The 72,089-nt window shown below is 45.5% G+C and overlaps 2 protein-coding genes across 6 annotated transcripts; both read left to right on the top strand.

The window, feature by feature from the left end:
- Window positions 1–32,065: 32,065 nt before the first annotated feature.
- On the top strand, window positions 32,066–40,241 carry LOC109742776 (uncharacterized). Of its 5 annotated transcripts, none has more exons than XM_073508222.1 (5): window positions 36,113–36,395; window positions 36,679–36,821; window positions 36,930–36,998; window positions 37,086–37,192; window positions 38,076–40,241. In XM_073508222.1, the coding sequence occupies exons 2-5, from the start codon at window positions 36,710–36,712 to the stop codon at window positions 40,017–40,019; spliced, it is 2,232 nt and encodes a 743-aa protein (XP_073364323.1). In that variant the 5' UTR covers window positions 36,113–36,395; window positions 36,679–36,709; the 3' UTR covers window positions 40,020–40,241. The 5 variants fall into 5 exon arrangements, 4 of the variants coding, with proteins under 4 accessions (XP_073364323.1, XP_073364324.1, XP_073364326.1 ...); XM_073508223.1 differs by having other exon boundaries at window positions 36,120–36,395; window positions 36,679–36,789; XR_012202082.1 differs by lacking the exon at window positions 38,076–40,241 and having other exon boundaries at window positions 32,066–36,395; window positions 36,679–36,789; window positions 37,086–37,347.
- Window positions 40,242–40,919: 678 nt separating this feature from the next.
- LOC109742764 (fasciclin-like arabinogalactan protein 2) lies at window positions 40,920–44,046 on the top strand. The gene is made up of 2 exons (XM_040400954.3): window positions 40,920–41,748; window positions 43,560–44,046. The coding sequence occupies exons 1-2, from the start codon at window positions 41,099–41,101 to the stop codon at window positions 43,696–43,698; spliced, it is 789 nt and encodes a 262-aa protein (XP_040256888.1). The 5' UTR covers window positions 40,920–41,098; the 3' UTR covers window positions 43,699–44,046.
- The last annotated feature ends 28,043 nt before the right edge of the window (window positions 44,047–72,089 follow it).

The raw sequence follows: 72,089 nt of genomic DNA on the forward strand, positions 1-72,089 counted from the left end.
TAGTCTATGCTACTCTCCACTATGACCAGCCAAAGTCGAGGCACGGATACCAACGAGGGCCTGGTTGTGTCTATGTGCATGAAGACTTCTCGACAGTCATTGCCGAGGTCAAGCCGGCTCCGGCCGGTAGACAAAAGAAAATTAGTACTCCACTATATAGGCAGGAGCCCCCGCGCTTGCTTGCTAGTGTTGCTCTCTTCACACTATCTCATCCTCTCCAGATCTAAACATGACAGCGGTGGCCACACTCTCTCTCTACTCACCGCTGGTCACAGATCCAGTCGGATCCTCTCCGTCGGGGAAGGTGAGAAGGTGCAACGTTCACGTTGTCGTCCTCAGCGATGGCTCTTACCCACTGCCGGTGCGTCCCGATCAGCGTGCCTTGCCGTTCTCTCCCAAGCATCGCTGGCGAGGGAGGGCCTCCCACCCCTTCTTCCTTGCTGCCGTAGTGTGGGCAGATCTGGCCTCCCGCCGCCCACCTAGCGACATCCCGGCGACCCTCAGGTATAACTTCCTTCGAAACCGGCCTTGCTCTACTTCCCGAGCTCCTGACGTCGCTGCATTTGTATCTTTTACTATTTCTCAGGCCCCCTCGTGTAGATAGGATCGATCGGCTGTTCGAAAACCACCTAATTTTTTACTGTTAAGAGGTAAAACTAGTTCATGCGCTCGAATCTAGTAGTACTTGGTTCAAACAAGGAAGAAAGGGGGTGGGGTGGGGGAAGATTTGTTACCTGAATCTAGGACTTGGTCGAAAGAGGAAATAATGGGGGCGAAAAGTAGCACAGACTGGCTATCCAACTGGTCTCTAGGTCTAATAGGGAAATAAAGGGAACGCAGTACAAACTCAATATAAACCTGATCTATTGGTTGAAAAAGGAAAGAAAGTGGGGACTAGGGGACAAGTCAACAGAGTAAGTCCAGCACTAGATTTGCTAGCCTCACATAGTATAAGGTGGCTTTATACCGAACAAAAATGGGACCAACCCAGATATCCTCTTCTGATGTTTGTTGCCCCGAGCCGCTCTTATGTAATGCCACTGGTAAAATGTAGCTGTCGCACTGTTAAAAGTAAGGACACGTTAAACCAATGTTGTTTTTAATGTAATGCCTCCAGTAATATGAATCAATGGCACTTTTTTTCATGTCCTGCTAAATTTCCCATTAAGATAAGTTGCTTCTTTTCGTTAGAGATGCAACTGTCCTGGTCCGCCTACTCTCTAGGAGCTTCACGACCAACCTTGATGTTGCTCAATTTTATTGCAACTAATGAAGAAGAAGCTCTGTGGGTTTCGTTTTCTGATGGAAATGGAACCGGGGCTAGAGCCCTTTTCTTAAAAGAAGAAGAAGAAGCTGCTAGCGCATGGGACATTGCTTCATTTTAGGTAAACTGCACCAAAAGGTCCCATGAATTGAATCATCCATGTTGGTGACTGGTGTCATTCCTTCTACGATGGTGTTGACTGCAGATATGGTTCCCATCATGAGGTATGTTCCTTTTTGGGCTGACCGCTTGCCAAAGATCCTGCATGTTGATCCTGCTCTTGTGCTACTGTTTTGGCACTGCCATGATAAAGCAGTAATGTTATTATTTTGCACCTTAATCTAGTGGCACTATTAATTTGAGGCAATGTTTTGGCACCGCTAGTGCCACTATTTTTTTCTATATATCGAAAGAGGGGGGTTCCCTCCAATTTCATTAAAGAAACCCAACCATAGAGAACCATTATCCGACAACATCTCAGTGTAAATGGGCAGTTATGCAACTACTACTAGAATGGAATGAGTACTAGTAGGAGACAAGTTCGCCACATAAGCTAGGCAGGTAGAGGGACGCAGCACCAGCTCGACCAAGTTTGGATTACAACCCAAATGCTACCACAGAAACATCAGGGGGAAGATAGGGACTGAAAGAGCCAGCTTCAGCATCCCAGTCTAAGCACCCCCGGCCTTCATCCTTGCGACGCACGGTACACCTCGTTTGCCACCTACTCGACCCTAGTGTCACTGATAAAATGAAGTAATAATACAGTTAAAATAGACCGAGTGTCCTCTCTATCATTTCATTTCCAATGTAGATAAAGAAAGTGCTTCTCTTTGTTAATGTATGTTTCATCAACTAGTCCCATTGTTAATATTTAAGCGTTTCTGCAAACTGGGGTGCTTAATTTTAGTTGATCTGCACAAAAATAGAGATTTGAATGTCTCAAGGCCCCTCCTTGTACTACCGCTGTACACTGATGTTCATCACTGTCAGAAGGTGTATCGGGGAGACTTGGGTCGATTTCCAGTATGATGTAATATTTTCTTCTGTTTATTAGTGTATGTTTCATCAACTAGTGCCACTATAATGTAATCACGCCTTTTCATTATCTGTGCAAACAGGGTTATTCAGCTGCATTTTGGTGGAACTGCACAAATGTACGGATGGAACCGGCATATATGCAGAGTGCGAGGTGCCAAGTAAAAATTACCGACACCAACCCTGCTCCATCTAAGCATTAGCATCCACCACCATCAGTGGGATGTGTGGCGCTCACTGTGGACGGATCTTTCTCGGCAGCAAATCCTCTAACCAAATACTAGTAGCTTAGACTTAAAAAAATACTAGTAGCTTATATTGGCAGTTTTCTAGGGGTGTACTCTTTTCTGAAAGAAGCACCAATCTATTTTTCTTTATTTGTACACAGTGTCACAACTTTGACCCAAAGGTCCAGAGCTATTTTATGGTGATTGGCGTAGTACTCGGAGACTGATTGTAAGCATGATTTTTATTAGTTGTCACACTGATTGTAAGCATGAGCAGATGGAAGATTAGGTTAGTGCGAAGCTTACCTTAAACCCTACCGACGCCGTTGAAACGAGGTGAGCGTCGAGGGAACCGTGGAGAATGGCGGGGAAGCGACTTCACGCCATCCGGCCTCCTCTTGCGGTGGGAGAACGAATACTCCTGTGGCTCCGGCTGGCTCTGCACCCTCACGAACGGCACACCGTACTCGATTGATTTGTTATCCTCTGGGTGCTCGACCTTCGACCTGTATGCCCACCACCTCCGCCTGACTTTCGCCTCGGGAGAATCTGTCTGCTCCATCGCCCAGAGGAGATACTCGATGAACTCGAAGGACTGCGGCGTGACTGCCGCCGAGGAGTATATCGCCGCCCTCATCGTCGTCGTCTCGCTCTTCCGCATACATTGCCACATGGCCCTCACCGTCCTCAAAATCTCCCACTCATTGTCAAACCAAGTAAGGATCTCCTTCAACCTGGCTAACTTTGCCTGGTCGCCGCCGGTGATCTGCCTGATTCGCTACTGGATCCCCTCCATAGATGTCCTTCTGAGTGGTTCGGTGCTAGCTTTGGAAGATGGGAGGAGAGACGGTGGTCTTGCAACAGAGAAGAGGGAGAGGCGAGACGGTGGTTTTGGAATGGAGATGATGGAGAGGAGAGGGGGTGGTTTTGAAATGGAGAAGAGGGAGAGGCGAGACAGTGGTTTTTGAATGGAGATGATGGAGAGGAGAGGTTCCCCTGCCTTTCGGTCGCTGACAGGTGGGCCCCGCGCTTGGTGGGACCCATGTGTCAGTGTCTCAATGGCAGGATGGGCTACGTCAGGGGATCCTCGTCCGAGGAGAGAGGAGGTGTTTTTGCAATGGAGAAGAGGGAGAGGCGAGACTGTGGTTTTGGAATGGAGATGATGGAGAGGAGAGGAGGTGGTTTTGCAATGGAGAAGAGGGAGAGGAGCGTGCGGGAGTACATAGAGCTGCTCCTCTGGGCCATGGAGCAAACAGATTCACCGAATCCGATCATGCGGGAGCGGTGGTGGGAGTATCGATCCCAGATGGAGCATCCACCAGAGATTGAAGGATCGAGCATCTACAAGGTGCCGTTTGTGAGGGTGTCGTGCCAGAGCGAGCCGGTGGAGTCTTCGTCGACCGAACCCAACTGCAAGAGGAGAAAAACAGTTGGCCCGACGATGCTTCCCCGCCATCCTCTCCCTCGCCGTTCACATCGTCTCACGGGGCGGCTGTCTGTCGCCGAGGAATAGGAGGGATTGCCCCCCCAGACCAATAGTCGGGCAGGTTGTGGATTTTCAGGAGGAGCTTAGGGTTGTTAGTATTTGCAGGTTGTGAATTGTGTTTTGTGTTGTGTATTTTGAGAGTACTTTCAGATATGAATGTCTTTTGAATTTCAGATTTGCAGTATTGAGCATATGAAGTATTTTATGAATTCTAGAGATCTATTTTTAGCACTTAAAAATGTAGTTTCATAGGAGTATAAAAGTGCAGACAATGTGATTCTCAGAGAAGAAACTGCAAGTTTCAGTTTCAGATAAGAAACTCCAAGTTCAGTTTCACATAAGAAACTGCAACGTTCAGAGGCAGAGCATTTATATTAACACGGCCTTTTCAAACAGTGTTAACATCATGCTAGAAGTTTTATTCATGGTGGAAACTAGAACTACCAGCCAGTTAACATCATGCTGATCAACATTCATGCATAGCACATCTTCATATGATGCACAGTCAAAAAGATATGCTATTTTCAAGATGCCCACACAATGTCGAGTGTGCGAAAAATAGAGAAAACGAGGGACGAAGTTTTGGCAAGTGTTGGACGTGGTGTGTGTAGATGACAATTGGGACCCACATGTCAATAAAGGCAGAGGCAAAAATTTTGGAGATATTTTCTCTGCACAGGTGGAATCGAACTCGGGCGGAACAGCTGTCGGGTAGTGTCACTCGGCCGCTAGGCTAGTTCAGTTGTTTCGTTACTAATAAGGCACTTCCTCAGGTGGTCGGATCTCCTCCTGCGCCTTTGTGCGCTCGCCGCGACGCCGCTGTCTGCCGTTGTGAACATGCTGAACAAACGAGAGGAATCTGGAGAGGACTGTACGTGGAGAGGCGCACAGTCGGGACCCACCAGGTCTATGGCCGTACGCAAGCAAGTGCCTCATCGAAAAAATACTTCCTCCTAATACTATACTGACGTTGGGGCCCACGGGTTTGTCAACATCGTTACATTTTTTTAGGTGCTTCAACGTAGTTACTATAGGAGATAAATTCACAACGAAGCCAGGGAGCTGGCAGGTATCATTTATTATCACTGGGCCAGCAAGTATCAGCTGGGTTTTGGGCAGCCCCGTCTAGGCTTTCTTTTTTAACATGTGCAACCCACGACCTCGGATGGGAGGTCCATAGGCCTGTTTGTATTTGCTTGAGGGCCGTCATGTATTGACCAGCCTATGGACCTCCTATCCGAGGTTTTATTTTTCCTGAAACATCGGCAGCCCAATTTATGTTTTTTTTTTGAAGAAAACGCAGAGGTCGGTTCTATTTTTCTATATAAGAATAGGAACGCCTGGTCCAACTTATGTTTCCCTTCTAACTATATTTTATATATTTAAATTATTTTATATGTTATTATATATTATTGTTATTGTCATCATATATTTAACAGATACTTACATATGTAAGAAAACAATATCCCACATCTTATTAAACTTATAAAAATAATTTCTTTACAATAAAATCCTGGATTTTTTTGGCAACAAAAATCCTGGTGATTGTGTACAAAAGCTTGGTAAGATTTAAGGACCAATGTAATAATAAATCACTTATTATTTAAATATATATATATATAATGCCCAGCCCCTGTTTATTTTTTGATAACATTGCTGCGCCCACCCCAACATTATATTTAGAATAAGCCCAGCAAAATCGTGTATTTCGAGAAAGTGCAAATGGCCTATAATTTTTTAGGAAAAACATAAATGGGCCGCATGGACACTACATTATTTGTTCACCCAGCCCAGCCCAGCCTCGCCGTTGTCCACCACCTTGGATGCGTTCGGCGCGGAGTGGTCAACGTGGTCAACGAACGACACCATCGGAAGTAGACTGTGCGTGGAGAGGCTGACAGCTGGGTCCACGGCCGCACGCAAGGAAATGCTTCCTTATTACGCGCAAAATAATGATTCTTCCACCTGACAGCTGGGACCCACCGGAAGGGACTCTATATTTCGCGAAAAACGTTCCCACCGCTGACAGGTCGGACCCACCAGCTATATCTTCGCACGCAAGGAAGTGCCTCCTTCTTACGCACAAAAAAATAAATACCCCCTGCTAGCTGGGACCCACAAGAGTGGGAGGCTGACTTGTGGGCCAACTAAGTTGACAGGGACGGAGGGCTTTGTCAACTTAGTCAATATGAACGATTCTAGCTCCAGTGACCGTACGATGTCCATCCAATGGCCGTAGTGCTTCTTCAGCCTCCGGTCTTCTTTCTCCAGCCGCCCAAAGCAGCGCCGGTCGTGCCTCGTGCTCCTGCCTCCCGTGGCTGGCTGCGATGTCGCGGAGGCCTCACCGCCCCTACTACTCCCATCGCTGGCCAGGCCATCCCTCTACTCACCCACACCCCCTGTTATTCTGCGGCGACAGCAGTCTCACACCGCAGTGAACCAGTGAACCCTCATACTCCTCTACGCGTGGGCATCCACTACCGCGTCTTCCCCGGCTCCGCGTCTTCCCCGGCTCCGCGTCATCCCCTTCCTAGGCCTCATCGTCGTCCACCGCCCTGGTGCTCTCGGCGCGGCGTGGTCAACGTGGTCAAGGGACGACTTCCATCGGACGTGGACTGTACGTGGAGAGGCTGACAACTGGGTCCACGGCCGTAGCAAGGAAGTGCCTCCTTATTACGCGCAAAATAATTATTCCTCCACCTGACAGCAGGGACCCACCGGACGGGCAACCGTATTTCACGAAAAAAATGTTTCCCCCCTGACTGCTGGGACCTACCAGCGACATCTTCGCACGCAAGGAAGTGTGTCCGAGCAAAAAAAAATGATTTGCCCCCTGACTGCTGGGACCCACCAGCTACATCTTCGCACGCAAGGAAGTCCCTGACAGTCGGGACCCACCTGGTCGAAGCGTACGTAGCGTTGTCATTTTGGTCGCGAACGTGTACGTACATACTGGTCGATGTAGAGGCGCGCACGTGTCGTAGTAGAGGCGCGCACGTAGCATGTACACGTACGTACAGCGGCCAGGGCGCAAGAAAGTAAATATGGCCACGTACGTACATATGGGCGGGGTCTCGAATGCCTACTCGCGCGTACGTACGGCCAGGGCTCGTGTACATAGCTGGGTCGGTACGGAGAAACTACATCGTCGTCGTGTTCATGGGGAGGCAACGGAATGCGTCGTGTTCATCGGGAGGCAACGGAACGCGTGGGAGCCAACCGGCTTGGACGGAACAGCCGATGGAAACGAGGCCTGGCGTACCGCAGAATGGAGGAAACAGCCTTGTGTTCGACCGGCCATGTTCGAAACGGGATCCTGTTCATCGGGAGGGGTCTGGCGTACCGCAAAACGGAGGAAACGGACCTCCTACGGTCGAAACGGGGGTCCCGTTGATCGGGAGGGGTGTGGCGTACCGCAAAACGGAGGAAACAGACTTGTGTTGGAGCGCTACGATCGAAACGGGGGTCCTGTTCATCAGGAGGGGTCTGGCGTACCACAAAACGAGACTCAACGGGATACTGTTCATCTCCACCGTCGACCCCCTCCAGCCTCCACGGGCTACTTTTCATCCATCGTTGACCTCCTCCAGCCTCCACCTGCGACTGTTCATCCACGGGCTCCTGTTCATCCAGCCTCCACCGAGCGCTACTCCACCGGCTACTATTCAACCAGCCCTCTCCACGGGCTTATGTTCAACCTCCCCTCCATGGGCTACTGTTCATCCAGCCCTCCACCGTCTACTGTTCATCTAGCCCTCCATGGGGGGTCCTGTTCATCCTGCCATCCACGGGGTCCTGTTCATCCAGCCCCAACTGGCTCGATCGATCGGGGTCCTGTTCATCCAGAGGCAACACCACGGGGTCCTTTTCATCCACCCCCACCGGGAACTGTTCATCCAAACCCCCCAGCAACGCTCACTGTTCATCCAGAGGCAGCATCGATCGGCTTCAGTTAGCAGCAGTAGCGAAGGAATCGCTCGATCGGGTTCAGTTAACAGCCATCGATCGATCGCTCGGGTTCAGTAACGCGTAGCCTGCAGTGCAATCGCTCGGGTTCAGTTAGAGCCCAACGCCTCGCTCGGGTTCAGTTAGAGCCCAACGCCTCGCATCCACACACGTACGTGTATGAGAGAAACGCGCATCGCTCGGCCCCGACCACCCACCGTAACCGGGAACACCCCGATATTTTCCTCGCCCTCACTTCTACCATGGTTTTTTCCGTCATGGACGACCCAAAGAATGTCATGCAGCTGTGTCTCCGGCCCGCCCAGGACGAAAAGCCCATTTTCTATCATGATTTTTTGTCATAGAAGTAGGACCCCACCACATCTTTGATGATACTGTGTTTTGTCACAATTATTGTCATAGAAGTGTCATAAGTATGACAGAAGTTTTTTTTGTTCGGCCCAAAATGTCACGGATGTGTCTTTTTTCTGTAGTGGTGGGAGCACCTTCGGGTGACATGGGTGGACGCATGTCTTCCGGTGTGCCTCACATACCTTCGCATGATGCCATTGGAGATCTTCCGAACACCATCCGAGTTCCCGATGACGATGCGGCGTGCGACAATGAAGAGGAGGAGGAAGAACCGGAGGAAGAGGATGATGATGATGATGTGGCATGATTGTTGATGTGCCATTTGTTTGTGTGAACTTTTATGTGTCATGAACTTGGTTAGGTCATTTTGAACTATGCCATGCAATTGAACTGTGCTATGTCTTTATTTTACATATTTGTTTAATGTTTGAAACATCATCACTATTGTCAAAATGGACATGTAAAATCTTATTTGCAAGCGCCGGCTGCTAGCGCGCATTGTAAATTAGCGGGCCTGCTGGAGCTGCTCGCGCTCGCCATATTTTGCAGCGGCTGCCGGAGCTAGCGCCCTGCTGCACGCAAACTGTTATTTTGGCGCTGTAAAAAGGTTTTAGCGCGCCGCACGGTTGCGCGCCTGTTGGAGATGCTCTTAGGCTGAATTTTTGACTTGCCTCTTTCTAGGTTAAGTCGATTTTTTCTTAGGCCAAAATTTTGACTTGCCTTGGTTTGGTATAAGTAGATTTTCCTCTTAGACTCTTGACACTCGTTGCACATTGCCTTTTTTATGTGTTTTTGCTTTTGCTTTTGCATTTATTTTGTTAGCCATTTTTTCTTGTTCTGCATGGGTATTTTTTGCATATTGGATGAGTGGAAATCTAAACACACAAGTACTATAGAGTATGTGTGTAAATTACACAAGAGTGTGAAATTACACTATTATATGCTATTCATTGCATATTAAAAAGTGCAATTTCAGTGTAAATTTATGTGCAAGTTTTTTTATTTGGGTTTTCTTCTTAAACGGTAATACCAATGATACTACTTCATTATTGCTTAGAAAACTTTTTTATGTTATTTTGCTATTAACTTTCTCCTCCTTAGTAAACTTTTATGTACGAAAAATACACTATTATATGTTTATTGTTGAGTACTATGATAAAGCGCATTTCTGAGTAAATTTTGCGCAAACATTTCCATTATTTGTTTCATCTTTTTTATTTTCTTTCTCCATATTAGGTAATACCATTGCCACTAATTCATTCTTTCTTAAAAAACTTCATCATTTTGCTTTTGTTTTTAGTTTTTACTTCATTTCTTTTCTTCCTTAAGGGTAAAGTACTAATGCCAGTAACTCATTCCTACTTACCAAACTTATTTTGTGCAAAAAATTCAATAATATCTGCCTATTCTTGCATATTATGAAAAAGTGCCAAATCCTATGAAAATTTTGTCATTATTTGTTACATTTTTTGAGTTTTATTCTTCTTAAAGGATAATACAAATGTAACTAATTCAATTTTCTTTAGAAAACTTCATTATTTTGAATAGTTTTAGTTTTATTTCATTTTCTTTTTTCTTAAAAGGTAATACTAATCCACTAAATCATTCTTCCTTATAATACTTCATTTTTAATTTGGTTGTAGTTTTTATTTTATTTTATTTATTCTTTATGGGTAATATCAATCCCACTAATTCATTCTTCCTTGTAAAATTATGTTTTGATTTTGTTTTAACTTTTATTTCATTTCATTTCTACTTTAATTATTTCCTTGTTAGAAAACTTGTTTTTGCTGATTCACTGTTATATGCTTATTCTTTCATATTTAAAAAACTGGAATTTCCATGTAAATGTGTGCAAATTGTGTCAATATTTGATTTCATTTTTATATTGTTTCTTTTTAAGTGTAATACCAAAATTCATTCCTACTTAGAAACTACTAATTCATTGGTATTACCACTATTTCCTTTTTTATTAGAAGATTTCATTATTTTTATTTTGTTTTTATTTCATTTTCCTCCATCGTAAAGGGTAATACCAGTGCCGCGTATTCATTCTTCCTTATAGAACTTCAATTATTTTATTTGTTTCTAGTTTCCTTTTCAGTTTATTTCTTCTCTAAGAGTAATACTAATGCCAATAATTCATTCTTTCTTATAATACTTCATTTTAAAAACTTTTATTTCATTTTCTTCCTCTTTAAGGGTAATACCAATGTCACTAATTTCTTCTTTATAATTTTTTTGTTATTTTATTTTTTTAGCTTTTATTTCATTTAATTTCTTCTTCAAGGTTAATAACAATGCCACTAATTCATTTCTTTTTAGAGTTTTTGCAAAACTTTACTATTATATGCTTATTCTTGCATAATAAAAAGGCAATTTCCGTGTAAATTATATGCAAATTACGTCATTATTTTATATATATATTGATATTTTGTTTATAGGGAAATACGAATGCCGCTAATTCATTCATTCTTAGAAAAGTACTAATTAATTGATATTTCTAGTAATTCATTCTTTTTAATGGTAATTTTCTATCTTTATTTTTATTTCTGTTCTTGTATTCTTTAAGGTGACACCACCACGAGTATTAGGGTTTCAGGAAACCGACCATTTTTCTTACTATTATATGCTTATTCTTGTGTATTATAATAAACATAACTTATGTGTAAATTGTGAGCAAATGTTGTTTTCATTATTTGTTTTAGGGTAGTTCCAATCCCACTACATCATTTTTCCTTAAAACTTACATTTTATTTATTGTTATTTTTTACTTTAGCATATTAGTATATATGGAATGAGAAGCCTAGAGAAAGTAGAAGTTTCTATGTTCTATTATGTTACACATAGTTGCATATTATTATTTTCCTTTTTATATTTGTGTCTATTTAATTTAGGGTTAAACCACTCACATGATTAAATTTTCTTACAAAGAAATTTGTTTATGTTTGTTTCTCCTTTGTTCAAATTGTCATGCGCTTGCTCCACCAATGCGAGAAACATTGGTCCAGAGAGACACACATGCACCACGTACAACCTATCCATGTAGTGTGACCCTGCCTGGCTACTCCATCATCGAAGAGACCGACATTGCGGCTGGTCGGAGCAAGCTCACAGACACATGCACAAGGTGGCGAACCACGGCCAACCGGAGCTAGTTAGTGAAGGAAATATGCCCTAGAGGCAATAATAAAGTTGTTATTTATATTTCCTTATATCATGATAAATGTTTATTATTCATGCTAGAATTGTATTAACCGGAAACTTGATACATGTGTGAATACATAGACAAAACAAAGTGTCCCTAGTATGCCTCTACTTGACTAGCTCGTTAATCAAACAAGGTTAAGTTTCCTGACCATAGACATGTGTTGTCATTTGATGAACGGGATCACGTCATTGGAGAATGATGTGATGGACAAGACCCATCCGTTAGCTTAGCATTATGATCGTGAAGTTTTATTGCTATTGCTTTCTTCATGACTTATACATGTTCCTCTGACTATGAGATTATGCAACTCCCGAATACCGGAGGAAAACCTTGTGTGCTATCAAACGTCACAACGTAATTGGGTGATTATAAAGATGCTCTACAGGTGTCTCCGAAGGTGTTTGCTGAGTTGGCATAGATCAAGATTGGGATTTGTCACTCCGTGTATCGGAGAGGTATCTCTGGGCCCTCTCGGTAATGCACATCACTATAAGCCTTGCAAGCAATGTGACTAATGAGTTAGTTGCGGGACGATGCATTACGGAACGAGTAAAGAGACTTGCCGATAACGAGATTGAACTAGGTATGATGATACCGACGATCGAATCTCGGGCAAGTAACATACCGATGACAAAGGGAACAACGTATATTGTTATGCGGTTTGACCGATAAAGATCTCCGTAGAATATGTAGGAACCAATATGAGCATCCAGGTTCCGCTATTGGTTATTGACCGAAGAGGTGTATCGGTCAGGTCTACATAGTTCTCGAACCCATAGGGTCCGCACGCTTAACGTTCGATGACGATTGGTATTATGAGTTTATGTGATTTGATGTACCGAAGGTTGTTCGGAGTCCCGGATGTGATCACGGACATGATGAGGAGTGTCGAAATGGTCGAGACATAAAGATTGATATATTGGACCATGTTGTTCGGACACTGGAAGTGTTCCGGAGAGTTTCGGATAAAACCGGAGTGCCGGAGGGTTACCGGAACCCCCTCAGGAAGTTATGTGCTTTAGTGGGCCTTAGGGGAGAGAGAGGGCCGTAGCCAAGAGGTGGCGCCCCCCAAGGGGAGTCCGAATAGGACTAGGGGAGGGGGCGCGACCCCTCTTTCCCTCTCCCTCTCCCTCTCCTTCCTTCTCCTCCTTGTTGGACTAGGAAAGGGGGAAACCTACTAGGAGTAGGATACCTCCCCCCTTGGCACGCCCCTTGTGGCCGGCCGGCCTCCTCCTCCCCTCATTTATATATGGTGAGGGGCGCACCCCATAGACACAAAATTTGATCTTTAGCCATGTGCGGTGCCCCCTCCACAGTTTTACACCTCGGTCATATCGTCATAGTGCTTAGGCAAAGCCATGCGCCGGTAACTTCATCACCATCGTCACCACGCCGTAGTGCTGACGAAACTCTCCCTCGGCCTCAGCTGGATCAAGAGTTTGAGGGGCGTCACCGAGCTGAACGTGTGCAGATCACGGAGGTGCCGTGCGTTCGGTACTTGATCGGTTGGATCGCAAAGACGTTCGACTACATCAACCGCGTTACTTAACGCTTCCGCTTTCGGTCTACGAGGGTACGTGGACACACTCTCCCCGCTCGTTGCTATGCTTCTCCTAGATAGATCTTGCGTGATTGTAGGATTTTTTTTGAAATACTACGTTCCCCGGCAGTGGCATCCGAGCCAGGTCTATGTGTAGATGTTATATGCACGAGTAGAACACAAAGAGTTGTGGGCGATAATAGTCATACTGCTTACTAGCATGTCATACTTTGATTCGGCTGTATTGTTGGATGAAGCGGCCCAGACCGACATTACATGACCGCGTTCATGAGACTGGTTCTACCGCCGTGCTTCGCACACAGGTGGCTAGTGGGTGTCTGTTTCTCCAACTTTAGTTGAATCGAGTGTGACTACGCCCGATCCTTGTTGAAGGTTAAAACAGCAAACTTGACAAAAAATCATTGTGGTTTTGATGCGTAGGTAAGAACGGTTCTTGCTAGAAGCCCGTAGCAACCACGTAAAACTTGCAACAACAAAGTAGAGGACGTCTAACTTGTTTTTACAGGGCATGTTGTGATGTGATATGGTCAAGACGTGATGAGATATAAATTGTTATATGAGATGATCATGTTTTGTAAAGTTAGCGGCAACTGGCAGGAGCCTTATGGCTGTCTCTTTATTGCATAAGATGCAAGCGCCATATAATTTCTTTACTTTATCGCTATGCGATAGCAATAGTTGCAAAAGCAATAGTTGGCGAGACAACCATGTGACGACACGTTGATAGAGATCAAGATGATGGAGATCATGGTGTCATGCCGGTGACGATGGAGATCATGACGGTACTTTGGTGATGGATATCAAAGGCACAAGATGATGATGGCCATATCATGTCACATATTTTTGATTGCATGTGATGTTTAGCTTTTATGCATCTTATTTTGCTCAGTACGATGGTAGCTTTATAAGATGATCCCTTACTAAAATATCAAGGTATAAGTGTTCTTCCTGAGTATGCACCATTGCGACAGTTCTTCATAATGAGACACCTGTTCACATACAATGGGTGCAAGCCAGTTTTGCACACGCAGAATACTCGGGTTAAACTTGACGAGCCTAGCATATGCAGATATGGCCTTGGAACACTGGAGACCGAAAGGTCGAGCGTGAATCATATAGAAGATATGATCAACATAGTGATGTTCATCATTGAAAACTACTCCATCTCACGTGATGATCAGACATGGTTTAGTTGATATGGATCACGTGATCATTTAGATGACTAGAGGGATGTCTATCTAAGTGGGTGTTCTTAAGTAATATGATTAATTGAACTTTAATTTATCATGAACTTAATCTTGATAGTATTAGCAAATTTTGTTGTAGATCAATAGCTTGCAATATAGCTCCCCGTTTTATTTATGATATGTTTCTAGAGAAAACTAAGTTGAAAGATGATAGTAGCAATGATGCGGACTAGATCCGTGATGTGAGGATTATCCTCATTGCTGCACAGAAGTAATATGTCCTTGATGCACCGCTAGGTGACGGACCTATTGCACGAGCAGATGCAGATGTTATGAATGTTTGACAAGAAGCTTAGTATGATGACTACTTGATAGTTTAGTGCACCATGCTTTACGGCTTAGAACCGGGACTTCAAAAACGTTTTGAATGCCACGGAGCACATGAGATGTTCCAAGAGTTGAAATTGGTATTTCAGACTCATGCCCGTGTTAAGAGGTATGAGACCTCTGACAAAGTACTTTGCCTACAAGATGGAGGAGAATAGCTCAGCTAGTGAGCATGTGCTCAGAATGTCTGAGTACTACAATCACTTGAATCAAGTGGGAGTTAATCTTCCAGATAAGATAGTGATTGACAGAGTTGTCTAGTCACTATCACCAAGTTACTAGAACTTCGTGATGAACTATAATATGCAAGGGATAACGGAAACGATTCCCAAGCTCTTCGCGATGCTGAAATCGGCAAAGGTAGAAATCAAGAAAAGCATCAAGTGTTGATGGTTGACAAGACCACTAGTTTCAAGAAAAAGGGCAAGGGAAAGAAAGGGAACTTCAAGACGAATGGCAAGCAATTTGCCACTCCCATGAAGAAGCCCAAAGCTAGACCCAAGCTTGAAACTGAGTGCTTCTAACTGCAAAGGAAATGATCACTGGAAGTGGAACTGCCCTAGATACTTGGCGGATAAGAAGGATGGCAAAGTGAACAAAGGTATATTTGATATACACGTTATTGATGTGTATCTTACTAGTGTTTATAAGCAACCCCTCGGTATTTGATACTGGTTCAGTTGCTAAGAGTAGTAACTTGAAACGGGAGTCGCAAAATAAACAGAGACTAGTTAAGGGCGAGGTGATGATGTGTGTTGGAAGTGATTCCAAGGTTGATAAGATCACCATCGCACACTCCATTTACCTTCGGGGTTAGTGTTGAACCTAAAATAAATGTTATTTGGTGTTTGCGTTGAGCATGAATATGATTGGATCATATTTATTGCAATACGGTTATTCATTTAAGTCAAAGAATAATTGTTGTTCTATTTACATGAATTAAACCTTCTATGGTCATACACTCAATATAAATGGTTTATTGAATGTCGATCGTAGTAATACACATATTCATAATATTAGAGCCAAAAGATGCAAAGTTAATAATGATAGTGCAACTTATTTGTGGCACTGCCGTTTAGGTCATATTGGTGTAAAGCGCATGAAGAAACTCCATGCCGATGGGCTTTTGGAATCACTTGATTATGAATCACTTGATGCTTGCGAACCATGCCTCATGGGCAAGATGGCTAAGACTCTGTTCTCTGGAACAATGGAGCGAGCAACTGGCTTATTGGAAATAATACATACTGATGTATGCGGTCCGATGAGTGTTGAGGCTCGTGGCGGGTATCATTATTTCACAGATGATTTGAGCAGATATGGGTATATCTACTTAATGAAACATAAGTCTGAAACATTTGAAAAGTTCAAATAATTTCAGAGTGAAGTGGAAAATCATCGTAACAAGAAAATAAAGTTTCTATGATCTGATCGTGGAGGTGAATATTTGAGTTATGAGTTTGGTCTTCATTTGAAACAATGTGGAATAGTTTCGCAACTCACGCCACCTGGAACACCACAACGTAATGGTGTGTCCGAACGTCGTAACCGTACTTTATTAGATATGGTGCGATCTATGATGTCTCTTACCGATTTAGCACTATCATTTTAGGGTTATGCATTAGAGACAACTGCATTCATGTTAAATAGGGCACCATCTAATCCGTTGAGACGACACCGTATGTACTGTGCTTTGGCAAGAAACCTAAGTAGTCGTTTCTTAAAGTTTGGGACTGTGATGCTTATGTGAAAAAGCTTCAACCTGATAAGCTCGAACCCAAATCAGAGAAATGCGTTTTCATAGGATACCCAAAGGAGACTGTTGGGTACACCTCCTATCACATATCTGAAGGCAAGATATTCGTTGCTAAGAATGGATCCTTTCTAGAGAAGGAGTTTCTCTCGAAAGAAGTGAGTGGGAGGAAAGTAGAACTTGATAAGGTAATCGTACTTTCTCCTGAATTGGAAAGTAGTTCATCACAGAAATCAGTTCCAGTGATACCTACACCAATTAGTGAGGAAGTTAATGATGATGATCATGAAAATTCAGATCAAGTTACTACCAAACCTCGTAGGTCAAACAGACGTTCCACACCAAAGTGGTATGGGAATCCTATTATGGAAGTCATGTTACTAGACCATGACGAACCTACGAACTATGAGGAAGCGATGATGAGCCCAGATTCCGCAAAATGGCATGAGGCCATGAAATCTAAGATGGGATCCATGTATGAGAACAAAGTATGGACTTTGGTGGACTTGCCCTATGATCGGCAAGCCATTGAGAATAAATGGATCTTCAAGAGGAAGACAGACGCTGATAGTAGTGTTACTATCTACAAAACTTGATTTGTCGAAAAAGGTTTTTGACAAGTTCAAGGTGTTGACTACGATGAGATTTTCTCTCACTCGTATCGATGCTTAAAGTGTGTCCGAATCATGTTAGCAATTGCCACATTTTATGAAATTTGGCAAATGAATGTCAAAACTGCATTCCTTAATGGATTTATTAAAGAAGAGTTGTATATGATGCAACCAGAAGGTTTTGTCAATCCTAAAGGTGCTAACAAAATGTGCAAGCTCCAGCGATCCATCTATGGACTGGTACAAGCATCTCGGAGTTGGAATATACGATTTGATGAGTTGATCAAAGCATATAGTTTTATACAGACTTGCGGTGAAGCCTGTATTTACAAGAAAGTGAGTGGGAGCACTACAACCTTTCTGATAAGTATATGTGAATGACATATTGTTGATCGGAAATAATGTAGAATTTTCTGGAAAGCATAAAGGAGTATTTGAAAGGAGTTTATGAAAGAAAGACCTCGGTGAAGCTGCTTACATATTGGGCATCAAGATCTATAGAGATAGATCAAGACGCTTGATAAGATTTTTTAATGAGTACATACCTTGACAAGATTTTTAAGTAGTTCAAAATGGAACAGTAAAAGAAGGAGTTCTTGCATGTAAGGTGTAAAGTTGAGTAAGACTCAAAACCCAACCACGACAGAAAATAGAAAGAGAATGAAAGTCATTCCCTATGCCTCAGCCATAGGTTCTATAAAGTATGCCATGCTGTGTACCAGACCTATTGTGTACCTTGCTATGAGTTTGGCAAGGGGGTACGATAGTGATCCAGGAGTAGATCACTGGACAGCGGTCAAAGTTATCCTTAGTTACCTAAGAGGACTAAGGAAATATTTCTCGGTTATGGAGGTGATAAAGAGTTCGTCCTAAAGAGTTACATCGATGCAAGCTTTTACATCGACCTGAATGACTCTAAGTCTCGATCTAGATACATATTGAAAGTGGGAGCAATTAGCTAGAGTAGCTCCGTGCAAAGCATTGTAGACATAGAAATTTGCAAAATACATATGGATCTGTATGTGACAGACCCGTAGACTAAAACTTCTCTCACAAGCAAAAACATGATCACACCTTAGTACTCTTTGGGTGTTAATCACATGGCTATGTGAACTAGATTATTGACTCTAGTAAACCATTTGAGTGTTGGTCACATGGTGATGTGAACTATGGGTGTTAATCACATGGTGATGTGAACTATTGGTGTTAAATCACATGGCGATGTGAACTAGATGATTGACTCTAGTGCAAGTGGGAGACTGAAGAAAATATGCCCTAGAGGCAATAATAAAGTTGTTATTTATATTTCCTTATATCATGATAAATGTTTATTATTCATGCTAGAATTGTATTAACCGGAAACTTGATACATGTGTGAATACATAGACAAAACAAAGTGTCCCTAGTATGCCTCTACTTGACTAGCTCGTTAATCAAAGATGGTTAAGTTTCCTGACCATAGACATGTGTTGTCATTTGATGAACGGGATCACATCATTGGAGAATGATGTGATGGACAAGACCCATCCGTTAGCTTAGCATTATGATCGTTAAGTTTCATTGCTATTGCTTTCTTCATGACTTATACATGTTCCTCTGACTATGAGGTTATGCAACTCCCGAATACCGGAGGAACACCTTGTGTGCTATCAAACGTCACAACGTAACTGGGTGATTATAAAGATGCTCTACGGGTGTCTCCTAAGGTGTTTGTTGAGTTGGCATAGATCAAGATTGGGATTAGTCACTCTGTGTATCGGAGAGGTATCTCTGGGCCCTCTCGGTAATGCACATCACTATAAGCCTTGCAAGCAATGTGACTAATGAGTTAGTTGCGGGATGATGCATCACGAAATGATTAAAGAGACTTGCCGGTAACGGGATTGAACTAGGTATGATGATACCGACGATCGAATCTCGGGCAAGTAACATACCGATGACAAAGGGAACAACGTATGTTGTTATGCGGTTTGACCGATAAACATCTTCGTAGAATATGTAGGAACCAATATGAGCATCCAGGTTCCGCTATTGGTTATTGACCAGAGAGGTGTCTCGGTCATGTCTACATAGTTCTCGAACCCGTAGGGTCCGCACGCTTAACGTTCGATGACGATTGGTATTATGAGTTTTTGTGATTTGATGTACCAAAGGTTGTTCGGAGTCCCCGATGTGATGACGGACATGACGAGGAGTCTCGAAATGGTCGAGACATAAAGATTGATATATTGGACCATGTTGTTCGTGTTGGGGAACGTAGTATTTCAAAAAATTTACCTACAATCACGCAAGATCTATCTAGGAGAAGCATAGCAACGAGCGGGGAGAGTGTGTCCACGTACCCTCGTAGACCGAAAGCAGAAGCGTTTAGTAACGCGGTTGATGTAGTCGAACGTCTTCGCGATCCAACTGATCCAAGTACCGAACATACGGCACCTCCGCGTTCAGCACACGTTTAGCTCGGTGATGTCCCTCGTACTCTTGATCCAGTTGAGGCCGAGGGAGAGTTCCGTCAGCACGATGACGTGGTGACGGTGATGATGAAGTTACCGGCACAGGGCTTCGCCTAAGCACTACGACGATATGACCGAGGTGTGTAACTGTGGAGGGGGCACCGCACACGGCTAAAAGATTGTCTGTTGTGCTATTGGGGTGCCCCCTGGCCACGTATATAAAGGACGGAGGAAGAGGAGGCCGGCCTAGGAGGGGCGCGCCTATAGGGAGAGTCCAACTAGGATTCCCAATCCTAGTTGTAGTCCCCTTCCTTTTCCAAGAGGGGAGAGATGGAATATGTAGGAGAGGGAGAAGGAAAGAGAGGGGGGCGTTGCCCCCTCCCTAGTCCAATTCGCACTTGCCATGGGGGGCGCGTGGCCACCCCTTGAGGCCCTTCTCTCCTTTCCCGTATGGCCCATTAAGGCCCACTACTTCCCCCGGCGAATTCCCGTAACTCTCCGGTACTCCGAAAAATACCAAAATCACTCAGAACATTTCCAATGTTCGAATGTAGCCTTCCAATATATCGATCTTTACGTCTCGACCATTTTGAGACTCCTCATCATGTCCGTGATCTCATCCGGGACTCTGAACAACCTTTGGTACATCAAATCACATAACTCATAATACAAATTGTCATCGAACGTGAAGCGTGCGGATCCTACGGGTTCGAGAACTATGTAGACATGACCGAGACACATCTCTGGTCAATAACCAATAGCGGTACCTGGATGCTCATATTGGCTCCTACATATTCTACGAAGATCTTTATCGGTCAAACCGCATAACAACATACGTTGTTCCCTTGTTCATCGGTATGTTACTTGCTCGAGATTCGATCGTCGGTATCTCCATACCTAGTTCAATCTCGTTACCGGCAAGTCTCTTTACTTGTTCCGTAATGCATCATCTCACAACTAACTCATTAATCACATTGCTTGCAAGGCTTATAGTGATGTGCATTACCGAGAGGGCCCAGAGATACCTCTCCGATACACGGAGTGACAAATCCTAATCTCGATCTATGCCGACCCAACAAACACCTTTGGAGACACATGTAGAGCATCTTTATAATCACCCAATTACGTTGTGACGTTTGATAGCACACAAGCTTTTCCTCCGGTATTCGGGAGTTGCGTATTCTCATAGTCAGAGGAACATGTATAAGTCATGAAGAAAGCAATAGCAATAAAACTCAACGATCATAATGCTAAGCTAACAGATGGGTCTTGTCCATCACATCATTCTCTAATGTTGTGATCCCGTTCATCAAATGACAACACATGTCTATGGTCGGGAAACATAACCATCTTTCATTAACGAGCTAGTCAAGTAGAGGCATACTAGGGACACTCTGTTTTGTCTATGTATTCACACATGTACTAAATTTCCGGTTAATACAATTCTAGCATGAATATTAAAAATTTATCATGATATAAGGAAATATAAATAACAACTTATTATTGCCTCTAGGGCATATTTCCTTCAGTCTCCCACTTGCACTAGAGTCAATAATCTTGTTCACATCATCATGTGATTTAACACCAATAGTTCACATCTTTATGTGATTAGTTCACATGTCCATGTGACTAATACCCAAAGGGTTTACCAGAGTCAATAATCTAGTTCACATCGCTATGTGATTAACACCCAGAGAGTGATCATGTTTTGCTTGTGAGAGAAGTTTAGTCAATGGGTAAGCCACATCCAGAGTCGTATGTATTTTGCAAATTTTCTATGTCTACAATGCTCTGCACGGATCTACTCTAGCTAATCGCTCCCACTTTCAATATCTATCCAGATTGAGACTTAGAGTCATCCGGATCAGTGTCAAAGCTTGCATTGATGTAACCCTTTACGACGAACCTTTTTGTCACCTCCATAATCGAGAAACATGTCCTTATTCCACTAAGGATAATTTTGACCATTGTCAAGTGATCCACTCCTGGATCACTATTGTACCCTCTTGCCAAACTCATGGTGAGGTACACAATAGGTCTGGTACACAGCATAGCATACTTTATAGAACCTATGACTGAGGCATAGGGAATGACTTTTCATTCTCTTTCTATTTTATGCCATGGTCGGGTTTTGAGTCTTTACTCAACTTCACACCTTGTAACACATGCAAGAACTCCTTCTTTGACTGTTCCATTTTGAACTACTTCAAAATCTTGTCAAGGTATGTACTCATTGAAAAAACTTATCAAGCGTCTTGATCTATCTCTATAGATCTTGATGCCCAATATGTAAGTAGCTTCACCGAGGTCTTTATTTGAAAAACTCCTTTCAAACACTCCTTTATGTTTTCCAGAAAATTCTACATCATTTCCGATCAACAATATGTCATTCACATATACTTATCAGAAAGGTTGTTGTGCTCCCACTCACTTTCTTGTAAATACAGGCTTCACCGCAAGTCTGTATAAAACTATATGCTTTGATCAACTCATCAAAACGTATATTCCAACTCTGAGATGCTTGCACCAGTCCATAGATGGATCGCCGGAGCTTGCACATTTTGTTAGCACCTTTAGGATTGACAAACCCTTCTTGTTGCATCATATACAACTCTTCTTTAAGAAATCCATTGAGGAATGTAGTTTTTGACATCCATTTGCCAGATTTCATGAAATGTGGCAATTGCTAACATGATTCGGACAGACTTTAAGCATCGATACGAGTAAGAAAATCTCATCATAGTCAACATCTTGAACTTGTCAAAAACCCTTTTCGACAAGTCGAGCTTTGTAGATAGTAACACTACTATCATCGTCCGTCTTCCTCTTGAAGATCCATTTTATTCTCTATGTCTTGTCGATCATCGAGCAAGTCAACCAAAGTCCACACTTTGTTCTCATACATGGATCCCATCTCAGATTTCATGGCCTCGAGCCATTTCGCGGAATCTGGGCTCATCTTCGCTTCCTCATAGTTCGTAGGTTCGTCATGGTCAAGTAACATGATTTCCAAAACAGGATTACCATACCACTCTAGTGCGGATCTTACTCTGGTTGACCTACGAGGTTCGTTAGTAACTTGATCTGAAGTTTCATGATCATCATCATTAGCTTCCTCACTAATTAGTGTAGGCATCACGGGAACTAATTTCTGTGATGAACTACTTTCCAACTCGAGAGAAGGTACAATTACCTCATCAAGTTCTACTTTCCTCCCACTCACTTCTTTCGAGAGAAACTCCTTCTCCAGAAAGGATCTATTCTTAGCAATGAATATCTTGCCTTCGGATCTATGATAGAAGGTGTACCCAACACTTTCCTTTGGGTATCCTATGAAGACACATTTCTCCGATTTGGGTTTGAGCTTATCAGGTTGAAACTTTTTCACATAAGCATCGCCGTTCCAAACTTTAAGGAACGAAAGCTTAGGTTCCTTGCCAAACCACAGTTCATATGGTGTCGTCTCAACGGATTTAGATGTTGCCCTATTTAACGTGAATGCAGTTGTCTCTAATGCATAACCCCAAAACGATAGTGGTAAATCGGTAAGAGACATGATAGATTGCACTATATCCAATAAAGTATGGTTATGACGTTCGGACACACCATTATGCCGTGGTGTTCCAGGTGGCCTGAGTTTGTGAAACTATTCCACATTGTTTTAATTGAAGGCCAAACTCGTAACTCAAATATTTGCCTCTATGATCAGATCGTAGAAACTTTATTTTCTTGTTACGATGATTCTCTACTTCACTCTGAAAATCTTTAAACTTTTCAAGTGTTTCAGACTTGTGTTTCATTAAGTAGATATACACATATCTGCTCAAATCATCTGTGAAGGTCAGAAAACAATGATACCCGCCGTGAGCCTCAACACTCATTGGACCGCATACATCGGTACGTATTATTTCCAATAAGTCAGTGGCTCGCTCCATTGTTCCGGAGAACGGAGTCTTAGTCATCTTACCCATGAGGCATGGTTCACAAGCATCAAATAATTCATAATCAAGTGATTCCAAAAGTCCATCGGCATGGAGTTTCTTCATGCGCTTTACACCAATATGACCTAAACGGCAGTGCCACAAATAAGTTGCACTAGCATTATTAACTTTGCATCTTTTGGCTTCAATATTTATGAATATGTGTATCACTACGATCGAGATTCAATAAACCATTTACATTGAGTGTATGACCATAAAAGGTTTTTATTCATGTAAATAGAACAACAATTATTCTTTGACTTAAATGAATAACCGTATTGCAATAAACATGATCAAATCATATTCATGCTCAACGCAAACACCAAATAACATTTATTTAGGTTCAACACTAATCCCAAAAGTATAGGGAGTGTGCGATGATGATCATATCAATCTTGGAACCACTTCCAACACACATCGTCGCTTCACCCTTAACTAGTCTCTGTTCATTCTGCAACTCCCGTTTCGAGTTACTACTCTTAGCAACTGAACCAGTATCAAATACCGAGGGGTTGCTATAAACACTAGTAAAGTACACATCAATAACATGTATATCAAATATAGCTTTGTTCACTTTGCCATCATTCTTATCCGCCAAGTATCTAGGGGCAGTTCCATTTCCAGTGACCATTTCCTTTGCAGTAGAAGCACTCAGTTTCAGGCTTGAGTCTAGCTTTGGGTTTCTTCACGTGAGTGGCAACTTGCTTGCCATTCTTCTTGAAGTTCCCTTTCTTTCCCTTTCCCTTTTACTTGAAACTAGTGGTCTTGTCAACCATCAACATTTGATGCTTTTCTTGATTTCTACCTTCGTCGATTTCAGCATCACGAAGAGCTCGGGAATCGTTTTCATCATCCCTTGCATATTATAGTTCATCACGAAGTTCTAGTAACTTGGTGATAGTGACTAGAGAACTCTGTCAATCACTATCTTATCTGGAAGATTAACTCCCACTCGATTCAAGCGATTGTAGTACTCAGACAATCTGTGAACATGCTCACTGGGTGAGCTATTCTCCTCCATCTTGTAGGCAAAGTACTTGTCAGAGGTCTCATACCTCTCGACTCGGGCATGAGTCTGAAATACCAATTTCAGCTCTTGGAACATCTTATATGCTCCGTGGTGTTCAAAACGTTTTTGAAGTCCTGGTTCTAAGCCGAAAAGCATGGTGCACTAAACTATCAAGTAGTCATCATACCGAGTTTTTCCAAACGTTCATAACGTCTGTATCTGCTCCTGCAATAGGTCCGTCACCTAGTGATGCATCAAGGACATAATTCTTCTGTGCAGCAATGAGGATAATCCTCAGATCACGGACCTAGTCCGCATCATTGCTACTATCATCTTTCAACATAGTTATTCTCTAGGAACATATCAAAAATAAAAATAAACGGGGAGCTATATCGCGAGCTATTGATCTACAACATAGTTATGCAAATACTATCAGGACTAAGTTCATGATGAATTAAAGTTTAATTAATCATATTACTTAAGAACTCCCACTTAGATAGACATCCCTCTAGTCATCTAAATTATCACGTGATCCATATCAACTAAACCATGTCCGATCATCACGTGAGATGGAGAAGTTTTCAGTGGTGAACATCACTATGTTGATCATATCTACTATATGATTCACGCTCGACCTTTCGGTCTCAGTGTTCCGAGGCCATATCTGCATATGCTAGGCTCGTCAAGTTTAACCCGAGTATTCTGCGTGTGCAAAACTGGCTTGCACCCGTTGTATGTGAACGTAGAGCTTATCACACCCGATCATCCTGTGGTGTCTCGGCACGATGAACTGTCGCAGCGGTGCATACTCAGGGAGAACACTTATACCTTGAAATTTAGTGAGAGATCATCTTATAATGCTACCGCCGTACTAAGCAAAATAAGATGCATAAAAGGATAAACATCACATGAAATCAAATAAGTGATATGATATGGCCATCATAATCTTGTGCCTTTGATCTCCATCTCCAAAGCACCGTCATGATCACCATCATCACCGGCTTAACACCTTGATCTCCATCGAAGCATCGTTATCGTCTTGCCAACTATTGCTTCTAGGACTATCGCTACCGCTTAGTGATCAAGTAACGCAATTACATGGCGATTGCATTTCATACAATAAAGCGACAACCATATGGCTCCTGCCAGTTGCCGATAACTGTTACAAAACATGATCATCTCATACAACAAATTATATATCATCACGTCTTGACCATATCACATCACAGCAAGCCCTGCAAAAACAAGTTAGACATCCTCTACTTTGTTGTTGCAAGTTTTACGTGGCTGCTACGGGCTGAGCAAGAACCGTTCTTACCTACGCATCAAAACCACAACGATTTTTCGACAAGTGTGCTGTTTTAACCTTCAACAAGGACCGGGCGTAGTCAAGCTCGATTCAGCTAAAGTTGGAGAAACAAACACCCGCTAGCCACCTGTGTGCGAAGCACGTCGGTAGAACCAGTCTCATGAACGCGGTCATGTAATGTCGGTCCGGGACGCTTCATCCAACAATACCGTTGAATCAAAGTCAGACATGCTGGTAAGCAGTATGACTATTATCGCCCACAACTCATTGTGTTCTACTCGTGCATATAACATTTACGCATAAACCTGGCTCTGATGCCACTGTTGAGGAACATAGTATTTCAAAATATTTACCTACGATCACGCAAGATCTATCTAGGAGAAGCATAGCAACGAGCGGGGAGAGTGTGTCCACGTACCCTTGTAGACCGAAAGCGGAAGCGTTTAGTAACGTGGTTGATGTAGTCAAACGTCTTCGCGATCCAACCGATCCAAGTACTGAACGTACGGCACCTCCGCGTTCAGCACACATTCAGCTCGGTGACGTCCCTCGAACTCTTGATCCAGTTGAGGCCGAGGGAGAGTTCCGTCAGCACAACGACGTGGTGACGGTGATGATGAAGTTACCGGCGCAGGGCTTCGCCTAAGCACTACGACGATATGACCGAGGTGTGTAACTGTGGAGGGGGGCACATCACACGGCTAAAAGATTGTCTGTTGTGCTATTGGGGTGCCCCTGGCCACGTATATAAAGGAGGGAGGATGAGGAGGTCGGCCTAGGAGGGGCGCGCCTATAGGGGGAGTCCAACTAGGATTCCAAATCCTAGTTGGAGTCCCCTTCCTTTTCCAAGAGGGGAGAGATGGAAGGAGTAGGAGAGGGAGAAGGAAAGAGAGGGGGGCGCTGCCCCCTCCCTAGTCCAATTCGGACTTGCCATGGGGGGGGCGCGTGGCCACCCCTTGAGGCCCTTCTCTCCTTTCCCGTATGGCCCAAAGGCCCACTACTTCCCCCGGCGAATTCCTGTAACTCTCCGGTACTCCGAAAAGTACCCGAATCACTCGGAACCTTTCCGATGCCCGAATATAGCCTTCCAATATATCGATCTTTACGTCTCGACCATTTTGAGACTCCTCATCATGTCTGTGATCTCATCCAGGACTCCGAACAACCTTCGGTACATCAAATCACATAACTCATAATACAAATCGTCATCGAACATTAAGCGTGCGGACCCTACGGGTTCGAGAACTATGTAGACATGACCGAGACACATCTCCGGTCAATAACCAATAACGGAACCTGGATGCTCATATTGGCTCCTACATATTCTACGAAGATCTTTATCGGTCAAACCGCATAACAACATACGTTGTTCCCTTGTTCATCGGTATGTTACTTGACCGAGATTCGATCGTCGGTATCACCATACCTAGTTCAATCTCGTTACCGGCAAGTCTCTTTACTTGTTCCGTAATGCATCATCTCGCAACTAACTCATTAATCACATTGCTTGCAAGGCTTATAGTGATGTGCATTACCGAGAGGGCCCAGAGATACCTCTCCGATACACGGAGTGACAAATCCTAATCTCGATCTATGCCGACCCAACAAACACCTTTGGAGACACATGTAGAGCATCTTTATAATCACCCAATTACGTTGTGACGTTTGATAGCACACAAGCTTTTCCTCCGGTATTCGGGAGTTGCGTATTCTCTTAGTCAGAGGAACATGTATAAGTCATGAAGAAAGCAATAGCAATAAAACTCAACGATCATAATGCTAAGCTAACTGATGGGTCTTGTCCATCACATCATTCTCTAATGATGTGATCCCGTTCATCAAATGACAACACATGTCTATGGTCAGGAAACATAACCATCTTTGATTAACGAGCTAGTCAAGTAGAGGCATATTAGGGACACTCTGTTTTGTCTATGTATTCACACATGTACTAAGTTTCCAGTTAATACAATTCTAGCATGAATAATAAATATTTATCATCATATAAGGAAATATAAATAACAACTTATTATTGCCTCTAGGGCATATTTCCTTCAGTTCGAACACCGGAAGTGTTCCGGAGAGTTTCGGATAAAACCGGAGTGCCGGAGGGTTACCGGAACCCCTCGGGAAGTTATGGGCTTTAGTGGGCCTTATGGGAGAGAGAGGGATGCAGCCAAGAGGTGGCGTGCGCCCCCCCCCCCCAAGGGGAGTCCGAATAGGACTAGGGGAGGGGGGCGCGGCCCCTCTTTCCCTCTCCCTCTCCTTCCTTCTCCTCCTAGTTGGACTAGGAAAGGGGGAAACCTACTCCTACTAGGAGTAGATTCCTACCCCCTTGGTGCGCCCCTTGTGGCCGGCCGGCCTCCTCCTCCCCTCCTTTATATACGGGGAGGGGGGCACCCCATAGGCACACAAGTTGATCTTTAGCCGTGTGCGGTGCCCCCCTCCATAGTTTTACACCTCGGTCATATCGTCGTAGTGCTTAGGCGAAGCCCTGCGCCGGTAACTTCATCATCACTGTCACCATGCCGTCGTGCTGACGGAACTCTCCCTCGGCCTCAGCTGGATCTAGAGTTCGAGGGATGTCACCGAGCTGAACGTGTGCAGATCGCGGAGGTGTCGTGCGTTCGGTACTTGATCGGTTGGATCGCGAAGACGTTCGACTACATCAACCGCGTTACTTAACGCTTCCGCTTTGGGTCTATGAGGGTACGTGGACACACTCTCCCTGCTCGTTGCTATGCTTCTCCTAGATAGATCTTGCGTGATCGTAGGATTTTTTTGAAATACTACGTTACCCAACAATTAGCTCATGCGCGCGCATCCAGTCGGAGCTAGCTTAGCTCTTTCTCGCAACATACGGCACACCACACTTTCCCGCGTGCAAAAAGAAAAGATGACTAGCCCAAATTACATAGTGTAGTCAGTCCCTTCTTTATTCGAGGGTGTATATAGTAGATTAGGGGTAGATAACGAGCTTGTGCTCCTGAAGTTGATCTACCACACCTACATGTATTGCTACTACATGCTCTCAAGATTAGAGACCTTCTCTCCCACATGACAAGCATCTGGCAAAGAACATACTACTCATGAGTCATGCATCAACCTTGGAGGTCTCTTGTTCATCGCCTATGGTGAGTGCAATTCTAACAAAAAAGGCCAAAACAACTCCAGTATGTGCAAGGCTTGTTATGTGATTTAGTGCTTATGGTGCCTCTTTACTCCTCAAGCTAGTTTATGTTTGTTGTATGAAAACATGGCTTCTTTGGTACTGTAGTAGATGGTTTCGTTGCGATGGTCGAGGCTTGGGCCACCATGATTATCTAAAAATAACGAGCCTGCTCAACTCAGCTTGTGAAAATACACTGGCCTTTTTTTGAAAAGGGGAACTCGCTGGCCTCTGCATCATCAAAGGTGCACTTAGCCATTTCAATTAAACAAAAATGAAATAGTTCAAGAAGTACACATTATCAACTAAAATAAAGATAAACGATAGAAAAATACCACTATCGATAAAAAGATTACATGACTTAATCACATAATATATTAGTGACATGTCAGCCAAACTGACTGAATAATGCCCATGCGACCATCTCTAGACGGTTGCACTCAAAGTCCATGAACTCCCCAAGCATCTCCAGGTTGAAGTGGAGACCACATAAGGATTGATGCGGTGGCCTTGAAGATAACCTGCAAAAAATTACAAGGGCAAGATATGTTAAAAACACAAAGTAAGGCACAAACCTATACACGGATATGACCCTCAAGCATTTTATTGATACCGACCAATCAGTTTCAAAAGAATTTGGGATAGTTGTTGGGGTGGCATGAACTGTGCGCTTAATCAAAATCGTGAAAGGGTGGGGAATAAAAAGATGTTGAATTGTTTCCTCTTGATCACAAAATCAAACCACATATTTTTTATATCTTTAAAGGTATTTAATTTTCCAATGCGCTTTCTACAAAACATTGACCCCTTGACTAGTAAACACCCTGTTGGCATTTAGTCTCCATCTAAAAACATCAAACACATGAGATAGGTTGACCAACACTAACCTGCAAACCAAATCAAGTTGCGTTCTCCATTTATCGCCAATCAAAGTCCTACGGAATTGGATGTTCAGAGGAGTTAATCCAAGAATGGACTGAACATTAGCATCTTTCTTTCAAACAATATTGTGAAGTGGCAGGCAGATACTGAACCGCAAGCGGGTTGTCACGTAGCGAGACATCTTCACATAAACTCGTGGAATGACACCAACTTCAACCGAGCCTCTCACAGAAAAAGAGGACTTTACCTTCATCAAACCCTTTCAATACAGAGAATCAGTTGGTTTGTTATCCACTTGAGATAGCTTCTTGGAATATAAGTATTTATTACGAAGGAGCTCTTGCCATACACATTCCTCGGTTTGTAGCTTGAATGGTAATTTACTAAGCAATCACTTCTTCTTTATTTCCAAGTTTTTGATACCCAACCCTCATGGTCCTTAGGCCTACACTAGATATCTCATTTAGATAGTCGATACTTCCGTTTGTGCCCATCACATTGCGAGAAGAAACTAGGCCGACAAACTCAAGTCTTTTCAATACCACCTGGGTACTTAAAAAAAAGATAGCATGAACATGGGCAAACTTGTGAGAACCACGTTGATAAGAGCTAATCGTGCCCATTTGACATGAGTTTACCCTTCCAACAACTTGCTTTTTTTCGAAACAATCCTCAATAATTTCCTTTCTTTTTAGTGAGCTTACGACGATGAATGGGCCAAGATAAGTAAATGGGAGACTTCCTACCTCACACTCGAATAACTAACAATATTGCTTTTCTATTTCTTTGGTTCTACCAAAGCAAAAGGTTCACTTTTATAAAATTTTATTTGAGACTAGTAAGCCTCTGAAAAACAAAGGATCAATTTCATCTTGGCCCCCTTTGCAAATCATTCTAAATAAAAAAATGTATCGTCAACATATTGAGTGGAATTCACCCATTGATCTAGCCATCCTTAGCCCATGCTATAAGGATGGCCAACATATCGGCGATGACATTAAATAGGATGGGAGACATAGGATCACCATGTGTTAAACCTTTCAAGGTCTACAAAATAATGATCAATAGCATAATTTACCTTGACCCCAACGCTCCCATCCTAGACAAAAGATTCAACATGCTGATCCCATTCCGCGATGAACTCTTTTATATGAGAGCTTGTTGAAAAAAATTCCATTGGAAGCTAATAAATAGTTTCATGTAGAATGACCACCCCCTCCAAGATATTTTGTCCAGGCATGAAAGTCGCTTGCGTAGGGCGGACCACTGAATGAGCGATAGTGAAGAGCCTATTACTACTTAGTTTTTGTGAATATTTTGAAGCTGAGGTTCAACAAGCAAATAGGTCTTAACTGTTCAATAGGAATTGGCTCTTCCTTCTTAGGAAGAAAAATGGTTATCCCAAAATTGGGGTGAAACAATGATAAGTCATCATTTAAAAGATCCTTGAACATGGGTAGAAAGCCGGTTTTAGTTATCTCCCAACACTCATCGTAGAATTTAGCAATGAACCCATCTGGTCCCAGAGCTTTCTTTCTTTCCATTTGAGAAATGGCGTCGAAAATCTCCTTCTCTAAGAAATGTGATGTCAAAATAGCATTTTCATCCAGAGAAAGTTGAGGTATATTGCCAGTCACCTCCTCGTCCATCATGATGAAATTGGAGTTTGGATGTCAAAACAAACGCTTATAATATTTTGCAATATATGCCTTAGCCATATCCTGACCAACAATAGCACATTCATCTTGGTTGAGTTGGTAATTTTTTTCCTACGCTTTCCATTTGCAATAAAATGGAAAAACTATGTATTATCATCCCCCGAACAAGCTCCCCCCCCCCCCCCCCCCCCCCGCATAAGTTTGGCCAAAAACCCATCCGTCAGGATCTTCCATGCAGAGGGGTGAAAATTCGGCCTTGATATCTAAAGTGTTAACAATGTCCATCAGGCGCTCTTATAAAACACCACTCAAATTCTTCACCCAACTCCAAAGAGACTGCCTAAGATGACATATCTTGAACTACCAATGTTCAATATTAGTTGCACCTCTCGTTTCGTTAGACTATTCTTGAGCCACCAATCATGGAAACCTTCCCTTTCAAACAAAAATGTTTCAAAAGAGAAGGCAACTTTGTTCCTCAAATGAGTAATCTCACCGGAGTCCAAAAGAAGAGGTGCATAATCAGAAATACTTCTCCGGAGAGCTTTGACAGTCACGAGATATATTTTTTCATCTATATTATATCAATCAGGTCCTTCACGGAATATTTATTGTAGTTCCTTTTTTTTACTCTGCATATTAGGTTTCATTAGGACAAGTCTTTGACAAAAAAACAGAATATTAATTTGTGTGGAGGCCTAATATGCAGTGGAAAAATGGGAGAGAGTATCATGCAGTACAAAAATTAGAACATTAAATCAGGGTCCCTTGAAATGTTCGAAAAACGATGTCCCTTTTCCCGTCTATTTCCAATAATCAATTTGCGGGAAGAGTTCCAATAATCTTGACCAATTGTAAAGTACTAAAGTCCATTCATTCCAGAAATTTCTTCCCGGTTCCAGGACCATGACTTCGTATACATACGTGTGTCACATCTGTAAGATCACTTCATCACCAAACTTGCTTTTGACTCTGTCTTGAGCGTATCCATGGCGGTGTGTTCTTTCTTGAATTTTACCATAATAACGAACTTATTCGGTGTTGATGACCAGCACAGAGACCTGTATGATTTCCATTTTTTACTATTCATTGTCAACCTATAGTCTTGGTAAACGAAACACTTTCAAGTTCCACCTGTTAATTTCCAGGGTATTTCCCTGATTCCCTCTATCTATATATATATAGAAACACTCTCTGGCTTCCCTAAAAAAAAAATAGTACCACTCTCTGGCAGACACTACGCCGGTGCACTTCCACCACCTGTAGTCAGCGAGTGTAATCTTACGACCACTTCACTAAAGATCTGCCACTTCCACCAACGGTACAGTACTACATTTCTACAGTATCATATCATCGGATCAATGAGACTTTTACTCATCTTTGCGTATTCATCACTTGTCTTTGAGCAGAGCAGGAACCGTACGTGTCATCAGGTTCTAATCAATGGCGGAGATGGTCAGCTCCGCGGTTGTCGGGGAGACAGTAAACCAGATCGTATCTGGTCTGATTGACATGCATGAAGAGAGACCAGAGCAGACGGAGCAGATGGAGAGGCTGGAGATGGCGCACATCAAGCTGGAGGCGGCGCTCGAGACATCCGGCAAGTGGCAGATCAACGACGCGTCGCTGCTCCGCTGGCGCCACAAGCTGAAGCGCGCGGCCCAGGAGTGCGACGTCGCGCTGCGCAAGTGCAAACAGCGCGCCGTGGAAGACGAGGAGAAGGAGGAGGAGGTCAGGGGCTCCTCCTTCCCTAGGCGGCTGGCCCATGCCACCAGGTCGTTCGTCACCGGCTTCTTCCGCCGTGACACCGGCGGCGGCGCGGCCGTCCGGAGGTTCGAGTGGTTCGCCGACGGCGCCAACGAGTTCCTGAGGTTCGTCGAGCTCGGCGGCACGCCATGCGGGTACATGTTCTTCGACCCTCTCATCGGGCGCCTCCTCGCCGGCCAAGAGCTACGGTACAGGCTGGTCCGGGGAAGCCAGTACCACCTGTTCTGCGTCCGCCCCATCAGCTTCGAGGACCGCGGGGTGGAGGCCAAGATGCTCTTCGTGTACGAGGACGACGAGGCGCCGGAGAAGAACCTGTGCCTGGGCTCCATCCTGCGGCTCTCGGAGAGCACGGACGTCGTCGGGATCACCATCAAGTGCTTGCAGCTGGTGACCCCTCATTTCAGGTCCACGGCGGAGTCCGCGAGGAAGGAGCTCGCCGGGCTGCCCACGCAGGACTTCTCCTGGGTGCCGTACCTCGACTCCGGCCACAAGGATCACTGGAACAGCATCCACAGCAGCCTGACCCAATGGTTCCGTCCGAACCCACTCTGCTGCAAGCAGCAGCACGACGAGCTCCAGCCCCGCAGCAGCAGCAGGGGCACCACACGCACAACGAGACCGTCAGATGTTTCTCTAGAGCCGGTCATCGAAGTGTTCCTGCAGCGCCACATCCCGCTGTCCGAGTACAACGTGCACAGAACCAAGAGCACTGTCCAAGGCGAGAGGGGCTGTCTGAAAGACGTGCCACACCTGAAACTCGGGCTCCTCTTCTCCCCCCATGGATCCGCAGAGGACCTGGTGCCGGCGGTCGAGAGCTCCGCAATCGAGGTGATCGACGGCGAGGAGCAGAGCGGCATGCACACAAACATCAGCCTGGAGCAGCTGGACGAGGTGATGCTGCCCAAGGCGATAGATTGCCTCTACAAGAGGCCTGAGGCCACGGCGTACCAGATGTTCTGGAAGTCCAAGCACGGCACCGCATTCCTGCAGGTCGAGAAGACGAGCTTGGTGAAGATGCCGCCGACGAGGATCGGAGAGGCTGGGGCAAGAAGGTTGGCGATCCAGCGACGCCGAGACCCGAAGCTGGAGAGGTGGATACAGGTGGTCATAGACTTCCTCAATCTCTGGGTTGCACACGCACCCCATCAGCTGCGGAGCTCGTTCATCGAATGGATTCACAAGGCCAATGAAATGAAACAAGCGCCGCAGGAAAGAGCTACTACTTCATACTAGAACAAGTCCGTGGACAGAGTTGAGACACTTATCATGAGACGAAGGGAGTGTCAAATAGAAGAAGCTGCAGAGCTCACTGCTCAGTACTGTTACACACTTGGCCACACACGTTTGAAAAAGGATTTAAATTCAAGCCCGTGTCTATCAAATATATTTAATAAAGAGATAGAAAAAGAATGGTGAAGATTCTCCAATCTAAATATTATGATATTTTAGCGGTGTATAGGCAAGTCCGCAAGTGCTTTTTGTGGCAAAATATTTTATGCTCGAAACACCCAACCTTTGATGTGTGGGGTATATGTTTTGTGAAGCATGTATTTTTATGCGATAACGCCTGCATGGGGAGAAATGATGACGGCGATATTTATGTGCTATGGCTCTTTTTGAAGATGTGTGTGCGGGGTATTCTATGTGTGTTGCTCAACAGTTTGTGTTGATTTTTGCTTTTTTTTGTGTGAATTAACCGGACAATTTTCTTCCGCTTAATTAGGACGAGGCAAGTCTTCTGCCTCCGTTTCAATAAAAATTGTTCAAAATGGCTGAGTTACATTTTCATACAATTGTGTCATAATATGTTTGTTTCCAATTTGATGAAAGATAAAAGACACCCTTTTTGTCAACTCTAGTTGATTAGTAGGAATGTTTTCAAAAATAAAATTCAGCACTCTAGTTGAATGCATCGAGTGGAATTGAGTACACTTTGGTTCCAGCAGCTCATAAGCCTTGATTTGTTCTCCAGCCCTAGCTACAAGCCTACAACTTTGAGACGTGTTCACTTGTACACTTCTACTGCATAAAACATTTCCTTTGAACTTTTGAAAAAAAATTCATTTTTTTCAAGGAACTAATAAAAATCCTATTTCAACCTCCACATGACTCTTGAGTGGAACTGAGGCCCTCAACCCCTTTCCTGGAGTCGGCTAGGGTGGTGTCTGAGATGGTCATGATGGTAATGGCCAGAGTCAGCTTGTCGGTTCACTAAACCGACCCAAAAATCGAGGCTAATGGGTCATGTGGGCGGGTGAACGAGATTTGGGTCAACAACCCGGCACCGGGTGACCCGCTCGGCCAGTCTTATATCTCACAGCAGCTGCAATTTTCATCGCGTCGGGGTGTCGTAGGACCTAATTTTTGCGAAGCAATCTGTCGTATAATTTTCGATGAACGCTCGGTATATGAACAACAAAATTGTCTTTGTATATTTTGGCAAGATGAGCGCGTAGAAAACCACAAGCAAACGGCTAGATTTTTTCTATTAACCACGTATTAGAAATCTCATTGATTCTTACACTAGTCAGATTTCAATAAACCGTGCATAATTTTAACATTTTTTTTTGTGGGAAGCATAATTTTAACATCTCTTTTTTTAGGCAAACATCTCGTTTCTCCACTGGGCAAGAATTTGGATCGACCTGAAATACTCATCGGACCAACAAGATCACTGACTATTCTTTATATGGATCGGCCCGTGGCCTCTCAAATTGGCCTTCGGGGGCCATAGGGGCCGGGTCAAAGGCCAGGTCCGGATCGGCCCATTCCCGTCCTGACCCAACGGTGCTCTTGTTCCCATCTGGGTCCTTTGTGCATAAGGGTTGACGCGTGTGCAATTGTAGTTTTCTTCGGATCCCTGCCATTTCTTGAAAAATAAAAATCGAGGCCCTGGGGTTCAAGGAACAAACCCCACCGATAGGGTTTAACAGGAAGGTTAGGAGAGCAGAGCAGCCGCCGTCCCGGAGGCCGGAGTCCCTCGCCGCCGAAACCCGCTCCCTCCCTCCACTCCCACCACATCACCCCTGCTACGACCGAAATCCCTTTCACTCGCAACCGGCGGCGTGGCCCGGACGCGAATCCCCTCTCGCCGGCGGCGTGGCCCCGACGCGATTCCTCTCGCCGGTAAGGATCATGGACCCTAGCTTGCTCGGAGTACTGTTCGTCCTGCTCCTGCCTTTTCGTTGCCGTCAAACATTCGAATCGAACCACGCCAGCCGTGCATTTCGGGTTCCATTTCCTGCATCTAGAACGAATTAGTGTTTCTGAGATTCCGCATCAATAGCCCTCCTAGCAGTTTGATTTGAGAAAATTTGGGGGTTCAACTGGATCCCCGTTCGGGGTTAATCCTTCTGCGTTAGCAGCCGTGAATCTGTCTCATACAAGGTTTTTTCTTCTTCTTCTTCAGTGCCCGTGTTCTGTAGCAGGGGATTTCTACGATGTCTTTTGCTAGTAGGATGGGGATTGTGCTGAGGAGGGCCTCGGGGTCCTCGAATTCGTCGCTGCTCCAGGCAGTAAGGTGCATGTCTTCTTCCAAGCTTTTTGTTGGAGGTATGCTCATATGAGATCACTGTTCTAGCTCCTTTTGATTCGAAGGTTCGTGCATATTATTGATGCCGGTGACTTATTTAATTACATCTCTGTTTTACCTCCTTTTAGGACTATCATATGCCACAGATGACCCAACTCTGAGGGATGCCTTTTCTGGCTATGGAGACGTCCTTGAAGGTTGTTTTCCCAATTAGTGCGACACATTTGATGTATATTTTTGCCATGTTGTTGTTAACACTTTCTTTCTTTTGGGATTGGGTTCAGCTAGAATCATCATGGACAGGGAGTCTGGCAGGTCAAAGGGCTTTGGATTTGTTACTTATGCATCTACAGAAGCTGCCGCGGCTGCCATTAGTGCCATGGATGGCAGGGTGATTTTAGAGATATCCCCTATGTGTTATTGCAGATATGCTATGACATTCATGCCTATTGTTTTGCTTTTATCCTCTGCACCACTTTGCAAATGTAGTCCCGAATTTCAGGTTGCATGTTTTTTTGCTTCAGGAGTAGCTTGTCCTATTGTCTATTCATTGTTCTTGTCTGCTGCCTTGTACATGACACTTGTCATGCGCTGCAACTGCCAAACTGTTTTATCAACGCAATGATGCAATATAATTAGCGTTATTGTCTTGATCTAAAGCGGAGATGTCTGAATTTGCATTGATTCACTGATCATTAAACTGTGCCACTCATCAATTTATGTTCTGTCAAGGATAATGGCAAGCATCTTCCCTTTTCCCGCCTTAGTTCACGACATACCTTCATACAAACATCAGCTCTATGAGTATTGACCCAATTATATGCTAGAGCTCCAGATCTTTGACATTTTGAGAAGCATATTGTTGTTAATCCATTGTTGTAACTTCCAAGAATCCGAAGCTGTTGGCACTTGTTTCCTAGATGCATCATTCCAGATGTTAATAGATCGCATGATTCATAAACTGATGAACACCAGGGAATGCATGTTTAGGGAGTAGCAGACTATTCTCAATTTTGGCATATCGTTGCATGAGATAACTGTTCCTGTAAATATTTGAATTATTTTGACTTAATTTATGTCTAGGATATCTTGCTGAGCTGTAAAATTTACCTGCCCTGATGCTTGCGGAAATGTTGTTCTATCATCGGAACTTGGGGATTGTTTTCTGCCTTGATTAAAGTTGCACCATTTCTAAAATATGGATATACCTGTCATTATCAAGCTGACTGTTATGTTTATCTTTTGCAAATTTGTAACGCATCCATCTGCTTTAGGACCTTCACGGACGAATGATAAAGGTAGAATACGCCAGTGACCGTGCTGGTGGGACACGTGGAGGTGGATACGGCACTGGTAATTACGGAAGTGGCGGATATGGCGGCGCGGGATTTGGAAGCGGCGGCGGTGGATATGCTGGCAATGGTGGTTGTTACGGAAGTGGCGGATATGGCAGCACGGGATATGGAAGTGGTGGTGATGGATATGCGGGCAATGGTGCTGATTATGGAAGTGCAGGGCATGGCAGTGGTGGTGGATATGGTAATGCGGGATATGGTGGTTACAGTAGTGCTGCAGGTGGCGGCGAGTATTCTAGCATCAACAACAATGCTGTTGCTGGTGGCTATGGCGGCATTGACGGAAGCTACAATAATGCCAGCAACTCGGGCGGAAGTGCTGGTAGCTATGGCGGTGCTTGCGAAATCTACAATAATGCCAGCAACTCTGGTGGAAGTGCTGGTGGCTATGGCGGCAGTGGCGGAAGCTACAATAATGCCAGCAACTCGGTCGGTAGTGCTGGTAGCTATGGCGGCGGTGGCGGAATCTACAATAATGCCAGCAACTCAGGTGGAAATGTTGGTGGCTACGGCGGCGGTGGCGGAAGCTACAATAATGCCAGCAACTCGGGTGGAAGTGCTGGTGGCTACGGCGGCGGTGGCGGAAGCTACAGTAATGCCAGCAACTCGGGTGGAAGTGCTGGTGGCTACGGCGGCGGTGGCGGAAGCTACAATAATGCCAGCAACTCGGGTGGAAGTGCTGGTGGCTACGGCGGCGGTGGCGGAAGCTACAATAATGCCAGCAACTCGGGTGGAAGTGCTGGTGACTACGGCGGCTGTGGCAGAAGCTACAATAATGCCGGCAACTCAGGTGGAAGTGCTGGTGGCTACGGCGGCGGTGGCGGAAGCTACAATAATTGCAGCAACTCGGGTGGAAGTGCTGGTGGCTATGGCGGCGGTGGCGGAAGCTACAATAATGCCAGCAACTCGGGTGGAAGTGCTGGTGGCTACGGCGGCGGTGGCGGAAGCTACAATAATGCCAGCAATTCGGGTGGAGGTGCTGGTAGCTACGGCGGCGCTGGTGGCTATGGCGCGGGCAACTACAACAGCGGAGCTGGCGGCAATGCAGTCTTCGGCGAAAAGACCGGCAGTTTCAGTAGTGGGTATTCTGCTGTTGCTGGTGGCAACAACGGCAGCGCTGGTGGGAACAATTTCCCCAACATGTATGGTGCCGGCAACTACAACAGCGGAGCTGGCGGCAATGCAGTCCTCGGTGAAAAGACTGGCAGTTTCAGCAGTGGGCATTCTGCTGTTGCTGGTGGCAACAACGGCAGTGCTGGTGGGAACAATTCCCCCAACACCTATGGTGCCGGCAACTTCAACAGCGGAGCTGGCAGCAATGCAGTCTTCGGCGAGAAGACCGACAGTTTCAGCAGAGGGAATTCTGTTGTTGCTGGTGGCAACAACGGCGGCTACAGTGCTGGTGGATACAATTCCCCCAACACCTTTGGTGCAGGAAACTACAACAGCGGAGCTGGCAACAATGCAGTCTTGGGCGGAAGCACTGGCAGTTTCAGCAGCGGGCATTCTGCGGTTGCTGGTGGCAACAACGGCGGCTACAGTGCTTGTGGGTACAATTCCCCCAACACCTTTGGTGCCGGAAACTACAACAGCGGAGCTGGCGACAGTGCAGTCTTGGGTGGAAGCACTGGCAGTTTCAGCAGCGGGCATTCTGCGGTTGCTGGTGGCAACAACGGCGGCAACTTTGCTGGAAATGTGAGCGGCAACTTTCCTGGCAGCCGCAATGGCAGCAGCTATGCCGGAGGATTCGGCGGCGCCGAGACCCTTGGAGCTAGCAAGGTGCAGTACAACGGCCAAGACGACCTGCTGGGTGCTGACTACTTCTCCGAGTCGGAGGACCGTCATGCGGGCAGGTCAGCGTAACTTTACAGTGTCGCGGAACATCTTGTGATGCAAAGGTAACAATAATGAATGCCCGGCGGGTGCTTTTTGTTAGAGAAAACCCAAAGCTTGATGATGCCTCTGGGGTAGGTTATTAAGTAAAGAAGAAGTGTTTAGGTATTCTGCTTTGGTTTTGCATGCTATTTTGAGACGAGAACAGTTATGGTGATGCTTCTGGCAACGATTACTCCTTTTTATCGTGTATATCGAGATGGAAAATGGCTGTTTAGCCTGTTGATTAGGCTGTGTGATCAGCCTGTTCATCCTACTGCGTGACAATGTAAGTTCACACGTGCTGCGCAGGTAAGAGGGATGTTGCCATCTTTACAGTTGACAGTGTAGTCATTTGCTTTACCTCAACTTATCCCTTCCTCGTGTATGTGCCACATGTGCCCGCTTGTAGATTGATGTGGCATTCAGCAATGATGTCATCATGGCATCTGTGCTCGGTCCGTTAGAGCAGATGCCAAATGCTAACCCTGCTTCAAACCCCAATTTCGTGCCCGAGTCTTATATAATCAGTTGCTTTATATGTAAAGCGTGTTTCGAGAATCTTATATAATCATACTAAAAAGTTATGTCTGCTTCAACGCAACACAAGGCGCTAAGTATCATCGCTCAAAGTGAAATCCACTGTAACTCAACTCTTGAACACACGTTCACGTGCGCAACATACCATGACGTGTCAAATTTCAGCGCACACGAAGTTTCGTGGAAAGTCCCACAGAGTAAAACCCATCAGTGTACATTTTCCTCAATCGGAGACACACATCTTCTGTGGCAAAGTCACGAGGCCAAACATTTCAGTGATGCTAGTAGGCAGAGCCAGCCACACGCATTCACTCACCAACACCATCTTTTGAGTGTCCAAAGCAAACTGGAATCGAGGTAGTTGCGATAGGCTAGGCACTGGGTCTGGACTCTGTAGTTGAAGGCCGGCCAAAAACCCTCTTTTCCCCCTGTTCATCTCCATCCTCCCCAGTCCCCAGTTCTCACTTCTCAGGGAAGAGGAAGACACCACCCAAGGTCCAAGGACGACGTGCGCGGGCCGGAGAAGTACAATGGCGCCGCTCGCCGGAGCCGCCGTCGCCTCCTGCATGATCCTGCTCCTCCTGCTCGTCCCCTGCGCCCAGGGCCAGGGGCAACCACCCGAGGCGCCGGAGGAGGCTTGGGCCGAGAGGCAACCACCCGAGGCGTCGGAGGACGCTTTGACGCTGCTCTTGTCCGAGGGCGGGTGCGGCGCCTTCGCCGGCCTCGTCGCCGCGATGGCCGGCGTGGGTGACGCGTTCCGCGAGCAGATCGGCAGTGACCTGGGGCTCACCATCCTCTGCCCTGACGACGAGGCTGTGTGGCCGTTCATCCCGAGGTTCCATAGCCTCACCGTCGACGAGCAGGTCGCGGTTCTCCTGTACCACGGCCTGACGATGGCTTACTCCGAGGAGCTGCTCAGCCAGGTCCACTGGGAGTGGGAGGTGTTGACGTTTGATGGGGAGCAGACACTCACCATCCGTCACTACAGAGGCAGGGCGATACTTTCTCCGTGGCCGCCGTCGTCACGGAACGAGGCCAGGATCACCAAGACGGTCGTCGACGACGACCATCTCGCCGTCTACCTCATCGACGCCGTGCTGATTCCGACAGAGCTGAAGTCTGTGTCCCTGTTCTGGGCCGTAGTGGTACCTTTCCTACTTGTTGCCGTTGGAATCGCCTTGTGAGTACCTCTTGTCGTGCTGTAGATGCTAATTACTTTCTGCAGTACATCTACGAACCCACTTCTCTGAATTTATCTATCTGTAGATCAGTACATTTGTGACTTGCGGACCTGCTCACCAAAATGACCAACAGTAATTACTAGGAAGATGGCGTATCTACCAACTACCGTATGAGCAGGCTACTGGCTGCCAACTGATTACTAGGAAGATGCCTGGAGCTAAGTTGTTCTACAACATAACCATCATGCGCACGAAGCAAGTGTAAATAGAGACAATGTGCTTGTATTTCCAACGAGTATATAGCAAAAAACAACCACATTACAGCCAGGTCAACAAAAAACCAACCACTTTTCTTTGTTTCAAAATGCTACCACAAAATTGGTTCACTGTTCCAGAAAACCCAAATGACGATGTGATAGAATTAATCCGGTTTATACAGGTCGGGTCCGCCCCTAAACAAACCGTTTGTTGACCAGTTTGACTGTTAACTTACATGTGGGTCCCACATGTAAGTGTGCTCTTTCTCTCCCGTATCTTTCTTCTCTGCCCCTCCTTCCCTGATAGCCCCCCCCCCCCCCCCCCCACGCCCGGCGCCCGGCACAGCCACGGCCGCCGTCGCCAGAGCCATGTGGAGCGCCACCGCCAGGGACGGCCACCACGATGCCATGGGAGCACGCCGCCAGGTCCGCCCACCACCACACCATGGGACCGCCGCCGCCAGGGCCGGCCACCACCACGCCTGCCGCCGCCAGGGCCGACCATCACCACGCCCGGGCCGGACGCCACCCGGAGAGGAGCTAGCCGCCCCAGCCTTCGACCTAAACCGCCGTCAACAGCCGCGCCACCAGTCGCACCAGCTCGAGCACGGGCAGGGAGCAGCCCGCCGCCGCCGCTGCTTCCCGCTGACCACGGCTATCGCAGCCACGATCAGAGCAACGCCGGCCGACCAGGAGAGGTCTCTTCATCGGCTCCGGCGACGAGCTGGCCGCGAGGACCCGATTGTTTTTTAATTTTTCAGGGACCTGATTGTATTTCAAAGAATATTTGGGCCCACCTATCATAACCTGTCAATGCTCAACCTAACGGTCCACCTGACGAGTGTACCGAGCTGTCATAATAACGTTTAAAGTTAATCAACAGTCATTAGTGTGACATGGTAGTTTTTCGGAACAGCGAACCAATTTTGTAGTAGCATTTTTAAATATCATGAAAAGTGGTAGTTTTTTGTTGACCTAATGGTAGTTTTTTGCTGTATACTCTATTTCCAACTATTGGTGTTTGATTTGGACACCCGTGCTAGCTTACAAGTAAATTTTTTAGGAGAGGTAGCACATTTATATTAATAAAATCCACAAGTCACAATACACATATGACATCTCTCTGGATAACTCTAGAGAAATAGCACACTAGCACTAAATACGCTGCCGATCCGGCCAAAGCCGTCCTCCACCACAGGCTGCAGGTTGCGTGCCTACGTGTCTATGTATAAATCGTATATATTTACTAAAAAATAATTTGGATTTGGGCTTTCTGTACGTATGTCAATTTCTAACATTAGTCTGTAACTCAACTATTATGCTCTCTAAATCAAAGGGATATGTTTTATTAGTCTTCACTAGCGATTCATTTTAGGCCTTGTACAATGCAAGGTGCTTAGGGGAGGTGCTTAGAAAAATAAACCAGGCTTTCCTTAAGCGATGCTTAACCGGGTGCTTGCTTGAATTGCTCTAGCTTTTCGTAATCTTAATTATGTAATCTGTTATTATTATTATTTTGCGGGTGGCTAACTGTATCTATGTTTTCCCTGCAGATTCTTGCTGTTTCATGCACTTGTATATCTTTGTTCTCTTGTGTGTCAGCTGACAAGATGGTGTAAGGCTCGCGCTGCTGCCTACGCTTCGGCCGCCCGTGTCACTCCACATGGGCAAGGGCAACAACAAGAACATTAGTCTGTGGCCGCTTCAGAGTGCCTCGCCTCCCCGGGTCCTTCCCTCGTACTACTTCTGTTTGTGGTGCCAGATTTGACAGTTGTTTTCTCCGTCTTTGATGTTCGGCGGGGTGGTGGCATGGTCAGTTTATGAAGCAGCACGATCTAGGTCGGTGACTAACCTAAACACTTAAGATCTCCTCTCTTTCGTGTTATTTTTCTATGTATATATATTTATATCTATATATCTTTTGTCGGGAACACTTTCTATGTACATAGTAGTGTTTACTTACTTTTGGATCTAGGTTTCGTTTGATGTAACGAAATGCTGGTGAGCATGAGTTCAATATGTAGCAGTATTATTTTGAAAGCTGTGTTGAACTTCTATTGCAAGCATCCGTCCCTGGGGCTGGCTGCATTAGCATTTTTCTGTTGCTGTATTGGGTTATTAAAGAGAGGGTAGCATACTTTTTTTTGAATGTTGGTAGTTGATCTACCAAATTTATTGATCAGGAGAAAGAAGGTTGATCTAGTTTATGAGGGAAACCGGACCAAAAAACCATACAAACAGCGCCTTTTGGCGAACAACACACACATCCTCACGAGCCACAGGTCCCTCTGACCGGATCCACCTCCAGGACGATGCCCCCAAGAGAGAACGCGACACCGAATAGCGCCGCCATCGTCTGATCTAAACTAGATCAAGGGTTTCCCCCGGAGCACGTCGGGAAAGGCAAGGTGAGAGCAGCTACATCGATGCCTCCAACGAGGAAGCGACGCCAGAAAGCGCCGCCATCGGCGACTCCGGCCGCAACCGGAGTAGGACTTTCGCCGGCAGTCTCACCTGCATAGCCCGAACCCAGGATCCGACCAACCTACACACCAAACCACTATCCCTGCCTCCACGACCAACCGCACCTCCCCAGCGAGCTCGACGTGCTTCCAACCTTGCATCCACATTCCCCACTGAACGGAGGATGCAACCCCTAGCGGCGCCATTCGTCTCCCATTGGAAGGATGCAACCAAGCACAACGCCATTCGTCTCCCCGAGTATGCAACGCCTGCCGGCCATTCATCTCCCGACGAAGGATGCAACAAACCGCAGCGAGGCCATTCCTCTCCCTCCAGCCACCACCATCTCGTCCTCCTACCCGAGGCAGCGTCGAGCTCACCAAACCACCAAACAGGAGGATGCAACACCAGGCGAGGTGCCATTCATCTCCCACAGCTTTGCCCGACACCACCGCTACAGCCACCACATGGCAAAACGTCGCCGGAGTAGGCGCGAAACACAGTCGCACACCTATGGCGCCTAATGTCTCCTTGTGCCAGCCCACCATACATCCGCCGACACCACCTTGACAGCCTCCACTGGCGACTAGATCCGTCCACTACCGCGCCAGAGGAGCCACCCGCGCGCATCAGTGGGCTGTTGGGAAACGTTGCATGGAAAACAAAAAAATTTCTACGCACACGCAAGATCTATCAAGGAGATGCATAGCAACGAGAGGGGAGCGTGTGTCTACGTACCCTCGTAGACCGTAAGCGGAAGCGTTTGTTAACGCGGTTGATGTAGTCGAACTTCTTCGCGCTCCAACCGATTGAGTACCGAACGTACGACACCTCCGTGTTCAGCACACGTTCAGCTCGGTGATGTCCTCGCCTTCTTGATCCAGCAAGACGGTGAGGTAGTGGATGAGTTCCGGCAGCACGACTGCGTGGTGACGGTGATGGTGAAGCTACCTCCGCAGGATTTCGCCTAAGCACTACTAAAATATGACCGAGGGACTAAACTGTGGAGGGGGGCACTGCACACGACTAAGCAATTGTTGTGGTTATGTGTGGCGCCCCCCTCCCACATATATATAGGTGGGGGAGTGGTGAGAGGCCAAGGGGCGCCCCAAGTAGGGCCGAATCCTACTTGGGGTCTTTCCCTAGCCACGCCCCCCTTACCATATTTGCCGAAGGGGGGGAGGAAAGGGGGGAGAGGAAAGGAAGGGGGAGGCCGACTCCCCCCTTTCCTTCTCTCCCTAAGGGCTGCGGCCTAGGAGGGGTATGCCAGCCCCTTGTGGGCTGGTGTGTTCCCCCCTTTGGCCCATATGGCCCATTAACCTCCCGGGGTGTCCGGAACCCCTTCCGGTGACCCGATTTTTACCCGGTACATCCCGACACTCTTCCGGTGTCCAAATATCATCGTCCTATATATTGATCTTTACCTCCGGACCATTCTAGAGCTCCTTGTCATGTCCGTGATCTCATCCGGGACTCCGAACAACATTCAGTCACCAAATCATATAACTCATATAACACTATATCATCAACGAACGTTAAGCGCGCGGACCCTACGGGTTTGAGAACTATGTAGAGATGACCGAGACACCTCTCCGGTCAATAACCAATAGCGGAACCTGGATGCCCATATTGGCTCATACATATTCCACGAAGATATTTATCGGTCGAACCTTATGACAACATACGTAATTCCAAGACTTGTAGGTTAAGGGACTAATGTGTTTGTGAGTGTACACAGGTCTATAAGTCTATGAGGAGTTTGATATTTACAGAGAAAGTCGACCCCTAAAAATGAATGTCTTCAAATGAAGACTTTGGCTTTCTGAAGACTTTGAAAGTGAAGAAATTGGTGTGACCGTGAAGACTTGATATTCATGCGAGGAATATGAAGCGTGAAGACTTTTGTTTTCGTAGTTTCATTTTCTCCTTCTTGAGTCATAGGAAACACCGTACTGTTAAAGGGGGTCGAGGAAAAACTAAGGAAAAGTTTCCAAGTGATGCTCATCTCAAAATCCTACACCTACCAATACCTTCGAGTGAAGCCATTGGAAATCTCATACAGTTCAGTCAATTTCTTCAGTGACAGAGCCGAAGATCTTCTGGTCTTTGAGGAATTTTTTCTGACTGAGGAGTTAGGAATTCGCCAGTGCGGATTGCCTACAAGCGAGGAACATGATAGCCCTGAGGAATTTGATAGTCAATTTTCCGATCGTTTCTACACGCCAGCTGTCCCAAAATATCTACCCACCTAACGGTCATATCATTGAAGGGCATTTATGCCTTATCATGTCGGGCTGCTCCCTAGGCTATAAATAGCCGCCCCCTACAACCACTAGCTGGTTGGCTGCTCCGAGAGAAACTGACACTTGTCATTGAGAGCATCCCATCCTCCGAGGACTTTGAGCAAAAATCATAAAGTGAGGAAAACCCAAACCCACACCCAAACACCTACAAACCCAAAGTGATTGAGCATCACTAAAGAGATTGTTCCTATGTGGATCCGACGCTTGTTACCTTTGAAGACTGTGCATCTTCCAGACGGTTAGGCGTCATGGTCTAGAGCATGCAAGAGGAAATTGTGGATCGCCGAGTGACCGAGTTTGTGAAGGTTTGGAAGTCACCTGAAGACTTACCACGAGTGATTGGGGCGAGGTCTGTGTGACCTTAGCTCAGCTCAAGGAGAATACGGTGAGGACTGTGTGTCCGGGACTGTGTGTCCTCAGGTTTAAATACCTAGCCGCTTCAACCAGACGTACAACTGTCACAACAGTTGGAACTGGTCTACCAAATCACTGTCTTCACCGAGCTAACTGGTTCTATTTCCTCAACCCTTTCATTTCCTCATTACTGTGTTGTGTACTTGATCGCTACTGTTTGAAGACTCTGACTAAAGAATTTCTCAATTTCCTTAGTTCAATTTCTTCAGTTAGTTTGTCTTCAACCTGCTTATCCTGTGTTTACGCTTTCTGTACTCTGTGCTTGTTTTCATTTCATCATGATGACTATGCTTCTGTTCTGTTATGTATGCATCTGAGTACTTATTGCGCTGCTAGTCGTTCGTGACTTAGGAATTTCCTCACCCTGAAATTCCTCAGTGACGAATTTGTAAAAATCGCCTATTCACGCCCCCTCTAGTCGACTTAACGCACTTTCAATTGGTATCAGAGCAAGGTACTCCCTTGTTCTGTGTGATTTTGGTTTAACCGTCTGGAGTTTTAGTTATGTCGACCGCAGGAATGAAGACTGTGTCATGCCCCATCTTTGAGGGTCATGATTATCCCAAGTGGAAGGCCATGACAAAGAAGCGCCTCATGGCGATGAATAGCGAGCTGTGGACCATCACTGAGATTGGTCTTACCAATCTGTGCAAGATGGAGGAGGCTTATGACATTCGCAAGTACACTCTCCTTAACCTCACGACGAAGGACATCATCTGCACCTGTCTGTCTCAAAATCAGTTCAAGAACATTATGCATCTCAGCCATGCGAAGCTTATCTGGGACCGACTCTCTGAGATCTATGAAGGTCATCGAACTCGTCACAATCCCTGGTTTGAGGATTTCAAGGAATCACTCAAGGCGATGACTTTCGATCCAGAATCATCATCCTCTGCACCATGCCTTATGGCAAAAGGTGCCAAGGTAACTGAATGCTACCTATCTGAGTCTAGTGATGATGAATCTAGTGATGAATTTGGACCCAGCTATACCAAACTTGCTTCCCTTGCCACTAAACAACAAAGAGCTTTGGAAAAAGTTCAAAATATGCTTAATGAGAGCGATGTATGTTGGGTGAAGAAATGGACTGTACTAAAACTTTGACTGAAAATCTTCAGAGACTTCAGTCCAAGTTTGATAACCTTCAGAGTCATCATAACACTCTCTTATCTGATCATGAGAAGCTTTCTTATGAATTTCTTCAAAGAAAGCAAGATCTTGAGAAGCTAAGGATGAGTTATGAAGATCTTCAGAAGGAGCGAGATTCATTACTTGCTCAACAGATCAACGCTGCTCAGGAAGAATTCAGTCCACCATGTTTGAAGTGCATTGAACGTGAATCTGCTAATTCTTCACCTGAAAGTTCAAATGCTTCTATTGCTGCAAATTCTTCAACTGTCTCTGCTATCACTAATTCCTCATCTGAAGATGTTGCTAGTATCACTGACAATGCAGGGCTGAAGGAATTGTATGTGACAGGCATGTACAAAAGCCTCAAAGGGCATCAGGCACTTTGTGATGTGCTTAAAAAGCAGATCCTCAACAGGAAACCTAGGAAAGAGGGTATTGCCTTTGAGAGGAAACTCAATGTTGATGGAACATACTGGAAGCCTGCGCAGTATCCCAAAACCTCATGGGTTGCTGCAAAAGGACCTCCAGTAGATCCATCTACTTTATCTGGCTTTACATGTGAATCTTCATATTCTTTTGATGAGTCATTTGACTCCAACTATAAGCTGTTCAAAAATCAGAATGGTGAAGTATTTGCTAGATATGTTGCACTAACTGCAGGAACTGTCCCCCTATGAAGAAAATCTGGGTTCCCAAAAGGTACCTTGAAAGTCTTCAGGTGAATGTCATCATGACACCACCCGTGAAGAATAGGAACCCTAGATCAAATTCTTCATATGGACCAAAGTCTTCATATGGATCCAAGTCCTCATATGGACAACGTTCCTCACATGGACCAAAGTCCTCATATGAACATCATCGTGCTAACACTTCTGTTTCGCAGGGAAAGACTAAGGGTTATGAATATGTGCATTATTCTTCAAATCATTATGTTCATAAGTCCTAGAAGAATTTCTCTGCTTATTCATATGCTTACCCTAACCCCTCTTATGTGAAACGAAATGGACTAGCTTCTATGCCACCTTTCTCTTATGGAGCTCGCAGAATGACGAACTCTTTGCCACCCCTCCAGATGTGGGTGGTGAAGAAAAAGAACTAATCTCTTATGCAGGGTCAGGTCTCCAGACGAACTTAAATGTCTGAAGAATTTGCTGGAGACCTGGATATGCTTGAAAGGACGCAAGCTAATTATGAAGAAATAAATTTTCATTTCTCACGTCCTCATACTGTTTATCTGTTCTATTGCGCGATGAAATTGATCTGATGAATTTGATGTCATATTCTTCACTGATGAAGTATATGAGTTCGTAAGCTGCACTAATTCATCTGGAGGATGATTAATCCAAAGCCACTGAGTGGGTCCTCGATAGTGGATGTACAAATCACATGACTGGTGAAAAGAACTTACCGATGGACACTGCTTTAACTCCGTCGCATCTGAAGCATATCACCTACGCTGACAAAGGCAAAAGCAAGGTATTGGGTCTAGGTAAGGTTACGATATCAAAGGATCAACACAAGGACAAGGTCATGCTTGTCGAGTCCTTAGGTTTCAACCTCATGTCAGTCTCAATGCTTTGTAATCTTGATATGATTGTTATCTTTGGCAAGTTGTAACATCCCAATTTTCAATTTGGATATTATAAATAGGTCATCATATGCATATCATATTTTATTTGCATTCTAGTTTGCGATCCTAGAAAATCCTAAGCAACTCAAGGACCCACAGAGAGAGTTGGGGATTTCATTATCTTCATATTTGAATTTTTCTCAAATTTGAAAAGAGGATCATTTTAGTTTTAATATTTTTCTCTCCGAAATATTTCCAATATTAAAAATAAAAGAGAGGGGATAAAAGGACTTCTCCAAAATAAAAGAAATATTGGAGGAAAAATTTTAAAATCAAATAAATAATTTATTTGGATTTTATTCGAGATTTTATTTGAATTAGAAAAAATATGCATTTTTCAAAATTGCATTTTTAGGCCAGAAAAATGTTCACTTTGTTCTAAATAATTTATTTAGACGGTGAAAATTGTTTTGGCATTTTTTGAATTTTTTATAATTATTTAGGATTTTTCTTCTATGGAATTTTATTAAAAAAAAAGTCGCGCGCCCGACTGGGCCAACGGCTCAGCCGAGCCGGGCCAAGCCGAGCACCGCGCCGCCTCGCACGCCCGCGTCGCCGTGCCGCCGGCGGACTTCGCCTGGAGTCTGGCTCGGACTCCGCCGCCGCCTGCCACCTCCCGCAAGCACCGCCCCCGAGGCTTTATAAGCCACCGCTCGGGCCCCCTCTCGCCACCACCACCGCCGCCCCGCAGCACAGCAGCAGCAGCCGCGCTGCCGCCTCCCCGCCTCGCCGCGTCCCCTGCCGCCGAGTCGCAGCCGCGCCGAATCCTGCTGCCCCGCCGCCGTTCGTAGCCGCCGCCGTCGCCGCCGGTTTTCCGGTTTTTTGTTTTTTTTTGGTAAACCCTAGATCTAGTCCGGTTTATTTTTGTTAGATCGATTTTTTTATTTTTGTTCGTTAATTAGCGAACGTTCGTCAGATTAGTTTCTGCAATGAACGAATTCGTCGGTTTAGTTCTATTAGCGAACGTTCGTTCGTTAGTCTTTTTCTTTTTATTTTATTTTCCACCAGGGACTTATTTGTGATTATTTTTATCGTAGATTAGCCCCTGATATTCAAACCCTCATAACTTTTTAACCGTTCGTCCAAATCCAGTGAAACCAATGCCAAAATCTTCGTCTCCAACCCCTCTTTCCAGTTAATCAACTTGAACATGATTTTGACAATTTAAAATTTGGTTTCAAGCAGAGTTGATTTCGAATTTCTTTTGTTCGTAGTTTGGGTTTCGTAGCTCCGATTTGATTGGTTCTTTTTGCAAATCGAAGCACTTCAGTTAAACTTTCAGGTTGGGCTTTCTCATCTGAGTTTTACCCTTGCATCTATGCTTGAGTGCTTATGTATGCTATTGTTTGTTTGCGATAGAATTTTCGGAGTGCGAAGCGTGCTACTACGAGTCTCTAGGGTTTGCAGATCGTCAGCAAGGCAAGTAACACTTTGATCATACCCCTTTATTACCCAGTTTTTATGCATTAGTTCCAACCATCAAACATTGCATGAGTAGGATTGATAACATGTGGGTATTGGGAAGTAGATGATGAGGTAGAACCTATTGCCCTTTATTTCAAACACTGGGAGTTACTTCTACGTTTTGCTTATACTGCTATGCTATGCTCGTAGACGTGGTTTGGTTTGAGAGATTCATGACAGATGTGAGAGATTATTATGAACTAAGGGTTTATTTAAGGTGGCTACTTTAATGCACATCTGGGTGGATTGTTTGTGGGCACCTGGGGAATCCAGTGTTGTCCAAGGAGATCCCGGGGAATCCGTGTGATCATCCTATGGTTCGCCACCCAGGCTCAAAGGGATCATAAGATTGTTCATGCTAGAAACTTCTGTGTGCAGCCACAAGCCATTATGGGCTCTCGCATAGTTGAGTATGTTGTGTGACCTCTTTCAGTGGTAAACTAGCAGATGTAGGGGATGTAGGTGGTAGGGTTTACCCGTCGAAAGAGTTAATGCTTCTGAAAGACTGTGTCTCGGTCATCCGTTTCTCAAACATCATGTAGTGCGAGAAATCCAACGGAGGAGATCGAGTCTTGTGGGGAAAAGTGCGCAAACCACTGCAGAGTGTATAAACTAATCATGGTTAGCCGTGCCCCCGGTTATGGACATCTTGAGTATCTGGTACTTGAATTATTGATTTGATCTCATCACTCTTAATCAAATTTGTTGGGTTATTAATACTGTTTAATTGGGATTGAGATGGGGTTTCCATTCTCAGTATTTATAAACTATCATGATAGTTAAACAAAACATATTCATTTGTTGTAGGAAAAAATTGGCTTTCCGCAAAAACATGATAACCGTAGAGCCTCCCACTACTAGGGAAAACCTTATACATAGAATCTTAGCAGCAGCGCGGCACAAAAAGAGGCGCTACTGCTAATTAGCAGCAGCGAGGATAAGGAAACCACGCTACTGACGTAAATTTAGCAGTAGCGCGTGTTGTACAAACTGCGCTGCTACAAAAATCCACCGACAGTACCCACCAACCTAAGTTTACCAGCAGCGCGGTGTCACGATGCGCGCTACTGCTAATGCAGTAGTAGTAGCGCGCTTTTTAGTCACGTCGCTGCTGCTAATTTTGAAATTGTCCACACGGTTGGCCCGTTTAACAGTAGCGCTTGTTAGGAAAGCGCGCTGCTGCTACATCCTTAGCAGTAGCGCGCTTTGCCACCCGCGCTACAGCTAAGGCGCACTATACCCCACCACCTTTCCCCACCTGTCCTCTCCTCGCCCATCTCCTCTGCTCCCTTTCCCCTACCTCCCACATCCTCCCTCTCTCACTCTTCTTCTTCCTCAAGACTTCTCCCCCCATTACTCTCCCTCTTCTACCTACCTTTCTCTCTCTTCATTACTCCTAGCTAACTACACCACCTCCATTAATGCATCTCCTTTATCTTTTTCCTTCCCCCTCCAGTAGTTGAAGTTGTCTCCTCCCAAATTAGCTAGCTAGGTAGATGTAGCATTTAGTCAAGTGACCTATTTGCCCCCTAATTAGATCTATCTTTGTCAAGAAGAGCTTTGTGCACTTTTGATCTCCCTAGCTACATCATCATCTCCACCGTGCATGTGCTCGATCTCGAGATAGCTAGGTGATTAAAATTTCATGCTTTTGCAAAATGGAAATATGTGTATGTGTGTGTGTGATATGATAATTGGGCAATATGATGGAAATTGTGTGTGTGGCATGAGTTGACGCCAAATTGTGCTTTTGAGTTGCCTATGTTTTGCCGAAATGTCGATTTATTTCCGTTTCGACGAATTCCGGGCAAACTCTAGATCTATATATGTCCTATTTTTAGGGAAGGTCATGCCGAATTTTTGTATGACTTTGATGCATGCACGCATTTTTATAATCAATTTGTTTATTATTACCGTGCAGACGTTCATGATGGTCAGTGGAACGATGGTGGACAGGTGGTTGCGGTCGGCGGTGCAGGGCATGAAAGAAAATAACCAGATAGAGGTTTTATGTCCATGTCAAAAATGCAAAGGAATAGTTTGGCTCGACCCCTATGACGATGGTCGTGTCGAAGCGCACCTGCTCATGACTGGTTTCATGGATGGCTATACTCGGTGGATAATTGAAGATGGGGATGACGATGTTGAGGACGCCGATGGGGCAGGCAATGACGACACGGGGCAAGACGAAGAGATGATCGATAATGGCGGCGGAGAAGAGGCCGGACATGGCGGCGGCGAAGGGGCCGGACATGGCGGAGGAGAAGGGGCCGGACATGGCGGCGGAGAGAACGATGTGGACTCCACGCAGCAGAGTTTGTCGGTACTAAGTTCAATCGTGCGGGACCCTCATGTTCAAGCACTGCTTCTAGAGAGGAGGCTAAGCTGGAGCAACTGGTGGTAGACTCGAACACTCCATTGTATGATGGTTGCAATCCCAAGGTGACCCGCTTGAGTTTCACGCTCCAACTCCTGAAGACGAAGGCTAAAAACAAATGGACGGACACTAGCCTCGATGAGCATCTCAAGTACCTAAAGGATGTTCTTCCCGCGGGGAATCTATGTCCTACTAGTGTTGATGAGGCCAAGAAGATCGTGTGCCCTCTTGATCTGCCGCACGTTAGATACCATGCATGCATCAACGATTGCATAATTTATCGGAAGGAGCACGCGGAAAAAACAAGCTGTCCGGTGTGCAATGCTTCTCGATACAAGAAGGCCGGGAAGAAATGTCCCCAGAAAGTTGTATGGTACTTACCGATCACTCCCCGTCTCCAGCGGTATTTTGTAGATCCCAAGGAAGCAAAGCTAATGCGCTGGCACGCGGAGAGGAAGAAGCCCGATGATGGAGATGATCCGAAGCTGAGACATGTGAAGGATGGAAGCCAGTGGAGAGCGTTGAACAGCTTCTATCGGTATTTTGAATGTGATGCAAGGAACATCATGCTCGGCGCATGTACCGATGGCATGAATCCGTTTAGCAACCAGAGCACCAACCATAGCACATGGCCCGTGTTTGTATGGATGTACAACCTCACCCCTGGTTGTGCATGAAGTCGAAGTACATTCACATGAGCATGCTTATTCAAGGGCCGAAACAACCAGGAAATAATATTAATTTGTATCTGGGGCTACTTCAAGAGGAGTTAGACACGTTATGGAAAACACCGGCCAAGACATGGGACGCCAGCAAAGGCGAGTATTTCTACATGAGAGCCGCTCTGATCACGACGGTGCACGACTATCTCGGTTACGGATATGTCGCAGGCCAGGTGTGCCATGGATATTGCGGATGCACGCGGTGAATGGATGATACGACGTCTCAGCAGCTAACGTCAAGGAAAGATGGCGGGTCTGGGAAAATTGTGTACATGGGGCATCGAAGATGGCTGGAACAGGACGACCCGTGGAGAAACCGTGGAGATCTATTCAATGGTCACGCTGAGCATCGAGGACCTCCACGTAAGCGGAGCGGTGCCAAAATCGATGAGCTGTTGAAAGACTGGAAGGAGTGCCCCGCATTGGGAAAGACGATGAAAAAGGCGCCGGAGCCGCTGCTGAAGGTTTGGAAGACGAGGTCCGTGTTCTGGGACTTGGAGTACTGGCACAATCTCGATACATCTCATTGCCTTGATCAAATGCATATATGTAAGAATGTCCTTGAGATCTTGTTCGCGACACTAATGAACATGCCGGATAAGACCAAGGATGGGCCGAAAGCAAGAAAAGACTTGCAAGATTTGAAAATCAGGGAAGATCTGCACATGCCGTCTCGTAAAATGTCAGACGAGACAGAGACGGAGACAGAGGCACGGGAGAAGAAGGGCAAGAAAATAAAGAAAGAGGATTATTGCCCCCCTTCTTGCTTCACCTTAAGTCAGGCTAAGATCGGTCAATTCTTTAAGTGCCTTACTGGAGTCAAAGTTAGTTCCAGTTACTGTGGCAAGATAAGAAGATATCTAGACACAGACAAGAAAAGGTTCAGCGGGATGAAGTCCCATGACTGTCATGTGATGATGACGCAGATACTACCTGTTGCCCTTAGAGGGATAATGGACAAGCACGTTCGTGACACGCTTATTGGTCTCTGCAACTTTTTCGACGTCATCTCTCGAAAGTCGATCAGTCTGAAGCAGCTCCGAAGGCTACAAGAAGATATTATTGTGATACTGAATGAGCTGGAGATGTACTTCCCGCCCATGTTCTTTGACGTGATGGTGCATCTATGTGTCCATATTGTGGACGACATAATAGACCTGGGGCCGTCATTTCTGCACAACATGATGCCGTTTGAGAGGATGAATGGGATCATCAAAGGATTTGTTCATAACATGTCCCGTCCGGATGGAAGCATCGTCCAGGGTTATCTGACACAAGAGTGCATCTCTTTCTGCGAGAATTTTCTATATGGCGCAGACCTGCAGCCGCCTGGTGTTAGTGTTGGTTTGCCCGTTAACAAGCACGATGGGAGGCTCGAAGGAGAAGGTCACTCCAACGGTCGCAGGGAACTGCACGTGGCATACTCAGATCGACGCAACGACTTTGACAGAGCAAACTTGGTAGTGCTATAACACCTAGACGAGGTAGATCCTTTCGTGGCACTGCACAAAGAAATTATCGCAAAGAAGTATCGTGACCGAGGGGTATGCAGGACGAACGCCGAAGTTACTAGAGAGCACAACTCCACTTTCCTGCATTGGTTCAAAGATCATATTATTGCTAATCCCCCGGAGGAGGGCTGTAAGGACGGATTGCTCATATACGCCTTAGCACATGGCCCCTCGCCCAACCTCGTAACCTATCAGGCATACGATATCAACGGATACACGTTCTACACGGAGGCCAAAGATATGTATAGTGATGATCAGAACTCAGGGGTGACGATGGAATGCATGACCGGCAGCGACAACGGCGCAACTGAAAGATTTTACGGAAGGGTCGAGGAGATCTGGGAGCTTGACTACTCTGGACTGCACAACATGACGATGTTCCGTGTCAGATGGGCTAAGAATGTTGAAAGAGAAAACCGGTATTTCACTACCATGACTATACCCGACGCCAAGAGCGCTACCATGAACGCTATCGCAAAAACGAGCCATGGGTACACGCTAAGCACGTGACACAATGCTTCTTCATAACCGACCCGTGCAATCCCAGCCGTGTTGTTGCGAGGAGAGGCAAAAGGAACATCATTGGAATGGATGGAGTCGCCAACGAGGAAGACTATGATCAGTACGGCAACCCAATGAGGGAAGATGACGATGATGAAGAAGTATATGTCAAAAGAAGAATCAATACTACATTACCTAAGAAAAATCATACTCCATGGAAAAGGCAAAGTCATAATGAGGGGCTCAATTATTCTTCAACGAACAAGAAGGGAAAGAAGCTGACTCAAAAACGAAAACGTCAACGCTGAGGAACCGTATGCTATCGGTCAAATGATGTAATATATATATGTTCCTATTTTGTATACACACTTAGCCATTATTATGCATGTGTCCAATGATGTAATATATATATGTTCCTATTTTGTATACATATTTAACCGTCAAATGATGCAATATATATCGTCTTCCCTTCGTTCACTGCTCTCGGAAAAATAGTGAGAGAAAATAAAGGAAAAGAAAAAGGGAAACTGGTTATAGCAGTAGCGCTTTACTGAAAAAGAGCTACAGCTAGTCAAGGTAGCAGTAGCGGTTTCTGTATAAACCCGCTATAGCTGCCTGTAATAGTAGTAGCGCATTTTCCCTAAACGCGCTACTGCTACGTCCACTTAACCCAAAATCCTCACTCTCTCTTCTTCATCCCGCCTCTTTCCCCCCACAAATCCCCACTCTCTCTTCCCTCGCCACGCCCCGGCGCTCGCCCCCGACCCCGACCCCGGCCTCGGCTCCGACCCCGGCCTCGGCTCCGACTCCGGCCTCAACTCTGACCCCGGCGCTCGCCCTGACCCCAACTCGCCACGCCTCCCTCCTCTGCTTCCTCTCCTCCCAACCTCGGCCGTCGTCAGGCCTGCGTCCTCGCCCCTGCACCCTCTGTAAACCCCCCCAGCGCTCCTCCTCTCTCTGCTAGCTAGGGTTCTTCGGTTAATTTACTTAGGTTTTAGTTAGGGCAGTAGGTTAATTAGGTTATCTATTTAGTTATGAATTTAGCTAGGTTTTAAAATATGACAGAAATTTAGGGTTAAGCAATTGTAGTTAAAAGCAAATTTAGGTAGGCTGAATTTATATGCAAATTTGAACTGGATGTGATATGTGGACATGTGATGTTTTGGAGATGTCATGTTTGGAATTTGGACATGTCATTTGGACATGTGATGTTTTGGACATGTCATATTTGGAAAATGATGATTATGTGCAGGGTAAATGATCCGAGTGGCCTATGTTACGCCGGAATGTTGATTCATTTCCGTTCCGGTGAATTTCAGGCGCTCGATATGTCCATTTTTTAGCAAAGGTCATGCCAAAATTTTCCGTGAATTTTGGCATGATTTGTGCTAGATAGTAGGCATATCGAGTGCTGAGAGTTGCTGGGAAACGACATTCCGGCAAACATAGATTTCTTTTTATGTCATTTTTCATTTTTTCATACTTTTAGAATTAAACGAGGAGACTTAATCATAGGAAACATGTCGAACAACGAAGAAACTGGGCCTTCTGACCAAGATGCAGACGAGATGGATTATGAGGGTGAACAAGAGTACCTCGACTATTTGACTGCTAAGCAAGGTTTGCAGGTCGGCCTCGATGATGGTACTGACGCCGACATCGACACCGACGGCGCCGGCACCGATGGCGGCGCCGAGATCGATGGCGGTGCCGAGACCGGCGGGGAAGGTACCGGCGGGGAAGATACCGGCGGGGAAGGTATCGGTGCCGATGCCGCTACCGAAAAGAACAAGCCGAAGTAGCAGAGGATACGAAAACCTAACAAACTAGGGATTGGACGACTAGTGATCACAAAGATGGCACCTGGCAAGTTTGAGCCATTAGAGCCGGAAGAACCTCGCAAGTGCTATGGGAACCAAGTAGGATGCATCCTATGGGAATGCCCGAGCATCAACGACGATGACTTAAGGAGTAAAGAACATTTGACGCAGTTGCTCCTGACGAAGTTGCACAAGAGATTCAAGTTCCCCGACCGGGATGATAACATAGAACAATCGTGGGATGATCCGAAGATGAAAAAGATTAACAATCACGCCATGGGCATGTTCAGCAATGATTTGGCCTCCTGGAAAGGGAGGGTGAAACGAGCTATTGAGGCCGAGGAACCCCTGTCCAAGATTCTGGAGGGAAATCCGACACTTACGAAAGAGGAGTTCGAAAAGTTCAAGGACACTTGCGCTACCGAGGTAGCCAAGGCTAAGGCTGCGAAATTCAAGAGCCTTCAGCAAAGGAACACGGGGAAGCATCGCCTCGGAAGCCGTGGCTACCTCGGTAAAAGGCCCATATGGGATAAGGAGGATGCGGAACGTGAAGCCGCGGGTATCCCAGACCCCTTCGCAAAGTTCACCAACCCCTTGGAGCGTGACTTCATCTGGGCCCGCTACAAGTGGGACAAGGAAAAGAAGGTTTTTTACATGGACAAGATCACGAGGAAATTGATTAGACTACTAGTAATTACTCTTTTACCACCTTACATTTAGCTCCATATCTAGTCAACTACACGTTCCTAAACGGTTCACGCTCCTTCTGCAGGAGAAGCAACACCAGCTTGCGGCCGAAAGCCCCACTTCTCCGATGAGGCCCAAGTGGGACACCCCTCTCAACCGGGCCTTGAACGAACTTAAGGGACTCCCTTTGGGCCAGCGGCCGCAATATGGTCGTGTGCACGACGCTGGAGACGGTGCCACATGGAAGGTGTTTTACAACGAGGGCCCGGAGGCCAAGAAGCAGAAAAAGAAGTTTAGTCAGGCGGACATCGACGTGAAGGTGAAGCTTGCGGTCGAGAAAAAAGCAGCTGAGGACGCGAAAAAAAACAGCCGAGGAGAAAAATGAGTTGCTACAGCAGGCAGTCAATGCAGCTGTAACTGCCTGCAGAAATGATTTCGCTACTAACTTGGTTCCAGCTATCATCAACTGGACGAAGGAAAATCCAGACAAGACGGTCATGATTTCCCTTTGCCAAGTTTCGCCGCGAGCAACTCCATGAACAACAACACCATCGCACCATCACTTGCTCACGCAACCGGGCCTCCTCTCGCAGCCGCTCCCGCTCCCGCTCATAGCAGCCCGTCCTCAGTCTCTGGCGCGCTAGGTGGGCCTTTGTCTTTGGCTGAGCTCGACGCCGTCACGGTAATTACATGTCGCACCAACATATATAATATATATATATATATAGTAATACTATTCATCACTCAGGTTGCAGAATAAGTTATTCTTCGTCTGAGGTAATCTTACGATCGCTTCATAAATAAATTACATTTGGAATACAAATAGTTACATTCATATTGATTCACTACGTAAAATTTGGTATAAGAAAACAAAAAAATAGGTTATAAGACCAGAAATATCGCATTTTATGTATGTTTTTACGTTCGTAACTTTACGTAACATAAAATATTTTTTACGGCAAGTATATATTTTCTTACGCTCTCTTTTTACGTATGAAATAAGACAAAATTTACGAAACGTAAAAATACGGTGCATTGATGTCAAAATAGAGAGGGGGTGAAGAATAACTATTCCTCACCCAGGGTGACGAATAGCGCGAGATTGACTATTCGTCACCCTGGGTGAGGAATAGTTATTCTTCACCCCCTCTATTTTACCATCAATGCATCGTAATTTTACGTTTCGTAAGTTTTGTCTTATTTCTGACGTAAAAAGAGACCATAAGAAAATATATAATCGTCGTAAAAAATATTTTATGTTATGTAAAATTACAAACGTAAAAACATACTGTAAAATACACATAAACTGCAAATTTTCTTGTCTTATGCCCTATATTTTTATTTTTTATGCCAAATTCTACGTAGTGAATCAATAAAAATGTAACTATTTGAATTCCAAACGTAATTTAATTATGAAATGATCGTAAGATTACCTCGGGTGAAGAATAATTTATTCTGCACCCTGGGTGATGAATAGTAACACTATAATATATATACATATAGAATATTCCATTTTCGTTGCCTTTCGGTTGTTTTACGCCACAGACATATGTATTTGCAGGCCAATGAAACCCCATGCACCATACTCTACTTGATCAAAGGCCAGAAGGTGGACGTGGGAAAGGGGATGATAATGGACCCCTTGCAACCCACGTTCCACAACCAGCCGATCCCCGCTGGGCACTTTAGGGTTAGCTTGTCCAGTGTGAAATCGGGGCACAAGGATTTGCCTCCTCCAGTACAGCATGTGGGAGAGGACGATGGGACCCCGCCACGGATTGGAAGCTGCAAGGGTTGGGTGCTGCTATGGCCGAAGAATCTTATTCGTCTGGAGCCGGCCGAGAGCACACCAATAACCACACATCAACAAGCATGTGCGGAGACCACCACCCCGCCTATGCAATTACCAGCTCCTGTAGTGCCGGGTGAGAGCAGCGGACGACATGATGAAGGGGGTGCAGTAGTACTGGCTGATGTAATTTGTCCTGTAGAACAGAGAATGGATGATGAGACGGAGGTCGACCCTATGGGTTTCCTCAATACAAACGCGTATGACTGTGACATAGATATGATGAGTCAACCATATGACGAATCGGGCTATCAGCATGCTAATGAGGATATGGATGATATGCCCGGGCAGGAAGGTCGTAGCAGGGATTGCAAAAAGTCTCTCTTCATGAAATCCTCACAGGACACGCCTGAAGATGCCGCCTCAACACAGGCTCAACTAGCCGGGCGCGAGGGTCGTACAGTACTTAGCCCGGGAACACTGGGGCAGGGGTTAAGGAAGGGTCTAGAAGGTGTGCCCAAGAAAAAGGAGAGGAGGAGATCGGGGAAGATAGCTGCCTCCAAACAAGCCAGAGCACATAGTAGCCAGACGATGGATTTTGAAGAGAGTGTACCCGTGAAAGGTGAGGCCATGTTCCATCTCACGGGCGAGCCGATGCTACCGCCGAAACCGCTGGAGGCACTATCAGGGGATCTCAAGAGACTACACGACCATGTGCTGTCGACTGAGAAAAGCCTACTAGCCTCAAAGGATCCAGGATATCCAACATACGCGGCTCGTGTGCCTGAGGGGAAGTGCTACGCCGATACACGGCCCGCGGAGGTGTTTCTTCCTGCGGTTTGACCATATATTTGAGATGTTTCTGACAAGGCGACTCGATTTTACAATCATCCGTCTTTTTGCGCTACATATGAGCTCCGTCATGAAGAGAGAAGAAGTCTCGCAAATCTCTGTGGCGGATCCGTACTACATGCACGAGTCTTTCTTGAGTCTCGGCGACCTTGAGCGTGAAACTGCTAGGGACTACCTCCAAAACTTCATGGTATAGAATAAGGACCAGGAAATTGTCCTCCTGCCTTATCATCCAAAGTAAGTCAGTTTCGGACAGCCCTTTCGTACATTTCAATCATTCCTTCTCGCTCATATGGAGAATAATTTGAGGTGTCTTTTCCCCGCAGCAACGGGCGCGCAGTCCGTATCGTTCTTTACCCGCGAGTCTCCCACGCCGTGTATTTCAACCCTTCCAGAGACTACGAGAAAAAGGACTACACCCACATAATGAATATTCTAGATGATGCTCTCCAAGGCTTCAGCATTAGAGGTGGCCACGTGCAGATCAGGAAACAAAGGAACAAGAAGATGGGTTTCACGCATAAAACTAACTTCTCCTGCATCCATGTCCCAAAACCAAGCAAGAAGGATGGATTCTACATCGTCCATATCATGATTGAGTTCAGCACGGATCACCAAAAGCTTCGCATGACAAGCAGAAATGATGATCATATCCACAAGTGGCTAGAATCTCATGGAGAAGTGGATTATAAACTTAGGGATGACTTCTTTCGCATCCAAAGGGACATTGCGACGATCATCATGAAAGAATTCATTGATGAGAAGGGGATCTTCCACCACGGCCCTATATCGTGAGCTGACGTTCGAACTGGCATAGGCATGCAACGTCTAGACCTCATGCCGTTTAAGAAGCTAGGGTCCATCCTCGATGATACGGAAGGATGGAACTTCTAGTGATTTACGATGCCGATCATGATGATATGTGTCGGTTGAACTTGTATACTTTCTGTAGCGATGAAACTTTGTGATGTCCACGGTCCCTGCCGAACTTGCATAACGCTACTTTGTTAGTTTGCGTACGATGACCTGCGTACCTCTACTTAATTAGTTTGCGTACTGTATGTTGCATCTAGTTGCTAACCCTTTCTTTTTCGTGTTGCTCTAGTATATTTCGTTGCATATGATTGTACATCCTCTTGATCAAGATGCATCTCTAACAGGTACCTAGTTTCTTGATGGCAAAGTGCTATGTCGTGTACGAAGGGAAGGTTCCGGGAGTGTATGACGAGTGGCATGAGTGTCAGGCGCAAGTGCAGGGGGTCTCGGGCGCCAGCCATAAAGGCTTCAAAAGCAGACAAGAAGCACAAGCTAGTTACTTGAGGTTCAGGCGAGCGCGAGAGAGGACTCATGACCGCCGCCTCATGTACTGCATAGTTCCACTATCACTCATAGTGATAGCACTTCTCGCGTATATCATTGTTTAGATGGATGACGTTGTAGTTGTAAGTATTCGAGACTTGCATGTATCGCTATTTTTGAGATGATGACGAGATACCACTTTGTGTTGGATGATAATTATGATGAGACTATTTGTATGTATATTCTATGATTACATTTGTGGTCTCGTAGCGATTTGTATGTGTATGATGATGACATTTGTATGTGCTAAAGATTCGTGTATAAAGCCTGTTCAAATATAAAACAAATATGCAAAAAAACAAAAGCTACTAAAATTAGCAGTAGCGAGTGGAGCAAAGTTAGCAGCAGCGTGACAATAGCAGTAGCGCGTTCGGACAAAGAGCACTAGAGCTATTAGCAGTAGCGAGCTTCCGCGCAGCATGCTGCTGCTACACTTGTATAGCAGGAGCGCGGGCTCGCACGCGCTGCTGCTACGGGTTAGCTGTAGCGCCCTATTAGTAGCGCCGGTGCCCGCGCTACTGGTAGGCCAAAAACCCACGCTGCTGCTAGGCTCTTCCCTAGTAGTGTCCACCAGCCATATATGCATGTAGTGTTAGCATTTATTCTGTTCATTGCTCTACAGTGTTATTTTGCCAGCATATTCCATGTGCTGACCCGTTTCGGGCTACAACGTATTATGTTGCAGACTTTTCAGACGAAGAGTAAGGTGCGCTAGGTCGTTGTCGTGCACTCAGCTATGCCATTAGAGTTGATGGACTCATTTACCTTCGATGCTTCCGTAGTTATCTTATTGAGATGGCCTTAAGCCGTATATTATTGTAATAAGTTCTCATCTGAGACATTCGATGTAAGAAGTGTGTGATTGCACTCTGTTATAAATCCTTCAAGTACTATGTATGTCAGCATTACCGATCCAGGGATGACACTTATGCATAGAGATTTGATCGTTTGAGGTCGGATCGCTACAAGATGGTATCAGAGCACACGCTGACTGTAGGACACGACCACTAAGATAAGCCATAGGTCACTCTTCTCTACTCATTTCTGACTCCTCTCCATTTTCCACTCTATAGATGGCAGACCCGAGGAACAAGTTTGCTCAAACCGGATGAAGACACACCTTTTGGACGACACTTGAAGGAAGTCACTAGGTACCTGAACATCGGAGTACCAAGCTTCACCGAGACCTACACCACCACTTTACCAGAAGAGGAGCATGGGATGATTCGAGTTCAAGTTCTAGGAAGGACATTCACGCCAGTTACTGAGCCCATAGAGTTTTCCTTTGATGCACCAACCTGGAGTCTAGGAAAGAGCATGGCAGCTCACATCGCCATGGGACGCATCGGCGAAGTTTATCACAAGGATCTTAAGGACACCATCTACCAGATATGTGGGCGCCGAGATGAGCAATGGGAGATGATGAGCACCAGGAGGGACAGGTCCATTGCATCTTTCATCCAGGAGTTAAACCAGCATATTCACCGCCAGGAGAACCAAATGTGCGCAAGCATGATAGATGTGAAGAAGGTGATGACCAGGAACATGAAGCATGAAGAGGAACTCAAGTCTACATGCGATGGATATGAGGAGGAAATCACAATCCTAGTGGAAAAGAATGACGATCTGACAAGGAAGCTAGGAGTATTCATGGGAGACCCCGCGTCAGGAGGAGATGACGACCATCCCGAGGACTACATCATCATCGACGACACCGACTCCGACCCTGACAGTAGTGATGATGATTATGAAGACGCAGCTGGAGCAGATATCATGGAGTCTTCCACCGATCAAAATTTCTAGATGACCACCATATTACCAGTAGTATCTTCCCCATGTATATAGTAGTAGTCCGAGTATTTTGTAACGGTAGTTAGATCGTTTGTATGCCCTTGTTTTGAATTGAGTGGTGTGATATGATTGTGTTTGTCTCATGTGCATATGGGTAGTGTTTTCTCTTTAGACCTCATTATATTCTAATCTCTCCCCTCTAAACCTATCAGATGCCTCCGAGACGTGACCCCGGATTTGCCTTCCCACCGGAGCTTACTCAGTTGATCCAACAGCAGAATGCCTTGATGCAGCTCGTCCAGAACCAAGGCAACAACAACAACAACAATAACAACAACCCACCGCCACCACCTCCAGTTGACAACTTAGCCCATTTTCTGAGGTTAAATCCGCCGGTGTTTTCCAGTAGCACCGAGCCGATTGTTGCTGATGACTGGCTACGCAGGATTGGAAGGGAGTTGACCACCGCAGGTTGCACAGATACTGAGAAGGTGCCTTTTGCCACACACCAACTGGATGGACCCGCAGCCTCATGGTGGGAGAATTACACAACCACTTTCCCCATAGCCAATGTCACTTGGGATCAGTTTCATCAAGCTTTCCGTACTGCCCATGTCTCAACTAGAGCTATGACCATGAAGAAGCATGAGTTTCGCAACTTACGCCAAGGAAATCGTACTGTGGGGCAGTACGTGGATGAGTTCAGTAAGCTAGCTTGCTATGCCCCAGATGATGTGGCCACAGACGCCGCGAAGCAGGAGAAGTTTATGGAAGGGCTGAATGATGAACTAAGCATGCAGTTGATGGTGGAAACATTTGCTAACTATCAGGAGTTGGTAGACAGGGCTCTTATGATTGAAGGGAAGCAGTAGCAGATAGAGAGCCACAAAAGGAAGTATGGACAAGGGAAGTACAATTCTGGAGCATCACAGAAGCCTCGTTTTACCCCAAACTCGGGAGGATATACACATAACCATGGAGGCCACACCCACAATGGAGGAAGTTCACATAACCACAATGGCCCCAAGAATGGAAATGGGAATGGAGCAAGCAGTAACTAGAACCGTTCCAACCCAGCAACCCCCGTGTAACGCCCGGATAATCAAGCTACATTAATCCCCTACTAATTATGCCAAGTCATCACTGTTATTGTTGCTAATCTCACTTTGATTCAAAACCAATTCAAATTCAATTTTAAAATAAAGTCAAATAAATTATTTCTCTAAACAGTAAAACAAAAATGTTCGCTGGGTTGCAAATATTCACTAACTAAATGTCATGAGTGATTCAACATCATTTGAGATAGCTAATTTCCCCAGGGAATTAAAGCAGTTCCAAATCAGCATTTTTAAATGCTTTTCCATTTGTGAAAAATCCAAATCAATTCAAACTCCTCCCAAACTTTTTGTGGCAGGTGCCAAATATTGTAATGTATTTATTTGGCCAAGTCCCACATTTTACAGAACTCCTTTTGGCAGCTCAAATATTGCATAGCATTTCTTTATATAAAAAGAAAAGAATAAGAACGAGTGGCACTGTCCGGCTGGGCTTCGATGTAAATAGTGTGTGGCCCAGCCCACGAACACCTCTTCTTCTACTCCCTGTTCATTGTGGACATGCTGGACACAGTAGGCTCGTCCGTGGTGTGGATGGCCACGCGGCGGCCATCTCGCGACTCCCCTTGATGGATAAGATCCACCCGAGCGCCCGGATGAACCCTAGCTTCTCTTTCACCACCTCTTCTCGCCCCTCTCCTCCCCACAACGCAGACCCGTCGCCGCCGTTGCCTTGGACTGCCTCCTCGATGTGCTCCTCGTCGACCCCGCGCCCAAGTTGGTATCAGAACCAACTGCGTGTAGGTAGCCCCCCTTCCAACTCCTTGGCCGAAGTTGAGTCTAGTCACTACAAAAACTTTTACTAACATGGCTGTGTGGCTTACGGCCCCACGTTGCCATTGAGTGGTATTAGGATCTTTTATTCCTCATCTATACTCCGGGACTCTGATCTCTCTTCTATTCGGGTTAAACATTTTACTAACTCTGACATTAGGTTCTCATACCCACTTCCTCCCGGAGATCCCCAACATTATCAATGATTGCTTGCTTCGCCAGAAGATTCTGCAGATACTCCTCGATGTTTCTCGAGACCCTGTGCCAACTACCTTGCAGTTCCTGACCACCGATAATCCCCTTGAATAACATCCTTGCCGCTTGTACCTTCATCCCTAGTTGCTCGTATTATTACAAGACACCACTAGCACTCTCCGTTGTTCCGAGAATCCTTTGTGCCTTCTGCTTTGCAGCTTCTTTTCGAACTGTGGATAATTCACTTAACCGGGGTTCGTTCATCCCTAGTTGTTCATTTGCTTTCCAAAATACCTGAAAAAGCTATCTGATCTTTCAAATTCTTCTGCAGCCTATTGCTCTTGATTCTCCTTGCCTGCTTGCATTAGGATTAATTCCATATGTCTAGCAATATTCTTTAGAATTCTTTGTGATTGTCATTCTGTTCCTATGGATTCAGCGTGTGTGCGAATACTCGCAATCATCAATTAATCTTTGGAAATTTTCTTTCTGGCTCAGACATCTTTCCAGATATGAGCTGGTTCTTGCCCAATCCAGATTTGATCGGGTACACCTCTAAGTCTATTCAACTTACTCATATTTTGATCAGAGCCTCTGCTTCTGATCCTTCGTCTTGAAATCATAACTTCCTTTGTACCCAAGCATCGAATCATTCGGATGTTTCTATAAGCCGATGCCTTTGCATCCCCTTCTTCATCTGATTGATTACCGATACTCACATCAACTCTGTCATGAATCGCGAGATCCATTGCTGGGTTGTTATTCGACAATGTCCTTCCCATCCAAAGTCTTGTGAGTTTTTCCCTGATACATAATACCTTCGGTAAATTGTATCATCTGCTTTGACTCTGATACTCTGCTTTTGAACTCGTATCTTTTGCTTGGTTGATGGTTGTATAGATTCGTAAAAATGCCCCGATGGGTTGAACTTATGCCTTCCATAATCCGTGTGAACCCGAGAGTTCTCACGAGTCTTACTCTTCTGGTACTTCGCCAGATAAATCCTCTACACTACAATTTCTTCGAAAAACAAGGAGTGAATGAAAGGTTATGCAGTGAAGAAGTGGGACTCGACCTTGAACCCTTGTGTTCATGCCCATTGACCCGATGTAGAACTTATCATGGAAGCTGCTCATAAAAATAACTATTTCTTTGGTACAAGCTCATCTTGTATCTATGAATTGATCCTTTGCAATCGTGGTTCCGACCATATTTCCTCCTTGATTCCATTTACCGGATAAGTTAAAATACTTATCCTCTGCAAATCATTCCCCCCGTCCAACCTCGACTCCGACTTACCTTCCGGCATTACACCTAGTACCTGATATTGGGAAGTTTTATACGCCATCACATCATTCCTAGCCTGATCGGCTATATTTTTATCGTGTCAACTTTTAACTGTGCTACCTGGTCCTTATGCCCGGAGCAACTTTCAACGATGAGCTAAGCTTACGTCGATCTTCCTCGTCTTATCATTTCACCTCAAACAACAAGCTTGACTTCGAGCTTGTGTCGAATCCGTGGTTCTCATAGCCTTTCACTTCATCCTTCCTTTTCTGCTGGATGGCATCTTCATATATTCTCTCGACAAAATCTGTCGTGATCACCGTCTACACTTTGGCTTCTTCAGAGATGTCAATTGAATTCATGGCTAGAAATACCATCCCTGCCCCTCGATGATTTGTGATATCATCGATGACATCTTGACTTTCTACCAACACAGACCTGGTTGTGCTTGGTTATTCCTTACATTCTGAGATATCTTGGAATTGTTTCTCGGTATCTCTTGAGATCTTCGAACCCAATCTTTACTTGACACCATATCATTGCTGCATCGAAGCATGACTGTGGTATTCCGAATATCAACAAGAACATCAGAAGCATAATACAAAATGTTTCTCGTTCAATTACCCTCACACCGTTGTATGGGTAATATCATGATTCTTCCCTCTCCCCATTATCTAAATGCTTTTGAACTTGCTGTCCTATCATGTATATCTTGCTCCGCATTTCCTTGGGAAGGATATACTCCCAACTCTTATGTGTAAACACATCTTCCTTTCCTTTGGGTTATTTGATTCGATAATCATATCTTTTCCTTTCCGTTGGTTTGTTTAACCCTTCTTGTGATCTATATGATATAAGAAGTAATAATTCCCTGCTTATGTAAACACGTCGGTGTACAACTCTATCAGTAAGACCCTGTTACTATTATTGATGACATTCCGGCAACCACCGATGGACGAGAACCTTGCCTATTGCTCCGCCTCGTTTAACGAGCAGGAAAATGGTTCTCTTTGTCCCTCGCCCTTGGTACCAACGTTGTTGCCAACATAACTGAGAGGCTATCCTCTGACCTGCCTTGCTCTCATGACCATTCAAGATGTTAGCGCACTTTTAACCCACATGGTGGGCCCATAACCCACAGTTCCACAGGATCGAAACCTGACTCTCCTGTACATCCTTGATTCTGAAGTATCCTTTGCACTTGCCTTCGTATGTAATACACAAGCTAACTTCCTCACCATGTTTCATTTCGGTACCAGAGGCAACATTCTTCTTCTTTGCTCTGAACCCCTTCATCACCTATTTTAGGCATCAACTCGATGCCTACCTGGTTAAAACTTGTTGAATCTCCGTATAGCACTCTCGATACATCCCGGTGCTTCTAAAAATCTCCTTCCTTGAGATAACTACCGGATGCTGATCCTTTCAGACATTCGTCCTTATAGCTTCTCCCTTACTCCACCTCTTAAATCTCGGGACGAGATTTCTTGTAGTGGAGGAGATTTGTAACGCCCGGATAATCAAGCTACAGTAATTCCCTACTAATTATGCCAAGTCATCATTGTTAGTGTTGCTAATCTCACTTTGATTCAAAACCAATTCAAATTCAATTTTAAAATAAAGTCAAATAAATTATTTCTCTAAACAGTAAAACAAAAATGTTCGTTGGGTTGCAAATATTCCCTAACTAAATGTCATGAGTGATTCAACATCATTTGAGATAGCTAGTTTCCCCTGGGAATTAAAGCGGTTCCAAATCAGCATTTTAAATGCTTTTCCATTTGTGAAAAATCCAAATCAATTCAAACTCCTCCCAAATTTTTTGTGGCAGGTGCCAAATATTGTAATGTATTTATTTGGCCAAGTCCCACATTTTACAGAACTCCTTTTGGCAGCTCAAATATTGCATAGCATTTCTTTATATAAAAAGAAAAGAATAAGAACGAGTGGCACTGTCCGGCTGGGCTTCGATGTAAATAGTGTGTGGCCCAGCCCACGAACACCTCATCTTCTACCCCCTGTTCATTGTTGACGCGCTGCACACAGTAGGCTCGTCCGTGGTGTGGATGGCCACGCGGCGGCCATCTTGCGACTCCCCTCGATGGATAAGATCCACCCGAGCGCCCGGATGAACCCTAGCTTCTCTTTCACCACCTCTTCTCGTCCCTCTCCTCCCCACACAGCGCAGACCCGCCGCCGCCGTTGCCTTGGACTGCCTCCTCGCCGTGCTCCTCGTCGACCCCGCGCCCTAATAGGACGTCCAGTAACCTCCTCGACCTCGTCTCCTTTAACGACGCTACTGGATCGAGCGGAGCAACCCCTGTACGTGTCGCCATCATCGGTCTTCTTCGCCGGCCGCCGCACACCATCGCCGATCCCGTCGCCCTCTGCTGCTCCCGTCCCTCGCCGAGCCTTCCTTGTGCTCCTAGGTGAGCCTCTCCTTTGATTCCCCCTATTTTCCCCTTCGAACCATCATCGTAGGCTGCCGTCACCGCCGTGCCCGATGCCGTCGGAGCTCGCGCTCACTGCTCCGCTGTTCGCGTTCCCGCGCGCCTCTGGTCGCGCCCTTGGCCGCCCGCGCCCACGCGCGCCCTCGCAGCCACCCGCGCGGGCTTCGTGGCTGCTGCCTCTGCATCGCTGCTGCTTCCCGTGCGCTCGCCCATTGCCATGCCGCCGCTCAGCTGCTGCTGTTGCCGCCTTCTGCCGCTGCTGCCCTCTGTTGCTTAGCTGCTTAGCTTCTGCCGCCGCTGCTATTGCTTAGCTACTGCCGCGGCTGTGCACTACTTGCTGCTGCTAATGGCCACAGCGGCCAGGCTGTGTGCGTGGGTGTGCACAGCCACACTGGCCGGCCGTCCAAATTAGATTTTGGACTAATTGATAGTACTAGTTAGTTTAGTTGCTTCACTATGACATGTGGGCCCCATTTGATTAAGTTAAGTTTTTTTAGATTAGATATCGCTTTATGACATGTGGGCCGCCACCTCTCCTTTTGACCAGTCAAATTGACTTGGTCAACTCGTTTTAAAATAAAACCAGTAATTCTATAATATTGTTAAAATTTAGAAATTCCTAGAAAATAATTCGTAACTTGGATGAAAATGTTTTCTACATGGAAGTTGCTCAGAATGACGAGACAAACCCGAATACGCGGCCCGTTCATCCGCCACACATCCCTAGCATAGCAAACATCAAACTTTTCCCCTCCGGTTCGTTTGTCCGAAAATGCCAAACTTCGGGAAAGCATTCCCAGATGTTACCCCCTTCGCCGGTAACGTGTAGCAACACGTTATAACATGTCTAGCTCTGCCCTGTTGTCCTGTTTATGCACTTGCTTGCTATGTATTTACTGTTTCTCCCCCCTCTTCTCTTCGGTAGACCCCGTGACGGCTGCCGATGCCGCTGTGATCGACTACGTCACCGACGACCCCTCCTTCTCGTCTGAGCAACCAGGCAAGCCCCCCTTTGATCATCCCGATATCGCCCATTCCATTCTCTCATGCTTGCATTAGATTTTGCTACTGTTATTGTTTGCTCCTATTCTGATGCTTAGCCTGCTTTTGTAACCTGCTCATTGTACCTTACCTGCTTATCCTAAACTGCTTAGTATAGGTTGGTTAGTGATCCATCAGTGACCCCCACCTTGTCCTTGTTGCCCCTGCTTCATCATCGAAGACCCGATCAACGGGGTCGAAGACCAGGCCCCGACACCGCACATCACTTTCCCCTTAGTTGCTCGACACTACTGGGTTACTATCACTACAAAAAAATACACTTCCGTGATGATACGTGTTTGTCACAGTAGGTCGCGTTTTCTGTCATGCATGTACATCCATGACAAATTTATGACAGAATCAAGATAGTCATACCTGTGCTGTCGTAGAAGTGTTCCATGACATTG

The sequence above is a fragment of the Aegilops tauschii genome, chromosome 2 (assembly GCF_002575655.3).
Source record: "Aegilops tauschii subsp. strangulata cultivar AL8/78 chromosome 2, Aet v6.0, whole genome shotgun sequence".
In the NCBI taxonomy this organism is placed as follows: Eukaryota; Viridiplantae; Streptophyta; class Magnoliopsida; order Poales; family Poaceae; genus Aegilops; species Aegilops tauschii.

Bases quoted from the DNA above. Each gene is read 5' to 3' on its own strand.
- LOC109742764 (XM_040400954.3), top strand. From the start codon at position 41,099: ATGGCGCCGCTCGCCGGAGCCGCCGTCGCCTCCTGCATGATCCTGCTC. The intron at 41,749-43,559 runs GTGAGTACCTCT...TTTTCCCTGCAG, and splicing joins GTTGCCGTTGGAATCGCCTT to ATTCTTGCTGTTTCATGCAC.
- LOC109742776 (XM_073508222.1), top strand. From the start codon at position 36,710: ATGTCTTTTGCTAGTAGGATGGGGATTGTGCTGAGGAGGGCCTCGGGG. The intron at 36,822-36,929 runs GTATGCTCATAT...ACCTCCTTTTAG, and splicing joins TTCCAAGCTTTTTGTTGGAG to GACTATCATATGCCACAGAT. The intron at 36,999-37,085 runs GTTGTTTTCCCA...GATTGGGTTCAG, and splicing joins CTATGGAGACGTCCTTGAAG to CTAGAATCATCATGGACAGG.